This window comes from Bufo gargarizans, chromosome 3, assembly GCF_014858855.1.
Source record: "Bufo gargarizans isolate SCDJY-AF-19 chromosome 3, ASM1485885v1, whole genome shotgun sequence".
In the NCBI taxonomy this organism is placed as follows: domain Eukaryota; kingdom Metazoa; phylum Chordata; class Amphibia; order Anura; family Bufonidae; genus Bufo; species Bufo gargarizans.
This window is the reverse complement of record NC_058082.1, coordinates 365,803,535-365,875,623: the sequence shown is the minus strand read 5'-3', so window position 1 is coordinate 365,875,623 and position 72,089 is coordinate 365,803,535. Positions and strand designations below refer to the sequence as shown.

General features: G+C 46.4%; 1 protein-coding gene and 1 long non-coding RNA gene across 2 annotated transcripts; both read right to left on the bottom strand.

The window, feature by feature from the left end:
- Window positions 1-46,891: 46,891 nt before the first annotated feature.
- On the bottom strand, window positions 46,892-61,445 carry GPN2 (GPN-loop GTPase 2). Its single transcript, XM_044288056.1, has 5 exons — window positions 60,981-61,445; window positions 57,703-57,859; window positions 57,399-57,559; window positions 55,708-55,835; window positions 46,892-47,834 (listed from the first exon to the last, which is right to left on the bottom strand). The coding sequence occupies exons 1-5, from the start codon at window positions 61,401-61,403 to the stop codon at window positions 47,762-47,764; spliced, it is 942 nt and encodes a 313-aa protein (XP_044143991.1). The 5' UTR covers window positions 61,404-61,445; the 3' UTR covers window positions 46,892-47,761.
- Window positions 61,446-65,863: 4,418 nt separating this feature from the next.
- LOC122930921 lies at window positions 65,864-68,684 on the bottom strand. The gene is made up of 3 exons (XR_006388189.1): window positions 68,645-68,684; window positions 66,458-66,603; window positions 65,864-65,922 (listed from the first exon to the last, which is right to left on the bottom strand). It is a non-coding gene; the product is annotated as an uncharacterized LOC122930921 (long non-coding RNA).
- Between the last annotated feature and the right edge of the window lie 3,405 nt (window positions 68,685-72,089).

Below are 72,089 nucleotides of genomic sequence, written 5' to 3'. Positions count from 1 at the left end.
TCCTCCAGAAAGCAGTCCACTATTGCAGTTTACAACAGATTATGGAGAAAGTTTTCTTCCTGGTTGCAGGAAAAAGAGTTACTAGTCTCCACCAACTCCATTTTGCAATTCCTGCAAGAAGGGCACGAAAAAGGCCTAAAGCCTAATACATTAAGAGTCCACATGACAGCCATTAATGCTTGGACAGATGGACAATATGCAGGTGACGCTTTAATAGCTAGATATTTCAGAGCATTGAAAAAGTTGAGGCCTTCTGTGAGACCGCCTATGCCCATCTGGGATTTATCACTGGTTCTAAATAGACTTACAGGTCCTCCCTTTGAACCTATTGCCGAAGTGGATCTTAGCTGGTTATCCTGCAAGATCCTTTTTCTCATTGCCATCACTTGCGCAAAGAGACTAGGGGAATTGCAGGCTTTGTCCTCCAGAGAGCCATATTTGAAAATTTTGCCAAATGGTGTCAGACTAAGAACCATGCCTTCATTTAGACCAAAAGTTGCGTCTTCAACTAACATCAATAGAGAATCTGTTCTTCCTGTATTCTACCCTGACCCTAAGTCAGATGAGGAAATAAGACTCCATACTCTGGACATTCGTAGAGCATTAATTTGCTATCTTGAAAGGCTGAGAGATTTCCGAAAGGAAGAAAATTTGTTCATTTTATTTTCTGGTCCGAGGAAGGGTATGAAAGCTTCAAAAGACACTCTGGGTCGTTGGATTAAAACAACCATCTCGGAGTCCTACATCTTAGATGGTAAAGAACCGCCTCGGCCGTTAAGAGCCCACTCCACGAGGGCAACCTCTACATCTTGGGCTGAAAGACAGCAAGTTGATCTCCTAGACATCTGCAATGCAGCTTCCTGGACTTCATCCTCTACGTTTGTGCATCACTACAGGCTCAGCAATGGACCCGAGAACTCAGCCTTCAGCACAGCAGTTTTGTCAGCAGTAAAACAGAGCTTTCCCCCCCTTTAATTTCTATGTTATATCCCTTCTGTGCTGCTGTAGGACGAAGAAGAAAGTTGGAATTTTACTTACGTAATTATACTTTCTTCGAGTCCGAAGGCAGCACACTAACCCTCCCAATAAATTTTACTTGCATGAGCTGGTCTACGTTATTACACAATGGATGCAGTGCCTTGGCGTGTTATATAGAGTACCTAGGGTATTGTCAATTGTGTTAATTGTTAATTGTTTGATTGTTAGATTTTTCTAGGTGGGCGGTCCTATGATAGAGTGACTGGGACGGGAAATATCCCTTCTGTGCTGCCTTCGGACTCGAAGAAAGTATAATTACGTAAGTAAAATTCCAACTTTAGTAATACAATGTCAACAATATACTAACTCTATTGTGGCGATACTTTACAACCAAAAAGGTATTAGGTTTATAACTATATATATCTATAACAAGGGGATAGATATATATTGTTATAACCGCACACTACAATATAAATACACACACTAATACAATATACTAACACGGTTCTGACTACACTACACAGTACATTCCCAAATTCCACCCACAATCTAACTACACAATACACACATACAGGTATAACAGCCCTCCCGCATGGATCTATACTATCCCTATGGGGTAATAGGGGTGAGGTACCTGGGGGATGACACGACAGGGCTGCCACAAAATAAGGGTTGTACACAGCAAGGGTAACAGGGGTACTATACCAGGGTAGCGGGGAATAGGAGGGATCCTGGGGGAGACACAGGGGGATTGGGTACAGGACAGGGGAAGGTAAGGGTAGCCAAAGGTTATGGGGGGGGGGGGGGGGAACAGGGGCTAAAGGGGAACACAGAGGGTTAGGGGTTAACCAGGGGAATGCAGGGGATCGTTTAGTGGTATCAGGGGGGTATATCCGGGGGGTATATCAGCAGGGGGGTATATAGGTAGCAGCAGGGGGGTATATAGATCAGGGGGGTATATAGGTAGCAGCAGGGGGGTATATAGATATCAGCAGGGGGGTATATAGGTAGCAGCAGGGGGGTATATAGATAGCAGCAGGGGGGTATATAGATAGCAGCAGGGGGGTATATTTCAGGGGGTTAATGATACTTAATGCTTGTTGTCCAGGGGGGGCTCGTCAGTCCAGGGGATGATATCGCTTGATGGTGTACTTACCTGACTGCTGAGCGGGGCGCCGCCGGTCTATTTAAACTTGGCGGCGCCCGCCCGCAGTCTTCCTATTCGCGCCGTGCGCATGCGCACCGCCGGCCTCAATACGTGGGCCTGGCGCGGTGATATGACGTCACCGCGCCGGCCCGAGGATCTCGGAGCGCGCTTCCAGGGGGGGGATCCTTTGATCCTCCCGCCTGTGAAGCGGACGCTTACCTCCGGCGCTGTAATTACAGCGCCGGAGGTCAGCCACTCGCAGGGGCATGGGAACTCTTTGTTCCCATGTCTCTGTTAGGAGCATCATCTCCGGCGTGGCCGGAGATGGTGACAAAGGGCAGAGGATCTATTGATCCTCTGTCCTTTGTAGAGGCCGACGCTGGACATGATTGTCCAACTGTCGGTCTCCTCCCAGCAAGCGGCATGATTCCGGCCATATATGCCTATAGATGCGTGGGGCACATCCATAGGCATATAGGAACGGACATTACACATGGGGGCATGTTCCTATAAAGGGGGCACATTCCTATAAAGGGGGCACATTCCTATAAAGGGGGCACATCCCTATAAAGGGGGCACATCCCTATAAAGGGGGCACATCTCTATAAAGGGGGCACATCTCTATAAAGGGGGCACATCTCTTCCATTAATACATATACACAGAGATGCATGTTGCCAAGGGGCCTACATACATCTCTGTGCATATCCACAGATCCCACCTGGAGGAGCCCATATACAAGGGCTAATATATATGTATATATGTCACGGCATATATACATATATATTTAAATATGACCCTTCCTTCAACAATCCCCCTGTTGTCGGGAATACGACAATAAACATTTTGGGGGAAGGGTAGGGCTGCCTTTGCCTCTTCAATCTACCCTTGGTGACATTTCCGGGAGGACTAAAGTAATCTGACTCTTAGGTACCTAGACATCACCCATCGTGCTCCATCCTGCCTCTCATTAAAACATCTCCATCCCCCGAGTACCCCATGTTCTTCTCCTTGGATAACTTTCTTGGTATCCTATGATCTTCAGGTGTCAGCCACTCCCAACGTAGTCTATTCCTGACTAAAATGGCTTCACCCTTGCAGTCTTTAGATCACTCCATTCAGCGACCGTATTCTCTCTCTTTGCCAGTGTTGTTCTTCTGGCGTCCGTTACCCCCACTGTTAGTGCCGGTAATTAATGTAGCACCTCCTTATGGGGTACGGACAGCCGTAGGCTGACCTTTTAATGACTTTCATTTTAATTGAAGACTCAGTTGTTGGAGAGGTTCTCTCCGGGACAGATACATAGGTTTTTACAAGGCAGGTCAGATTTTCTGGTGAGAGGTGATGTCATAGTACCTAAATTTTACCCCGCACTACCATCATTCAGTCCAACCCTTACAAAAAGTCACCATTGTCGATATTGAAGCGGCAAATACCTTAGTGATGAGGGGCCTGACCCTAGGGAATCTACTCTACCCCACTCACACAAACATGTCATATCCCTCCCAATACGGTCCAATTCAATTCAGTGTGTACCCATAGAGACTCATGCCACCTGGCCTTACTCTCTATATCTCCCAAGACACTGGTAGTTAACAGACCCTTGTGTCCTTGGGGAAATGACTATAGGATGCACGTGTGCGTCCAGCCATATTGTAGTATGGCTGTCGCCCATTTGCACCTAGAGTGTCCATGGGTACACAGGAACTCACATGCAAATAACCAATGTAAATCTATACACAATATATGAGGTCACAGGGTGGTCTATGATTATACCCCGAATCCTCCTACGAAAATCTACTACAATACGTGTATGCATACACAAAATGTTATGAGGTCACAGGATGGCTTTTGGATTTTCATCCCGACCTTCATAGGAAACCGTATGTCCATGCGATCTCTGGCTTCACGACTTTGTTGGAGCTAAGTCCTGAGCCTTCTGCGATTAACTTCGTGAAGTTCTGTCTGGTTCTGGTTTAGCTGGTCCGCAAGTCTCTTGACCCTCCTGTAGATTAGACACAGTCCCGTGTACATGACTATTACCAGAACCAGAAGAACTATCACCGGATGAATCAATAGGTTGAAGAAGGATGTTGCCTTTGGACTGTAGCCGAACAGACTTTCCCACCAGGAGATCTTGGAGTCTTTGTCCAACGCGGTTGTGATTGCCGTAATTTTATTCTTGTCGTGCGTCAGTTGGATGGTGGCCTGTTTCTCTGTTTCTCGAAGATTCTTAAGTATTTAGTCTTCTTGGCTGAAGTCCAGCAGGAGATGTTTGAGTTCTACCCCAAAGCCAAGAGGAATTTTCTGGAGTCTCACGGGTACGTCGGGGCGGATGTCGAGTCTTTTCTCCGGGGTGATTGGTGTTCTTCCTTGTATCTCTGCGACATCTAAACCTAGGACGGGGCTAAGGGTGCAATACGCTTCAGGGAGGAGTACTCCTCTCTCCGTGCAGTTAGTTCCATAGATTGTATAAGACATGTTTTGCCTTTGGTACCAGCACCAATACCCCTGTCCCAAGTATTTAAGGGAAGAGGGTATTGGGCTGGCCTTCATCTCACAGGACCCCTCGGTGCTCCAACATTGGTGTCTTAACACCCGATCCTGACTACCTTGACAGAGGATAGCATCCCCTTTCTTCCAACATCCCTCTGTGTCTAACAGATAAGGATGGCCTTTCTCATAGGTTAGAACGCCCGCGGGGAGCTGTGGATGAAGCACCGTCTGGTTATTTATGACAACCCCTAAGTTAATTGCACTGTAACCTTGTCTAAGATGGCCAGATACAGGAGCCAATGACGAAGCAGTGCAAGTGAGATTCCTACAGCCGTGCCACTGTACTACCCACCAGTTGGTGTGATTGGCTGCAAAAGGAGATATAAGAGGACTTACACGTTGGCGGAGGTTAAATGGAAAGTGGCCGCCGTACAACGATGATACAATATGTTTAAGGTTGCCTGAGAGTTCACTCTGGACTTGCGTACACGCCAGAGCGAGCTGAGCTCTATCCTGTTCTTCCAAGAGACCCACAACTAACCTTCTAAACTTCTCTCGTAAAGCAGAAGATAGAGAGGTAGTGGCATCTATGTGCGAATGCTGCAAACCCTCTAAGACGTGGTTTACATCAAGCTGGGTCTCGAATCCTTCTCCGGCGTGTCGCGCAACATCCCCAAGTTTACCTCTCAGGACTTCCATGTCCATAGTGTTCAGGGCGCCGACTCCCAATGCACCTCCGCCTAGTCCCATGGCTATCAGATCTCTTCTTCCCCTTTGATTCCTGTGTACGAGATCATCCTTTCTTACCTCTTGCCCCGCCTCTATCCAACCTCTTATCATGTCAATTTGGTTCCTCACAAACTCCCCACATCTGTGATCCCATTGGTCGACTCGGAAGTCATCTACGGAAATTCTCCAAGTAAATAGGACGAATTTTGTCCCCGTGATGATCTTCCATGGGGATGACAGTTGAGGAGCTATAGGATCTGCCAATTGATGGATAGGGGCGTTGCAAGAGTCTAAATGCATTTTTACAGGTTGGAGACCTGTTGCTTCATAGGGGATCCTCACCACGGTTACACAAACTTGCCCTCTACCTTTGAACGGATACCATTGGTCACTTTCTCCAACCTGTAGCACTAGTTTTCCTACGAGTTTGGATTTAGACAGATAGACCCATTGTGTAAAGGTCCAGCACCCTTCATCTACTGCCTCGCAAAAAGGCCATCTAAACGAACCATCTATATTGATGTCAAAGTTAATATCCCTGCTACTGGGGTCTTTCCAATCGGAAGACACATACCTACCCCGGTATTCCTCATTCGTAGGGGTACCGTCCATCCATACATCCACTGTAGGGGTATCCACTCCATTGCACACCAAATCCCATCTCCAGGGATTAGTGTCCAAGGTTACCATCTGGGTATCTTGTTCCCAGTGGGCATAGGTGATGAAATAATATCCAGTCACCTCCTGAACACAATTGTCTCTCATGATGGTGATCATAAAAGACCGTATGGATGGAGATCCCTTTAACTGAGCATACCTGAGATCCTTGGCATCTGTCCGTACTTTTAAAATGGTGGCTCGGTAAAAGCCTTCCAGTTTTACCGGACCACTCTGGTCATTCCATAGGACCTGGCCAGAGTTACTGCAGTTTAACTTTAGCATCATTATACTGGTTCGTATGTAATCTGTGGACACATGTCCCTGAACATAACTGGATTCCCTAGTGATAATCATCTGGGAATCTCTTAACATACAATAAGCTTTTAGGGTGCCCTTTACCGGAATGGGTCTGTCAAAATATGTCCTTACCCTCAGCCCATCTTGGCTATCCCTCCTTATGAAGGTAGCTTTAAGGATATACCAGCCACTATATTCTGCACCCGTGACATCCTCGGGACTCAGAACCCCCTCCTTGGTACACAACACTGTGGTAGTGTTGGTTTCCACTTGTTTGTAAGGATGCAAGTGAGGGTCCCTAGACACCCATCTTGAGGATCTCATAGGAGTAGGGTCAGAGTCCCGAAAATGTCTGAATTCTTTGAGGCAGAGGGCATGTAAATCATGTTGTATGGCAGACACATTCTCCACAGGGGTATAATGTTGAATTACACCTTGGGCAAAACTCTCCCTCTGGAAAGCATACAGATACCACTGTCCTGGTATAAAGGAAAAGTTCTCGTATGGTTTCAAGATTTTGCCCTCCAAACATTCCACCATTAAAAGGCCGGGTTTATTAACTCCCAGGCCCTCCCCCGAAGAGGTTGAGCCCGCCATCATCATGCTTACCACCAGTGCCACAAGTTGGGGATATGCCATGTTCAGAGGATCTCTATATCTTTTCAGGCTAGTCGTAGCCTTGGTGAGTCTCCCTCCTGTGATCTGTTAATTCAATGTGTGTGTAATTAGTTTCATGGATCCACCCTCGACCCACCAATACACACCCCCCCCCCCCTGGTCACCCAACTCTGTGAGGGTTCATGTTATTGAGTTGGGGAGGCTCGGGTGGCCTTGGCCTGGTCGATATGGATCCACAAAACTCCCTGCCGCCTACGTGACTTTTTCTTGGTCGTCATCGGCCTTTGCACCTTTAGCATGGTGTCACCCATTACTTCAAGGACCTGATAGGGTCCTTCCCAGTTTGCATCCCAGGGGCCGGCCCGACGGAAGATTTTCACCATCACCAGCTCTCCTACAGAGGGCATTGGTGTTTCCCCCTGTAGATACGGTCTGTGTAGCCGTATTGCTGCATGAGGCAATAACTCCTTCAGGTTTAGTTGTACCTGTTGGAGAAACAGGTCTCTGGCGATGGCGTTCTTCACTGGTTCTGACACCAGGGGTTCATTGGGCAGGCATAAGGGCATTTTGCGTCCGGTCATTAGTTCGAACGGGGTGATACCGGTACTGGTTGCCTCGGTAGCTCGGATTCCCATTAGCACGGCTGGCAGAGAGGTTACCCATGTGGAACCTTTCTCCAGTAGTGCTTTAGAAAGTCGTGTTTTTATGGTCCGGTTCATCCGCTCCACGATGCCCGCTGACTGAGGGTGGTAAGGCACATGAAACCTTTGCTTTATGTCTAAAAGACCACAAAGCGCTTTCATTACCTTACCCGTGAAATTGGTCCCTCTGTCTGACTCTATCAATCTGGGGATCCCCCATCGTGACAGAACCTGTTCCCAGAGAACACGGGCAGTGGTTGTAGCCGAATCGTTAACCGTGGGGATGGCTTCTACCCATTTAGAGAAAACATCCACTACCACCAGTGCGTAACGATAGTTACGACTTCCTGTTGGTAAAGGTCCTATAAAATCTATTTGTAGTGCGGACCATGGACCATCTGCAGGAGGGACTCGCTGCAACACCGGCTTCAGGGCTGACGCCCTTGGGTTAACCTGAGCACATACCAGGCACTGTTGTGTTACTTCCTCTACTGTGTTGGACATTCCCGGCCAGTATAATTTGTCTCTCAGGAGAGACAAGAGTTTATCCCGGCCCAGGTGTCCAAACAGTTGGTGGTTCAATCGGGTCAGTTCTGCTTGCAGATGCTGTGGAACCACGGGAAGAGGAAGTTGTTGTGTACCGGTATCATAACACAGGATCCCTTGCTGTCTTGACCAGGGATGCTGAGGAGATGTGAGGTGTGTCATTAGAAGAGGGTCTTTTGCTTGTTCCTCCTCAAATGACACCGGGCCTTTACTCAGGTTGGTACGAACTGCAATGTGGTAGGCCGGTAGCGCCTCAGTGTCTGTTTCCTGAAGGATCCCAGATACTGCCGCTAGTTTGGCCAATTCATCCGCCTTGTTGTTACCTAGCGTCAAAGGCTCATCCCCTTTCTGATGCGCAGGGATTTTTATGATGGCTGCTTCCGCCGGGTGTGCCATGCCCCATTCCCAAAGTTCTTTCAGGACCGACAAATGAGCCAGAGGTTTGTTTTGGCTATCCACAAATCCTCGTCTTTTCCATGTGTCCAGGTGCAGGGTGAGAGACCGAACTACATATGAACTGTCGCTATATATAGTTCGTTTCCCTGGGGGTTGAAGAAGTAAGGCTTTCTTGACTGCCTCCAGTTCCGCCCGCTGTGCCGACATGTGACCTGGTAACTTGACAAGATTCTGGGTACCTGTGGTCTCATCCAGCACAGCAAAACCTGTGACATATGTCCCATCCATGAAAAATCGAGAGCCATCAACAAAGATGACTCTGTCTTCTGGATGTTTATCGGTCCTGAAAATTTGTGGCGCGTTGATGTGCGCTGGTTGGCCACAGTCATGTTCGGTGCCAGTTAGGTTCAGTAACTGGGACAGAACATACTTGGCTTTGTGGTTCACCTGTAGACCCCGGCCACTGAGATCCATAATCCACCTCCCAAATCTCTGTTGGGAGACTCCAGGGAGTGTATCACGGAGCAGGAGGGCCAATGGAGAGTGTGGAGTCTGCAAAGTGAGGGGCCTGAAGCCTACAATATGCTCAGTGGTTTTGACGGCATAGTGTATGGCTGCCAGTTGTTTGGCACACTCATCGAACCCTCGTTCAACAGGCGAAAGTAACCTGGAGAAGTATCCCAGCGGTCTAGTGTCATACCCTATCTGCTGTAGGAGGACCGCTGAGATAGACTCCGTCCCTGCATGCGCCTGTATGGCTATTTCCCCTTCAGGATGGGGGGTAGCCAATACAGGGGCAGAGGAGAGGTCCCTTTTCAAAGTAGAAAAGGCCTCTTCCTGTGCATCAGACCAACCTTTGATTGAAGGGTCTTCTCCTCTGAGGAGTTCATAGAGGGGTTTTGCTTTGGCAGCAAAATCCTCTATGAACTCCCTCATGAAATTAGCAACTCCCAGGAATTTTCTTAAATCCTGTAGAGTGCCCGGCCTAGGTAACTTTACCATGGCTTCCACTCTGGCTGCCACGATCCCTTTGGCTCCAAAAGAAATTTGGACTCCAAGAAAAGTCACCTCCGTTCTGGCCAAATTTGCCTTGTGGGGACTCAGCTTGAGTCCTGACTTGGCCAGGAGTCCCAATAGCTCTTTTAACAGAACCAAGTGTTCTTCTATGGTTTCTGTTTGTAAGAGCAGGTCATCCACGTATTGCAGAAGGCATCCTGGCCGTGAAAATACACTCAGAACGGCCGCCAATGCCTGGTGAAAATACGTGGGACTACTGTGGAATCCCTGGGGGAGTACACCGAACATGTACTGTTTGTCCCCTACTGTAAAGGCAAATTTGTACCTACAGTTTTCAGTGAGTTCAATAGAGAAGAACCCATTGGCAACATCTATGGTTGAGAATATGCGACTTTTGCCGCTTATTCTGGCCATGATGTCGGGAGTCTGTGCCACCACTGGAGCGGACATTGGGGTGTACTTGTTGAGGACCCGGAGATCTATGGTGAGCCTCCATGCATTAGTGTCCTTTTTCTTTACTGGCCAGAGGGCATTGTTGCATTTAGAATTGCCCTCTATGACCACCCCCTTAGTTTTCAATTCTTGGACAGTGTCCAAAATTGAATGGGTGGCTTCTGGCGGAAAGCGGTATTGGCGTTGAGGTGGAGGGTCGGGACCTTGTATGTCCACCTGAACTCCAATCAGTCTGCCACAATCGTTTTTTCCCTGGGCCCACAGATCGGGGTACTCATACACAATAGGCTCAAGATCTGGATTATGCGAGATCTCAGGCCATTTGTGTTCAAGTACTTCAGTAGAGTCATCTACTGTTGGCAATGGTGGTCCCAGAAACTGGCGTTGGATGACAAACACCTTGGATTGTCTGGGACCCTTCCATACAATACTATTTGCCAGATCTAGGATCCACCCATTTTGTGTCATTACGTCGGTTCCAATAATGTTGTCAGAACCGGGGTAATACCACATGGGGATCCTAAGGGTTGTGTGAGTGGTAATCTGGACAATTACTTCTTCTATTCTGTGGGCCTTCACCCCCCCTTGTTGGTGATCAAATCCGATCACCACACACTGAGGGCTGTTGGGATGTAAATCATGTTTGACATTGGTAATGGAAATTTCCGCACCAGTGTCAAGCATGATTTCGGCGTCCTGATTTTTGATTTTGGCTTTTATGTGGGGTCTCCCTGAAGAATCCAGTATGATAGGACATACTGGCGCCAGTTCTTTAGGGATCCCTGATCTTCAATCAATTTCTACCAGACTCCCAGTAGGTACCTGTGAGGTACATACTGCCACTTGTGGGTTCTTGTTATGGACCCTTAGTGTGGATTCCAGGGATTCCACACTCCTTACCGAACGCGCAGGGTCATTCACAACAGCCACACGTTTTGGTGTCTGGACCTGTGAATGTCCCAGATATTCCCCCACTGGTTTGGCATAATTAGGTTTCATCTTGAAACCGTTATTATTGCCCGTTCTCTCAGGATTTGTCCGGTTATTACGTGACCATTGTGGACAATTCCTCTTTATGTGCCCGTATTGTAAACATAGGAAGCATCGAATGCTTCCTATCCTTTCCAATGGCGGGGCCGTGGGGCGAATAGTTGAATTACCCTTTGTGTGCTGTACCCGATCATCTTGAGATATATCAGGTACAGGCGCACGCTCCGTCACTTTGACGAATTTCTTATTGAGCAGTGTATCCTGTCTGCACTGCTCAATAATCATAGCAGCATCCTTGAGGGATGGTTCCCTGGCTGCGCTCAACCGGATTGCAGTATCAAGGTATGGGAATTTCTCCACAAACATACGTATCATACCCTGTGGAATTCCGACACCGTGATCCTTTGTAACCCTTCTATACATGGCTTCAAACCGACTACACATAGACAAAGGTTCGTCATGTATAGTGGGTTTGAACTTGGACAGGATATCTGGAGTGACGTCCCAATGGCCCGTTGCCAGTCTCACGAGTATGGAGAGAAGTTCCTCCTTGTCATAAAACTGTCCATTCATGGGTTGTGTCCTCCCCGTTACCTCATACCTTTTGTTTAGGTGTGTAGGTAACCATAACTTGAATAACTCCATGCGATATTCGTGAGCCACTGAATACTTGTTACAGTGACCCTCGAAGATATCACATGAAGTAAACGGATCTACAATGGGATCATATTTTGGGATCTCCTTGCAGATCCGTAACAGGAAGTTTATCCTTTCCATACTGGAATGGTTAGGATAAAAATCTTCCTGTCTTTCCGGACGCGTTGGCGGATTGGAAGTGGTAAATGGCCAACCACTTTCCTCTCTCCAATCGTTGTCCTGTTCCTGGAATCGGTTGCTACCCCTATTCTCCCTGGGTGTTTGGGTAAAAGGTAGCGTCCGTTCCACCTGTCCCCTGGTGTCTACTGCCTCGGGTGTTTGATCCGTGGAAGATATTGGCGCTGTCGCCGCTGTCTCCCCATGTGCCGTTCCCGAAACACAAACCTGTTTCGTGGGCAACATGCTATTAGTACCAGGCCGTGACAGATTCGAGATGACCTGCTGCAAATCCGCAATGGTTTGCGTTTTTGCAGCCAGGTCCTCTCGAAGTTGAACAATCATGCTATCCATAGATACCGTATTGTTCCTGAACTGATTTATCTCAGTGTACAGTCTGAGCAGTTCCTTGTCCATGTCAGAGTAGAAACTCTCCTTGTCCGAGAGTCTAGACTCTAACACGCAAATCTCCCTGCCCCTCTCGGCTGTACACTGGGACTTCTCTTGTAGTTGTGTTTGTAATGTGTGTAACTGTTTAATGTTCTCAACACAACAATTGCAGTGAAAGTTTGCCATGTTGGAAACTTCTTCTGCCTTTGTTGTGCTGTTAAGCGTTTCTAGATGTTCTGGCTTCCAAATGATATCCTCAAAGGTATGAACCAATTTGGCTAGCATTTGGAGTCGTTTTTTTGTTTTTTTGAACACACTACGATTAATGCACAGTTTATCGTGAGCGTATGCCTGGTCCAATAAAGTGGACCATAGCAGCTCAGTGGATTTGTAAGTGGTGGGGATGATGGGGTTGTATGTGCTATGTTTGCTGAGGTGTTGCAGTGTGGTGAAGTTCATACTCACTTTTTGACGAGAGGCCATCTTCATTGGTGTCGTTGATATTGTGTTGCTGCGTGGAGGAGGTCCTTCAATATTCGGAACGCCTTCTCCCGTTCAGCTAGACGACTTCTGTTTCAACGATGATGGTTCTCTCTTCAGTGGTGTTGTGATGACTTCTCTCCAGTTAGCGTGTAAGGGAATCAGAAAATATTAGTACACCAAGATCAGGAAAGATTTTAGATTCTCTGCTGTAGAGTTTGCTCTGTGTCCGGTTCTGATCGAGAAAAACCCGCTCTACCTGTCCGAACTTGCAGGCTATGGACGCTCAGATCCACTGACCGCGTCCTTCCCACCTGATTAGTTCACAGCGTAAGCGATTCTTCCGTTCCAAAACCAACCACAGATACAAACTCACAGCAGTGGGCCTGGCTCGCCAATGTTAAAGGGGTTATTAATTATTGATATTTATGCAAATCTCAATAATTAATATTCATAAATAGGCGTAATCGTCTTGTGATGACTCCGCCTATTTATGCCTTAATGAATAACAAATTGCCACTGATTGCCCTACACTAATCACTAAACTAGCTGCACGCGCCTTACTGACTACCACTAGTAATCACACATTACACAATAGGGATAAATGACACGGTATTTATTAATAATACATTAGTAATACAATGTCAACAATATACTAACTCTATTGTGGCGATACTTTACAACCAAAAAGGTATTAGGTTTTTAACTATATATATCTATAACAAGGGGATAGATATATATTGTTATAACCGCACACTACAATATAAATACACACACTAATACAATATACTAACACGGTTCTGACTACACTACACAGTACATTCCCAAATTCCACCCACAATCTAACTACACAATACACACATACAGGTATAACAGCCCTCCCGCCTGGATCTATACTATCCCTATGGGGTAATAGGGGTGAGGTACCTGGGGGATGACACGACAGGGCTGCCACAAAATAAGGGTTGTACACAGCAAGGGTAACAGGGGTACTATACCAGGGTAGCGGGGAATAGGAGGGATCCTGGGGGAGACACAGGGGGATTGGGTACAGGACAGGGGAAGGTAAGGGTAGCCAAAGGTTATGGGGGGGGGAAACAGGGGCTAAAGGGGAACACAGAGGGTTAGGGGTTAACCAGGGGAATGCAGGGGATCGTTTAGTGGTATCAGGGGGGTATATCCGGGGGGTATATCAGCAGGGGGGTATATAGGTAGCAGCAGGGGGGTATATAGGTAGCAGCAGGGGGGTATATAGATAGCAGCAGGGGGGTATATAGATATCAGCAGGGGGGTATATAGATATCAGCAGGGGGGTATATAGATATCAGCAGGGGGGTATATAGGTAGCAGCAGGGGGGTATATAGATAGCAGCAGGGGGGTATATAGATAGCAGCAGGGGGGTATATTTCAGGGGGTTAATGATACTTAATGCTCGTTGTCCAGGGGGGGCTCGTCCGTCCAGGGGGGCTCGTCAGTCCAGGGGATGATATCGCTTGATGGTGTACTTACCTGACTGCTGAGCGGGGCGCCGCCGGTCTATTTAAACTTGGCGGCGCCCGCCCGCAGTCTTCCTATTCGCGCCGTGCGCATGCGCACCGCCGGCCTCAATACGTGGGCCGGCGCAGTGATATGACGTCACCGCGCCGGCCCGAGGATCTCGGAGCGCGCTTCCAGGGGGGGGATCCTTTGATCCTCCCGCCTGTGAAGTGGACGCTTACCTCCGGCGCTGTAATTACAGCGCCGGAGGTCAGCCACTCGCAGGGGCATGGGAACTCTTTGTTCCCATGTCTCTGTTAGGAGCATCATCTCCGGCGTGGCCGGAGATGGTGACAAAGGGTAGAGGATCTATTGATCCTCTGTCCTTTGTAGAGGCCGACGCTGGACATGATTGTCCAACTGTCGGTCTCCTCCCAGCAAGCGGCATGATTCCGGCCATATATGCCTATAGATGCGTGGGGCACATCCATAGGCATATAGGAACGGACATTACACATGGGGGCATGTTCCTATAAAGGGGGCACATTCCTATAAAGGGGGCACATTCCTATAAAGGGGGCACATTCCTATAAAGGGGGCACATCCCTATAAAGGGGGCACATCTCTATAAAGGGGGCACATCTCTATAAAGGGGGCACATCTCTCCCATTAATACATATACACAGAGATGCATGTTGCCAAGGGGCCTACATACATCTCTGTGCATATCCACAGATCCCACCTGGAGGAGCCCATATACAAGGGCTAATATATATGTATATATGTCACGGCATATATACATATATATTTAAATATGACCCTTCCTTCAACAGAGTGATATATATATGGACTCAACTGACATTAGCAAATAGCTAATGTCCGATACTGAAAATTGCTAAATGGGGGTGACAGAAGCCCTTTAATTCCTTCAATTCCTTCAAATTTCCAAGGGTTTCACCGCTAAATTGAATAACAGAGGAGATAGAGGGCAACCCTGTCTGGTCCCTCTATATAACTCAAAGGGATCAGATAAAAAGCCCTGAATACCTATTCTAGCTTGTGGGCCTGAGTATAATTGTTCCAAGTACACCCTAAATGAGCCCTTCATCCCTAGCTTGTCCAGCACCCTCCCTAGCCACTCCCAGTGGATGTTGTCAAAAGCTTTTTCAGCATCCAGTGTGACCAGGGCAGGTGTCGAGGATCCCTCCTCCCTCCCACCCACCCCATCTAGGGCCGCCAAGACCCTACGAATGTTTGTAACCGCGGATCTCCCTTTCACAAAACCAACCTGCTCTGGACTTTGCAAAGTCGGGAGTACTTGGGACAACCTGTTAGACATTATTTTTGAAAAAAATTTTAGATCCTGATTGATGAGGGAGATCAGGCGGTATGAGGCTGGATTCTCCGCGGATTTACCCTCTTGGGATCCTTTTGGGATCAATCTTATAAGTGCAATATTTATTTGTGATATAAATCTCCCTCGCTTTAAAATTGCATAACCCACACAGGACAGTAAAGGTGAGATTTGTACTTTTAGTATTTTATAGAGGTTTCCTGGATAGCCATCGGGTCCCGGGGTTTTATCCCCTGGTAAATTTATGATCGTGGTTTGTATTTCTTCTGCCATGATGGGCCCACTAAGAAGGTCCATCTGCTCTGAAGATAGAGTTGGTAAATTTAACCCCTACGGGTAGTTTGTCTCGTCTTCTCGGAAATCCCTAGGTTTGGAGTACAAGGTTGAGTAATAATATCTAAATATTTTCAGGATTTCCGCCGGAGTGGATTTTACCAGCTACGCAGCTGGTAAATAGGTTGTGTCAGGCGACGACCTTTAGCTAAATTTGATAATAATCTTCCCGCTTTATTTCCATACTTACGTAGCTCTAGCTCTCATTGAGACCTATGGAAACCCTCCCACCTCTCTGCCCAGATTTCAAATTCCCTTTTTGCCTCAATACATGCCCGTTTACATTGGGGCATCTAGGTCTGCACAAACTCTCTATGAAGGGCCCATTCACACGTCCGCAATTTCATTCCGCAAAATTGCGGACCCATTAATTTCTATGTGGCAGCACGATGTGCTGCCTGGATACGAAACTGCGGACCCGCACTTCCAGTTCCGCAATTCCGTTCCCGAAAAAAATAGAACATGTCCTATTCTTGTCCGCAATTGCGGACAAGAATAGGCATATTCTATTAGTGACAGCAATGTGCGGTCTGAAAAATACGGAACGCACTTTGCCGCTGTCTGTGTTTTGCAGATCTGTGGATCTGCAAAACACACACGGATTGTCGGGGGTAATAATTCAATTAAGAATAATTAATTATGGTCATAAAAATAATTAACCATAAAAAATAAAATTTTTAAAATTTGTCATAAATTCTTAAAATCATGACCTGGTGAATTGTAGTCAACCTAATTGATACAATTCACATCTGAGGCCGACTATTTCCTCAGATAAATAAGTTCTTTTGACGTGAGATGACGTTAATGATAAACATGTAGTTCTGCATTATACAATAATACATACAGGTTTATAAAAATATGCAGATTTATTGGTTACATGGTTATAAACATATATAAGTAAATAAACACAATGATACATGCAAATGAATATATATAGCGTTAATATAAAGCATTACAAGCTTAACAATACATGTGAGTGGAAATAACTTGTCACATTATAACCAAGCTATTATTAGGTTAGGATATCAAAGTAGGAACATAAGTTATATATATTACTTACTGTTCAAAGAAAACCTCATGATATCAGGATGGGCATGTCTAATCCTAGACATCAATATGGAATGCTAAATACATTCTGCCCCCTTCTAACCAACTACACATATGACTTCCAGAATGGGCAAATCAATTCAAGGATATAACTTAGAAGAGATAACTGTATCCTTCCGCCCCATCCTGGACTATTTTCACACATACAACTTTGGTAAGACCATCAAGACAAATAACAGGGATCTAGGATCATTGCTAGATCATATCTTAAATGGGAAGGACTTGAAACAAGTCTTTCCTGTGGGAATACATCACTTAGCTTGGCGAAGAATGTTCCATCAATATATATATATATATATATATATATATACATACAGGTCCTTCTAAAAAAAAAAATAGCATATTGTGATAAAGTTCATTATTTTCTGTAATGTACTGATAAACATTAGACTTTCACATACCGTATATACTCGAGTATAAGCCGACCCGAATATAAGCCGAGGCCCCTAATTTTACCCCCAAAAAATGGGAAAAATTATTGACTCGAGTATAAGACTAGGGTGGGAAATGCAGCAGCTACTGGTAAATTTAAAAAATTACATTAATTGAGGCATCAGTAGGTTAAAGGTTTTTGAATATTTATTTCAAAGAAAAACAATATGGTATCAACAATAACTTTAACAGTACAAAAACCAACTAAAGCAAATATTCGATTTTTGGGAAAATACCAGTTCATGCGAATTTGTATGCGAAAATATGAATGCGATTTTTTTTGCGAATTTTCGCAATCAAGACCTAGACTCGAGTATAAGACGTGGGGGCTTTTTGAGCACAAAAATATGTGCCAAAAAACTCGTCTTATACTCGAGTATATACGGTATTTTAGATTCATTACACACAACTGAAGTAGTTCAAGCCTTTTATTGTTTTAATATTGTTGATTTTGGCATACAGCTCATGAAAACCCCAAATTCCTATCTAAAAAAATTTGCATATCATGAAAAGGTTCTCTAAACGAGCTATTAACCTAATCATCTGAATCAACTAATTAACTCTAAACACCTGCAAAAGATTCCTGAGGCTTTTAAAAACTCCCAGCCTGGTTCATTACTCAAAACCGCAATCATGGGTAAGACTGCCGACCTGACTGCTGTCCAGAAGGCCATCATTGACACCCTCAAGCAAGAGGGTAAGACACAGAAAGAAATTTCTGAACGAATAGGCTGTTCCCAGAGTGCTGTATCAAGGCACCTCAGTGGGAAGTCTGTGGGAAGGAAAAAGTGTGGCAGAAAACGCTGCACAACGAGAAGAGGTGACCGGACCCTGAGGAAGATTGTGGAGAAGGACCGATTCCAGACCTTGGGGGACCTGCGGAAGCAGTGGACTGAGTCTGGAGTAGAAACATCCAGAGCCACCGTGTACAGGCGCGTGCAGGAAATGGGCTACAGGTGCCGCATTCCCCAGGTCAAGCCACTTTTGAACCAGAAACAGCGGCAGAAGCGCCTGACCTGGGCTACAGAGAAGCAGCACTGGACTGTTGCTCAGTGGTCCAAAGTACTTTTTTCGGATGAAAGCAAATTTTGCATGTCATTCGGAAATCAAGGTGCCAGAGTCTGGAGGAAGACTGGGGAGAGGGAAATGCCAAAATGCCTGAAGTCCAGTGTCAAGTACCCACAGTCAGTGATGGTCTGGGGTGCCATGTCAGCTGCTGGTGTTGGTCCACTGTGTTTTATCAAGGGCAGGGTCAATGCAGCTAGCTATCAGGAGATTTTGGAGAACTTCATGCTTCCATCTGCTGAAAAGCTTTATGGAGATGAAGATTTCATTTTTCAGCACGACCTGGCACCTGCTCACAGTGCCAAAACCACTGGTAAATGGTTTACTGACCATGGTATTACTGTGCTCAATTGGCCTGCCAACTCTCCTGACCTGAACCCCATAGAGAATCTGTGGGATTTTGGGAAGAGAAAGTTGAGAGAAGCAAGACCCAACACTCTGGATGAGCTTAAGGCCGCTATCGTAGCATCCTGGGCCTCCATAACACCTCAGCAGTGCCACAGGCTGATTGCCTCCATGCCACGTGCATTGAAGCAGTCATTTCTGCAAAAGGATTCCCGACCAGGTATTGAGTGCATAACTGAACATAATTATTTGAAGGTTGACTTTTTTTGTATTAAAAACACTTTTCTTTTATTGGTCGGATGAAATATGCTAATTTTTTGAGTTAGGAATTTTGGGTTTTCATGAGCTGTATGCCAAAATCATTAATATTAAAACAATAAAAGGCTTGAACTACTTCAGTTGTGTGTAATGAATCTAAAATATATGAAAGTCTAATGTTTATCAGTACAATACAGAAAATAATGAACTTTATCACAATATGCAATTTTTTTTAGAAGGACCTGTATATATATATATGCAATCATTTAATGCTTTGCTAGATTTTGAGTCTAGATTCTTCTGCAGGTAGAATGAAGCCTCACAATATCCTAAGACTACATCTCAATATGGAGATGATTAATTAATTTAATTATTTATTTATTCGCCAATCTAGATGGTATAATTTCACCCACACTATCAAATTAGTCTTAATAAAATGAAATATCATTTTCTGTGTCTCTTACCAAGTCCTAGTAGAAATCTAACTTCTGCTCCTAGGAAAGCTGGGTGGTCCATCATAGTACATCTCACTATGGCTTTCATCTTGATAGACCCCTCTAAAGAGCTTAACTTCTCTTTCCTCTTTTTCTCCTCTCCTCTTTCTTGTGTGTGTGTTCCCGTCTCCCTCTGTGTATGGTTTATGATCACAAACTTATCAGTTAGACACACCTTCCTAGTTTGGAACTTTCCAATCATTGTCGGATGGGCGGGACCATTAATAAAAAATGTGACATCATAACCTTACCCAGAATGCACTTTTGCTCTTGTTGTAATATCACCTACTCATACCTAGGTGGCACTGCTGTGTAAGCTATTTACATCATAGTATAAATGGTTAACTTAATTCAAAGTTATAGGGATTAATTCTGACACTTGTAGCAATTAGAGACAGACCTCTAGGCGTCTCTCTGAATGTTTCTCACACTGTTGATTTATGTATCATAAATAACGTGAATGGCCTTGTTTTCTCACAGAGATATCAGTACCTCCTGTCATACCAAAGATGTGAATAATTGTTACAAAACACACATCTTCACAAACACTCTTTTAGAGATGAATAATCTCCTAATGAGAATATATATAATATACTGGATACATGTCTTCAACATATAACAATATAATATAAAGTAATATATATATATACATACACACACAGTACAGACCAAAAGTTTGGACACACCTTCTCATTCAAAGAGTTTTCTTTATTTTCATGACTATGAAAATTGTAGATTCACACTGAAGGCATCAAAACTATGAATTAACACATGTGGAATTATATACATAACAAAAAAGTGTGAAACAACTGAAAATATGTCATATTCTAGGTTCTTCAAAGTAGCCACCTTTTGCTTTGATTACTGCTTTGCACACTCTTGGCATTCTCTTGATGAGCTTCAAGAGGTAGTCACCTGAAATGGTTTTCACTTCACAGGCGTGCCCTGTCAGGTTTAATAAGTGGGATTTCTTGCCTTATAAATGGGGTTGGGACCATCAGTTGCGTTGTGGAGAAGTCACATGGATACACAGCTGATAGTCCTACTGAATAGACTGTTAGAATTTGTATTATGGCAAGAAAAAAGCAGCTAAGTAAAGAAAAACGAGTGGCCATCATTACTTTAAGAAATGAAGGTCAGTCAGTCAGAAAAATTGGGAAAACTTTGAAAGTGTCCCCAAGTGCAGTCACAAAAACAATCAAGCGCTACAAAGAAACTGGCTCACATGCGGACCGCCCCAGGAAAGGAAGACCAAGAGTCACCCCCTGACGAAGGCACGCCGAAACGCGCGTTGGGGTAGCGCCATCCTGGTTTTCCGTTCACACTTGGTCCCATACTGGTGAGTGTCTGATATGTGCTGCCAATGTTGAGCTATCTCACTTGGTCTATCATTGTTCATTTATTGGTACACTGTTTACACATTTTTGTATGACCTATGTCCCTTGTACCATATTTTATGCACTATAGCCATGGCGGTTTGCCCACATCTGATCTCCACTCACCCTTTACCTTAAATAATTTATCATGTCTGCATTTATGGGTTGGTCATTGTACCACATATTATCTGTTTTTCCCATATCTGCAGTAATACAATCGATAGATCATTATATTTTGTGACCAGTGTGTCCGTCCAGGGTGGCGCTCGTTTTCTTTTTCCCTGCTCCCTTACCCTATCCTTGGCATTCACTATATTTGTGTTTTTTACCGTGAACTCAATAAAAACGTATATATATTTTTCTAATTACTGGTACTCTTAGCTCCTTTCTTCTGTTTTCTGCAAGAGTCACCTATGCTGCGGAGGATAGGTTCATCTGAGTCACCAGCCTCAGAAATCGCAGGTTAACAGCAGCTCAGATTAGAGACCAGGTCAATGCCACACAGAGTTCTAGCAGCAGACACATCTCTAAAACAACTGTTAAGAGGAGACTGTGTGAATCAGGCCTTCATGGTAGAATATCTGCTAGGAAACCACTACTGCTGGACAGGCAACAAGCAGAAGAGACTTGTTTGGGCTAAAGAACACAAGGAATGGGCATTAGACCAGTGGAAATCTGTGCTTTGGTCTGATGAGTCCAAATTTGAGATCTTTGGTTCCAACCACCGTGTCTTTGTGCGACGCAGAAAAGGTGAACTGATGGACTCTACATGCCTGGTTCCCACCGTGAAGCATGGAGGAGGAGGTGTGATGGTGTGGGGGTGCTTTGCTGGTGACACTGTTGGGGATTTATTTAAAATTGAAGGCATACTGAACCAGCATGGCTACCACAGCATCTTGCAGCGGCATGCTATTCCATCCGGTTTGCGTTTAGTTGGACCATCATTTATTTTTCAACAGGACAATGAACCCAAACACACCTCCAGGCTGTGTAAGGGCTATTTGACCATGAAGGAGAGTGATGGGGTGCTGCGCCTCCACAGTCACCGGACCTGAACCCAATCGAGATGGTTTGGGGTGAGCTGGACCGAAGAGTGAAGGCAAAAGGGCCAACAAGTGCTAAGCATCTCTGGGAACTCCTTCAGGACTGTTGTAAGACCATTTCAGGTGACTACCTCTTGAAGCTCATCAAGAGAATGCCAAGAGTGTGCAAAGCAGTAATCAAAGCAAAAGGTGGCTACTTTGAAGAACCTAGAATATGACATATTTTCAGTTGTTTCACACTTTTTTGTTATGTATATAATTCCACATGTGTTAATTCATAGTTTTGATGCCTTCAGTGTGAATCTACAATTTTCATAGTCATGAAAATAAAGAAAACTCTTTGAATGAGAAGGTGTGTCCAAACTTTTGGTCTGTACTGTATACACACTCACCTAAATAATTATTAGGAACACCTGTTCTATTTCTCATTAATGCGATCATCTAGTCAACCAATCACATGGCAGTTGCTTCAAAGCATGTAGGGTTGTGGTCCTGGTCAAGACAATCTCCTGAACTCCAAACTGAATGTCAGAATGGGAAAGAAAGGTGATTTAAGCAATTTTGAGCGTGGCATGGTTGTTGGTTTCAGACGGGCCGGTCTGAGAATTTCACAATTTGCTCAGTTACTGGGATTTTCACGCACAACCATTTCTAGGGTTTACAAAGAATAGTGTGAAAAGGGAAAAACATCCAGTATGCGGCAGTCCTGTGGGCGAAAATGCCTTGTTGATGCTAGAGGTCAGAGGATAGAGCTCTGATAGAAGAGCAACGTTGACTGAAATAACCACTCGTTACAACCGAGGTATGCAGCAAAGCATTTGTGAAGCCACAACACGCACAACCTTGAGGCGGATGGGCTACAACAGCAGAAGACCCCACCGGGTACCACTCATCTCCACTACAAATAGGAAAAAGAGGCTACAATTTGCACAAGCTCACCAAAATTGGACTGTTGAAGACTGGAAAAATGTTGCCTGGTCTGATGAGTCTCGATTTCTATTGAGACATTCAAATGGTAGAGTCCGAATTTGGCGTAAACAGAATGAGAACATGTATCCATCATGCCTTGTTACCACTGTGCAGGGTGGTGGTGGTGGTGTAATGGTGTGGGGGATGTTTTCTAGGCACACTTTAGGCCCCTTAGTGCCAATTGGCCAATGTTTAAATGCCACAGGCTACCTGTTTCTGACCATGTCCATCCCTTCATGACCACCATGTACCCATCCTTTGATGGCTACTTCCAGCAGGATAATGCAACATGTCACAAAGCTCAAATCATTTCAAATTGGTTTCTTGAACATGACAATGAGTTCACTGTACTAAAATGGTCCCCACACTCACCAGATCTCAACCCAATAGAGCATCTTTCGGATGTGGTGGAACGGGAGCTTCGTGCCCTGGATGTGCATCCCTCAAATCTCCATAAACTGCAAGATGCTATCCTATCAATATGGGCCAACATTTCTAAAGAATACTATCAGCACCTTGTTGAATCAATGCCACGTAGAATTAAGGCAGTTCTGAAGGCAAAAGGAGGTCCAACACCGTATTAGTATGGTGTTCCTAATAATTCTTTAGGTGACTGTATATCCTACTGATTGTCCTATGCTAAGGACTAAGGCTCATTAAATGAATACATGAATATTATATATTTTGCTTCGTTAATAAATTCCTAATTGTATAGGTAATTATCACCAGCTGCATAGGGCTTATCTTTATCTCCCGTCATAAATTTAAAAGTAGACAAGGAGGATTCTTCTCAGACTGGTACATTCACGAGAAGAATAACACTAAAAAGTAGAAACCTTTGTGTGACCTTACTTTGGCTTACTCAAGACATACAAAATTGTAAATATAGTCGAGCATAGTCAAGGCAATGAATATCCATCTTGACTAGAATGAATTGGATATCAATGCATTTACCTCTGAAAAGGCACAACAGGATGTGCGAATGGACCCCAAGTCTTTTGTATCTCCTTGCTAGCTTTAACGTATTGCATCTGGTAGCTTTTTTAAGTCCCGCTACATGTGAAATTAGGCGGACCCTTAACACTGCTTTGGCCGCCTCCCAAAACAACAGAGTTCACGGCCTGCTCTTGATTTAGAGAGCTGTATTCTAACCACCAGCCCTTCACCAGCTCAGCAAAGGATTCTTCCTTTGCCAGAGAGGACGGGAATCTCCATGCATATTCTGTTCCCCTCTGGACCGCATCCAACAGGGTTAAAATGACTGGCGCGTGATATAACTAGATCCCCAATATATACCTCATGCACTCTAGGGAACAACTGGGGATCTGCCAACCAATAATCAATTCTAGACCAGGAGATCTGCGTGTGAGAGTAGTGGGTATATTCTCTATCATCAGGATGTGCGGTCCTCCACACATCCAATATGGACGTATCTTCCAAGAAAGAAGCTAATATCCCCCACCCCCCAATCTCACAGTGGTTTTCGACTTACTTGTCCGTTTGCGGTCCTCGCTAGCATGTACCACTGCGTTAAAGTCTCCTCCCAACAACTTGTTTCTAACAGGGTCTTGCAAAAGTCTATCTCTTAGGGAAACAAAAAAAAAGGTCTCTGGGTTACATTAGGAGCATACACATTATATATATTAAGCTCTCCGCCTGGCTCCTTGAGATTCACCACCAACAATCTACCTTCCTCATTCGTGGTCTGACTGTATACTCTATGGACTAAATTTATGTGTATCAATGTAAGCAACCCCGTTTTACCCTGGACTGCTGGAGACCCAAGGACCTTCCCTTCCCACAGCTTAGCCATTCGCTGAAAATAAGATTACTCAAGGTGCGTTTCCTGCAGAAGGGCAATATCCACGCCCAGTCGCTTGAGATGGCGCATCACCATCATGTGCTTCTGCGGGGAACACAGCCCTTTAACATTCCAAGTAATTATCTTAACCGTTATGCATATAAAGTATACCCCCACTCTTGCAATAACAAATCATGGTGGTATAGTATCTTACTGCAGGACTAACATAACCTGAACTCCAACTTAGTAACATAGTATTGTCGGGAAGTAATAAGGAGATTTTTTTGTGAAACTCACCTGTAAAAAAAATTCTTGTCTTTTCTATTGGGGGACACAGACCATGGGTATAGCTTAGGCCATCACTAGGAGGATACACTATGCAAAAAATAAAAAACAGCTCCTCCTCCACTGGCTATACCCCATGCTCCAACAGGAGGACCTCAGTGCACGCAAAACCAGGAGAAGATCAGATCAGACACCAAATATTAACAAAGAAAAGCAGAACCAAGGAACACCGCCATCGGGCCATTAACCATAAGGTCCCACTAGAATAGAACCAACCCCTCCTGCAACAGACAGGAATGGGTGGGAGCTGTGTCCCCCAATGGAAAAGACGAGAAAAAGATTTTACAGGAGAGTTTCACAAAAAATCTCCTTTTCTCGCCCATTCCATTGGGGGACACAGACCATGGGACGTCCTAGAGCAGTCCATGGGGTGGGAAGACCAGCACCTCCAGAGGGAAAACGTCTAACGGTTAAACAGGAACCACAGCCTGCAATACCTTGCACCCAACGGCAGCATCAGCTGACGCCAAAGAGTGCAGCTGGTAGAACTTTGTAAAGGTATGTAAGGACGACCAGGTGGCCGCCTTACAAAGTTGTGATGTAGAAGCTCGATTGCGCCTGGCCCAGGAGGCCCCCCGTTGGGGGAACCCTACCCCGGGATCGATAGGCCATGGCAATATTCGACCGAATCCACCGAGCCACAGTGACCTTGGAGGCCACCAGACCCTTACGAGGCCCCTCAGGAACCACAAAAAGGGAGTCCGAGCTGCAAAATGGGGCAGTAACCGACAGGTACACCCGCAAAGCACAGACAACATCCAGAGAATGGAGAGCGCGCTCTTTGGGGTTCGCCGGAGCGGGGCAAAAGGATGGCAGGACTATGTCCTCATTAAGGTGGAAGGCGGAGACCACCTTGGGCAAAAAGGAAGGGACAGGGCGCAGTACCACCTTGTCCTTGTAGAAAACCAAAAAGGGCTCCTTAGAGGAAAGGGCAGCCAGCTCCGATACCCTCCTGATAGAGGTAATGGCCACCAAAAAGACCACCTTCCAGGTGAGAAAACTCAGGGAAATGTCCCTCAGGGGCTCAAAAGGAGCGCCTGGAGAGAAGACAGAACCAGGTTTAAATCCCAGGGGGGCAGAGGAGGGACATATGGAGGTACCAAATGCTCACCGGACCTAGCAGAGCCAGAGAGCGCTGAAAGAAAATGGCCAGAGCGGAGACCTGACCCTTCAGAGAGCTCAGGGACATTCCCATCTCAAGACCCGACTGAAGAAAGGAGAGGACCACCGGAACAAAGAAATGAAGGGGAAAAAAGCCCATCTTCTCACAAAAGGCAAGAAAGGCCTTCCAGGTACGATAGTATATCCGGGAGGAAGCTGGATCCTGGCTTTGATCATGGTCTTCACGACAGAGTCCAAGAAGCCCCTCTTCTTCAAGATGGTGGTGTCAACAGCCACGCCGTTAAACGAAGTGGTTGTAAATTCTGGTGGAAGAGAGGTCCTTGAGACAGTAGGTCCTCCCTGAGAAGAAGAGGCCACGGAACATCCACCAGCATCCGAGTGACCTCCGAGAACCAGGCGCAGCAAGGCCAATCGGGGGCGATGAGGATGGTCGGGATTCCTTCTGCCGCGACCCTGCGAAGAACCTTTGGGAGTAGAGGCAATGGTGGGAAGACATAGAGGAGTGTGAAGTCTTGCCACGGAGACACCAGAGCGTCCACCCCGTACGCCTCCGGATCCCGAGCTCGGGCCAGGAACATGGGAACCTTGTTGTTGAGCCTGGACGCCAGCAAGTCCACGTCCCTGCGGCCCCAACAGCGACAGAGGTCCTCGAATACGTCCAGATGCAGAGACCACTCTCGCGGATCCACCCTGTTGCGGCTGAGAAAATCCGCCGTCCAGTTTTCGACCCCCGGGGTCGACAATATTGCAGACAATATTGGAACGTGAGCCTCCGCCCACTGGAGGATCCTCTTCACCTCCTGCATCACCGGCCGGCTGCGGGTTCCGCCCCGATGATTAATGTAGGCCACGGCTGTGGCATTGTCCAACTGGATCCTTACCAGTAGACCCGTTAGGAGGGGGGGGTCCAATGAGACAGAGAGAGGAAAATTGCTCTGAGCTCCAATATGTTGATTGGAAGGCGGGCTTCCACTTCTGACCACACCCCCTGAACCGTCTGAGCCTGGAGAACGCCGCTCCAACCCAGGAGACTGTCATCAGTGGTGACTACTGTCCACGAGATTGGGAGGAAGGATTTCCCCGAAGTCAGATTCTGAGGGGACAGCCACCACGGGAGTTCCATGTGAATCCGTGGAGGAAGGCGGATCCGAGAGTCCAGACCCCTCGATGTCCTGTTCCAGAAGGACAGGATTGCCTGCTGCAGAGGCCGAGTGTGAAACTGGGCAAAGGGGACTGTCTCGAAGGAGGCCACCATAAGCCCCAGAACCTGCATGCACTGCCGGATGGAGAGAAACGGGGAATGTAGAAGGCGAGACACCGACTCCCGAATCCGTGAGAACTTGCAATCCGGGAGGAATAACCGGGCTGCAGTAGTGTCCATAATCATCTCCAGGAAGGTCACCCTCTGGGAAGGTTGAGAGAGGACTTCGGGAAGTTGATCAGCCAGCCGAACTGTTGCAGAGTCTGAACAGTGATCCTGATGCTGTCTTCGGCCTGGGGATGAGAGAGAGCCTTTTATCAGAATGTTGTCCAGGTAGGGCAGCAGAGATATGCCCCTGGTACGGGGAAGCGCCATGATCGGCGCCAAGATCTTTGAGAATACCCGCGGGGCTGTCGCCAGCCCAAAGGGAAAGGCAACGAACTGATAATGACGGTCGCCAATGGCGAAGCGCAGGAACCTGTGGTGAGATTCTGCGATAGGGACATGCAGATAGGCGTCTCGGATGTCCACCAACGCTAGGAACCCCCCTGGAAGAAGAGAAGCAATAACAGAGCGGAGGGATTCCATCCGGAACCTCAGCACCTGCAGGGATTTGTTTAACAGCTTCAGGTCTAGGACCGGACGCACTGATCCCTCCTTCTTTGGCACTACAAAGAGATTTGAGTAGAAACCTGCCCCCTGTTCCTCCAGCGGAACTGGGACAACTACTCCCCTGACCAGAAGGGAAGAAACCGCTTGTAAAAGGGCCGAGGCTCGGGCCGGATCCCCCGGTACAAGAGACTGAAAGAAACGTTCCGGAGGTCTGGAAACAAATTCTATCTTGTAACCGGAAGTTACAATTTCCAGGGCCCAGGCGTCTTGAACGTGAGCTCTCCAGACATGCTGAAATGAGAGCAGATGGCCCCCCACCGCAAGCGGTGGGGGGCGCCCCTTCAGGCAGAGGACTGCTTGGGAGCTGCGGGGCGGGCAGAACTTCCCTGGAATTGTGCCCGCGGGCGCCAGGAATGTTGAGGCTTAAAGGAAGGCTTCTTGTGGGAGTCCTGAGAGCTACCGGAGGAGGGGGCTGTCGCAGACCTGGAGGAGGAGAAGCACCAAAAGGACTGGTTTCTAGAGCCAGAGGGGCGAGCTCTGAAGGCGCACGTAGATCTAGATTGGGGCAGGTGAGTACTCTTGCCCCCCCCGTAGTGTCAGAGATAATCTCATCCAGCTTAGCACCGAAGAGCCTGGAGCCCGCAAAGGGGAGGTTAGTGAGGGAGCGCTTGGAGGAAGCGTCGGCGTCCCAGACCTTCAACCAGACCTCCCTGCGCTGCGTGACCGAGAGGGACGAAATCCACGCAAAGAGAGTGCTGACGTCCAATGAGGCCTCACAGAGGAATGTTGTCGCCTGGGACATCTGGAGGATGAAGTTTAGGGTGTCCGCAGAAGCATCCTGCTCCGCGAGGTCCTGATGATGGCGCTGCAACCACAACGAAAGCGCCCTGGCAACCCAGGCCGAGGCGAACGCCTGTCAACGGAGTCCTGTAGGGAGGACCCGTCCAGGACTGGTATTGCCGTATTCTTAGCCAATCTGGCCACCTACGGGTCGACCTTAGGAGGAGAAGACCACTGCTGCACTTTATCTGCCGGGAAAGAATAAAGAGTATCCATGCTCCTTGTAGTGGAAGAGGGGGAATTCCTGGCTACTAGTAGAAGGAAGTTCCCCCTGGATGTCAAAGGTGTCACGTACCGCTGTGACCAAGTCTGCCACCATGGTGGAGAGCTTAGGTGAGGGTTCCGGCTCCGTGTCCTCGTCCGAGCCGGACCTTTCCCCTTCAGACCTGTAATCCCTGCGAGAGGCTGAACACGCCTCCAGGCGGGGGGGGGGAAGCAGAGTCATCTGAGGAGGGATGCTGCTGCGTACGCTGTCTCTTAGCGGTCGAGCGTCCTCTATGGGGGGCACCGGGAGGTGGAGCGTTGCTAACCACAGGCACCGCAGGCAGAGTATCAGTGGCCGCCATGCGTTCCATAAAGGCCATGGCCACGCGCGAGACTTGGGCCAAGTCTGCGGCCGCCCTAGCTATGGCAGAGGCCCAGGAGGGCTCCGAAGGGGCGGAGGAGGGACTGGGCTGGTTTGGTGGAGGAGGCGGTGGATGATCCTGTTCAGAGGCAAGGCAAGAGTCACGGGAGCCTGTAACCGATAGTGGCAAGCAGCAGACCTTACAGGATCCCAGTGGGACCTGAAGTGTCGCTTTAGATTTTTGGGAGGCCCCAGATCCTGGCATGATGGCGGCAATCCCGGAGTCAAGGTCTCCTAAAGTTTTGCAGAACACTATCAGTCCTACCGTGACCTGTGAGGAGCTGGAGTAGCAGTCAAGCGTGGAGAGGCGCTGATGCAAAGCGGAAGCGTCGGAGCTGACGCGATAGGCTCCACCCCCCAGTCGCACCACAGAAATTGCGGGAAAAAATTGCGGGGAAAGAATTGCAGAAAAACAAAAATTGCGCGCTCTGAAAATGGCGCCCACCGCCAGGATACAGGGGACAAGAAGGAATCCCTCCTACCTCTCAACCAGCCGGCCCTCTCACAGGTAAGCCATAAACAACCGTGTCACAGTGTGAGCACAGGGGGAGGGGAAGCTGCAGGAGAGCCGATGTACTTATCTGAGTCCTGCAGTCTTCACCCTCTGTTCCGGACCAGCATGGGGTCACCTCTTCAGTCATCTGGCATAAGGAGTGGCAGTGCACTGTATAGAGGGCAGGACTAGGTGACCCCGGATCTGGTAGGCCACCGGAGCTGCAGGTCAAGCCCGGTTCCACTTATCTTCTGGGGGGAAAAGGACCCTGCGTCCTCTGTTTAGAAAAAAACAAACAGGAGAAGAAAAAACTACAGGGACAAGCCCGCAGGAGCAGGAGTGCCACCTCCTTATCCGACACTAAGCTAAAACTGAGGTCCTCCTGTTGGAGCATGGGGGTATAGCCAGTGGAGGAGGAGCTGTTTTTTTTATTATTTGCATAGTGTCTCCTCCTACTAATGGCCTAAGCTATACCCATGGTCTGTGTCCCCCAATGGAATAGGCGAGAAAATTCAATTAAGAATTATTAATTATGGTCATAAAAATAATTAACCATAAAAAAATAAAATGTGTCAAATTCTTAAAATCATGACCTGGGGAATTGTAGACAACCTAATTGATACAATTCACATCTGAGTCCGACTATTTCCTCAGATAAATAAGTTATTTTTGATGTGAGATGACGTTAATGATGAACATGTAGTTCTGCATTATACAATAATACACAGGTTTATTGGTTACAAGGTTATAAACAAATATAAGTAAATAAACACTGATATATGCAAATGAATATGTATATCTAGCATTAATATAAAGCATTACAAGCTTAATAATACATGTGAGTGGAAATAACTTGTCACATTATAACCAAGCTATTATTAGGTTAGGATATCAAAGTAGGAACATAAGTTATATATATTACATCCGTTCAGAGGAAACCTCATGATATCAGGATGGGCATGTCTAATCCTAGACATCAATATGGAATGCTAAATACATTCCACCCCCTTCTAACCAACTACACATCACATGACTTTAAGATGGGCAAATCCATTCAAGGATATAACTTAGAAGAGATAACTGTATCCTTCCGCCCCATCCTGGACTATTTTCACACATACAACTTTGGTAAGACCATCAAGACAAATAACAGGGATCTAGGATCATTGCTAGATCATATCTTAAATGGGAAGGACTTAAAACAAGTCTTTCCTGTGGGAATCAATCACTTAGCTTGGCGAAGAATGTTCTATCAATGTATATATATAAGCAATCATTTAATGCTTTGCTAGATTATGAGTCTAGATTCTTCTGCAGGTAGAATGAAGCCTCACAATATCCTCAATATGGAGACGATCAATTAATTTATTTATTTGCCAATCTAGATGGTATAATTTCACCCACAGTATCAAATTAGTCTTAATAAAATGAAATATTATTTTCTGTGTCTCTTACCAAGTCCTAATAGGAATCTCACTTCTTCTCCTAGGTAAGCTGGGTGGTCCATTATAGCGCATCTTACCATGGTTTTAATCTTGATAGACCCCTCTAGAGAGCTTTACTTGTCTCTCCCCTTTCTTTCTTCTCCTCTTTTGTGAGCTTTCTTATCCAAAAACTTATCAAATGATCACACCCTTCCAGATTAGAGTTTTCCAATCACATCGGATGGGTGTGCTCATATGGTAATGATCCTATGAGATCATCTTTACCCACAATGCACTTTTGCTACTGTTATAATGTCACCTACTCATACCTAGGTGGTACTGCTGTGTAAGCTATTTGCATCATAGTATAAAGGATTAACTTATGTAAGTCTGAATAAAATGTATTCTATATATTTGACCTTAGAAGCTTTAATTCAAAGCAATAGGGATTAATTCTGACACTTGTAGCAATTAGAGACAGACCTCTAGGCGTCTCTATAAGTGTTTCTTACACTGTTGATTTATGGACCATAATCATATGAATGGGCTTGTTTTCTCAGCGATATCCGTACCTCCTGTCATACCAAAGATGTGATTAATTGTTAGAAAACACACATCTTTAAAAGATACTTTTTTAGAGATATTCTCCTAATGAGAAATATATATATATATAATATACTGGATACATGTCTTCATAACATATCACAATATAATATAAAAAGATATATATATATGTCCTACTGATTGTCTTATGCTAAGGACTAAGGCTCATTAAATGAATACATACATATTATATATTTTGCTTCATTAATAAATACCTAATTGTTTAGGTAAATATCACCAGCTGTATAGAGCTCATCTTTATCTCGCATCATAAATTTATAAGTAGACAAGGAGGCTTCTTAGACTTGTACATTCATGAGAAGAATAACACTAAAAAGCAGAAACCTTTGCACGACCTTACTTCGGCCTACTCAAGACATACAAAATTGTAACTATAGTCGAGTATGGCTCTTAAAGGCAATGAACATCCATCTTGACTAGAATAATTGGATATCAATGCATTTACCTATGAAAAGGCACAACAGTATACAGGTCATTCTCAAAAAATTAGCATATTGTGATAAAGTTCATTATTTTCTGTAATGTACTGATAAACATTAGACTTTCATATATTTTAGATTCATTACACACCAACTGAAGTAGTTCAAGCCTTTTATTGTTTTAATATTAATTATTTTGGCATACAGCTCATGAAAACCCAAAATTCCTATCTCAAAAAATTAGCATATCATGAAAAGGTTCTCTAAACGAGCTATTAACCTAATCATCTGAATCAACTAATTAACTCTAAACACCTGCAAAAGATTCCTGAGGCTTTTAAAAACTCCCAGCCTGGTTCATTACTCAAAACCGCAATCATGGGCAAGACTGCCGACCTGACTGCTGTCCAGAAGGCCATCATTGACACCCTCAAGCAAGAGGGTAATACACAGAAAGAAATTTCTGAACGAATAGGCTGTTCCCAGAGTGCTGTATCAAGGCACCTCAGTGGGAAGTCTGTGGGAAGGAAAAAGTGTGGCAGAAAACACTGCACAACGAGAAGAGGTGACCGGACCCTGAGGAAGATTGTGGAGAAGGACCGATTCCAGACCTTGGGGGACCTGCGGAAGCAGTGGACTGAGTCTGGAGTAGAAACATCCAGAGCCACCGTGTACAGGCATGTGCAGGAAATGGGCTACAGGTGCCGCATTCCCCAGGTCAAGCCACTTTTGAACCAGAAACAGCGGCAGAAGCGCCTGACCTGGGCTACAGAGAAGCAGCACTGGACTGTTGCATGTCATTCGGAAATCAAGGTGCCAGAGTCTGGAGGAAGACTGGGGAGAGCGAAATGCCAAAATGCCTGAAGTCCAGTGTCAAGTCCCCACAGTCAGTGATGGTCTGGGGTGCCATGTCAGCTGCTGGTGTTGGTCCACTGTGTTTTATCAAGGACAGGGTCAATGCAGCTAGCTATCAGGAGATTTTGGAGCACTCCATGCTTCCATCTGCTGAAAAGCTTTATGGAGATGAAGATTTCATTTTTCAGCACGACCTGGCACCTGCTCACAGCGCCAAAACCACTGGTAAATGGTTTACTGACCATGGTATTACTGGGCTCAATTGGCCTGCCAACTCTCCTGACCTGAACCCCATAGAGAATCTGTGGGATATTGGGAAGAGAAAGTTGAGAGACGCAAGACCCAACACTCTGGATGAGCTTAAGGCCGCTATCGAAGCATCCTGGGCCTCCATAACACCTCAGCAGTGCCACAGGCTGATTGCCTCCATGCCACGCCGCATTGAAGCAGTGATTTCTGCAAAAGGATTCCCGACCAAGTATTGAGGGCATAACTGAACATAATTATTTGAAGGTTGACTTTTTTTGTATTAAAAACACTTTTCTTTTATTGGTCGGATGAAATATGCTAATTTTTTGAGATAGGAATTTGGGGTTTTCATGAGCTGTATGCCAAAATCATCAATATTAAAACAATAAAAGGCTTGAACTACCTCAGTTGGTGTGTAATGAATCTAAAATATATGAAAGTCTAATGTTTATCAGTACATTACAGAAAATAATGAACTTTATCACAATATGCTAATTTTTTGAGAAGGACCTGTATAAGGCCGAAAAAAGACATTTGTCCATCCAGTTCGGCCTGTTATCCTGCAAGTTGATCCAGAGTGTTATAGATATATTAATAGTGGAAATCGGCTCGCATCAAACTTTGTATAAGGAAAGGTAAATTCTAATAACAAGAATACAGGAAGTGATGACACAGGAAGATGAGAAAGTTCAGGTACATGTCAAAGGACAGGGGAGGGCATCAACATGCTGAACAGTGCAATGCACACACCCCATCCCTGTATAAGGAAGGATGAGTCGTGCCCATTGTCTGATCAGCCAGGTGGCTGCCCATCCCCCATCACTGTCAGCATGGACCCCATTCAATACTGCTCAAAGTGACCAGTATGTAGTGAAGATCATTCTACTGGTTCTTATAGGTTTGAGATTATCTGAGAGACATTGCTACGGCTATTGTCAGTATACAGTACGAGTATACTGACAAGGCAGATATGCATGTCTTAGAAGCAGATATGTATCCAGAAAGGGATAGCGAAGCCGCAGCAGAGGTATAATATGTATCTCTTGTTATGCAGACTTCACTTATCTAATGTGTATAGACATTTGAAGGGAAGAAGCCCAGTGCATTGCACTTAGTGCTCACAAACCGGCAAACGCCTCCCTACACACTGAGAACACGTCTCCAAGCCCATGAGAAGGTTTTCATGCTGACGGTTTTACCACTGGTCCCGCTTCAACCCAAGTACCCTCTGCTAGAGCGTTTTTCGGTTAAATCCGACACAGGGAGACAGATGACCATCTATAAAAACACACACACATCCTAAGATAAAATCTCTGCATAATAAAATTTCCACAACAAGAGGAAGGCAAAAAAAACCTGTGAGGTAGAAGCCAATTTTCCCCACTTAAGGGGGAAAAAAATCCTTCCCAACTCCAAAAAGGCAATCAGAATAACTCCCTGGATCAACAACCCTAGTAGCTATAGCCTGTAATATTATTACACTCCAGAAATACATCCAAGCCTCTCTTGAATTCTTTTATTGTACTCACCATCACCACCTCCTCAGGCAGAGAGTTCCATAGTCTCACTGCTCTTACCATAAAGAATCCTTTTCTATGTTTATGTACAAACCTTCTTTCCTCCAGACGCAGAGGGTGTCCCCTCATCACAGTCATAGTCCTGGGGATAAATAGACGATGGGAGAGATCTCTGTACTGCCCCCTGATATATTTATACATGGTAATTAGATCTTCCCTCAGTCATCTTTTTTCTAAAGTCAATAACCCTAATGTTGATAATCTTTCAGGGTACTGTAGTTGCCCCATTCCAGTTATTACTTTAGTTGCCCTCTTCTGAACCCTCTTCAGCTCTGCTATGTCTGCCTTGTTCACAGGAGCCCAGAACTGTACACAGTACTCCATGTGTGGTCTGACTAGTGATTTGTAAAGTGGTAGGACTATGTTCTCATCATGGGCATCTCTTCCCCTTTTGATGCAACCCATTATCTTATTGGCCTTGGCAGCAGCTGCCTGACACTGGTTTTTACTGCTTAGTTTGCTGTTTATTAAAATTCCTAGGTCTTTTTCCATGTCAATGTTACCCAGTGTTTTACCATTTAGTATGTACGGGTAATTTGCATTATTCCTTCCCATGTGCATAACTTTACATTTGTCAGTGTTAAACCTCATCTGCCACTTCTCTGCCCAAGCCTCTAATCTATTCAGATCCATCTGTAGCTGTATATTGTTCTCTTCAGTGTTAATTACTTTACACAGTTTAGTGTCATCTGCAAAAATTAATATTTTACTGTGCAAGCCTTCTACAAGATTATTAATATATTGAAGAGAATAGGACCCAATACTGACCCCTGAGGTACTCCGCTAGTGACAGTGACCAAATCTGAGTGTGTACCATTAATAACCACCCTGTTTTCTATCATTGAGCCAGTTACTTACCCACATACAGACGTTTGCACATTCACTTTAACGGGGCCAAAAAAGATGCGGACAGCACTCCGTGTGCTGTCCACATCCGTTGCTCCGTTCCGCGGGCCCGCAAAAAAAATATAACATGTCCTATTCTTGTCCGCAAAACAGACAAGAAAAGGCAGTTATATCAATGGCCGCCCGTTCCGTTCCGCAAATTGCGGAAGGCACACGAGCGGCTTCTGTTTTTTTGCGGACTGCAAAAAACGGCACGGTCGTGTGCATGTAGCCTAATTGATATGGATCATGGGGGAAGAAGGCCTCTGCATCTGAGGCAGAGTCAAAATTCTTGTAGGACCCATTCACACACCTGGCCCGTAGCAATGCTGGATATAGTAACTGGAAGCGTATGTTGCGTATATACAAAGAGGTACAGATTGCGCTGAAGGTTTTCCTTCTTTTGGTAACCGCTGCGGAGCAATCATTAAATAGCATAATTTCATGACCTTGATATTTCAAAAGGTTATTTGCGATCCCGGTAGGTTCGGATGATATCCTCCTTGTCAGTGAAATCTAAATATTTCATAATGACCTGCCTCGGTCTCGGAGATCTCTCCATATTATCCTTGGGGCCTTCTGTGGCATTCAGATTTAGGCCTATTCTGTGCACTCGCTCCGCTTTCCTCCGGGTTGCTGTTGAGCCTAATGCTTTTGGTATGTCCACTTTGCAGATGCGCTTTAGATCTGAGCCTGGAATTCCCTCTGATAGGCCTACCAGGCGCAAATTGCTGCGGCGGGAGTGATTTTCTAAATCATCAACTTTATCCTTTAGGTCTTCTACCGTCTGCTGCAGCATTGCCATTTTGTTATTTGTGCCTCCAAGGTCTTCTTCCATACAAGCTGTACGCTGCTCCAACTTATCTAAGCTTTAGCCTTGCTGCGTGAAGGCTTCCTGTAATTCCGATAACGCTGTTTGTATTGTTGCCGATAAGGAGGCTTTTAGGGTCTGGAGCCACCTCAATGGCAAGGCATTTTTGATCCGTGGCTGGAAGTGTAGTAGTAAATCCAAACATCTCCTCTTGGGAGGGAGTTGGCTGAAGGTCAAGAGTCGCATCAGTCGGCTCATCGATGCCTTGCTCCCCCGCCATCTTGGGCACACTATTCGACTTTCTTCTCTATCGCTCACTTTCTTCCTGCTCCTCAAGATGTATCTCTCCATACAATCCGGTAAGCCTTGCAGGGGGGACCCACACGATGGTAGGGAAATATTGAGCCCTTAGGCAGTCTGGAGAGGGTAATATTGCTAGGAGAGGTAGCGGAGCTCCGCTAGTAGCGTCTCTCCATTACACAGCCGGAAGTAGACAATCCATTCTTACCTAACAAGTACCTTTCAAGTTCCAGGCCATTAAATGGAGATTTTTTATCTCGGGGTGAAGAACTGGGCCTTGGCTCAATAGATTCCAATTCACTGGAAGAACCCAGGGATCCGAGATTAACATGATTCGGAGCCAAGGAAACCAAGATCTTCTTGGCCAAAATGGGGCAATGAGAAGAACTCTCGCCCCATCTTCCCTGATTTTCCGTAAAACCCGAGGAATCAAGGGAAGAGGAGGAAAGGCGTAAGCTAGGGGAAAATTCCAATTTGGAATAAAAGCATCTATCCCACATGGGGATCTCATCGGGGCTAGGGAGGAGAATCTCTTGACCTTCCTGTTCTGGTAAATAGCAAAGAGGTCGATGTCTGTGTGTCCCCAGAGGGCCATTATTGTCTTGAAAATGGATTGGTCTAGAGTCCATTCGCCCTGAGAGAAAAAAATGCAGACTCAAAGTCTGCCTGTCCATTTTCCACGCCTCTGATATATACTGCTGAGATCGAGGCACACTCTTTTTCTACTAATAGGATTTTCTGGGCTTCCTGCATCAGAGTTCTGCACCTTGTGCCCCCGTTTGTTCAGATATGAGACTACTTACTGTCTTGTTGTCTGTCATGACCTTGAGATCTTTTCCTCTTATTCTTGGGAGGACAGAGCTCATTGCAAGGCATACCACAGTTAGTTCTTTTAGGTTGAAGGATCCTCTTTCCTGGATTTCCCTCCAACAACCCTGAAGGGATATCTCTTGGATGTGAGCACCCCACCCCCAGGGGCTTGCGTTTGTAGTTAGACATATCAGGTCTTTGAGCTTCCACGGCACTCCCTGAATCAGATTCTTCTCCTCCCGCCACTACCCCAAGCTTTGAAGAGTAAGGTCTGAATCTTATTTTTGCCTCTAGGGAGTCATTCTTCTCCCAGAATGACAGAATTTCCCACTGGTGTACCCTCAAGTAGAGTTGCGCCCATCTTACTGCCAGGATGCATGATGTGAGGGACCCCAAAATAGACATTCCCTTCCTTATTGTGATCACTGGGTTCCTGATCAGATCTCTGATTTTGTCCTGGACAAGGATTACTTTTTCCTGTGGTAAAAAAACATTTCTAACAGGAGGAATCTAATATCAGTCCCAGAAAAGATTGTCTTCTGGTGGGATCTGGTCTTGACTTTTCCAGATTCAAAATCCAGCCCAGCTTGTTCAGAATTTCTGATACGGTCAATACTGCTGCTCTGCAAGCTTCTTCTGTTCCTCCTACTATCAGAAAATCGGCCAGATATGGTATGAAGAGAAAATCTTTTTCCCTTACGCGAGCTGCCATTTCTACAATTATTTTCGTAAATACTCTTGAAGCCATGAACAGGCCTAACAGGAGAGCCCGGAACTGAAAATGTCGAAGGTGACCTACAATTCCCTGCTGTAGGCTGTCTGGGAATGCTGGGAGTTGCAGTTTTGCAACAGCTGGAGGGCCGCAGGTTGAGCATGCCTGCTCTAGAAAGATTGGGACATGATAATATACATCTTTGAGATCGAGTACTTCCATGAAACAGTGAGGAGGAAGAAGGTTTATGGCTGATTTTATAGTTTACATTTTGAACTTTTTTTATCTGTAAAAAACGGTTCAATTTTTTTAGGTTCATTATTGTCCTGTTCACTAAAAAACAGAGGAGATTAGAACCACTCACCTTCTTCCGCTTTTGTTACTAGCACTAAAACAGATTTTTCAACAAATTTTAGCACCTCGTTTTCCATGCCCGAATTTCCTAGAGCCGAGGCCTGATCTTTTGTAATTAAGAATCTTGCTGGCGATGGCAGACGAAATTCTAGTTTTAATCCGTTGCGAATGGTGTCTAGTATCCATGAACTTGAAGAAATTTGTGACCAGGCAGGGAAAACATTTTTCAATCTGCCCCCTACCTGACTTCTGGCGTCATTGCTGGTCTTGTTTCTTTTTGTCGCCAAAAGATTGGTTGAAAAAGTAATTTCTACCTCTCCTTTGGTTCCGAAATCTGTCCTCCCTGGATTTTTTGTCCCCTTCTTAAGGGGGGGGGGGGGGGAAGAACTCTGAAACCCCGGGAATTTTATCTTTTTGTCGGCCGCTTTATCTAGTAAGTCATCTAGAGTTGGTCCAAAAAGGTACTACCCTTTACAACCCCGCATAGTTTATTTCTAGGCCGAATGCATACGGCCGTGTGTATTACTGTAGTGCAGTGGCGTCATGAAGCGAACGGCGTCATAGCAACCAATGACGCTGTGCGCACCTGCTCTGAACAGGAATACTCTCGGCCGCGGAACAAGGCCGTGCGCATTCGGCCTTAGATGGGAAATCTCCCACCCAATTTTTTTGCCAGAGTGCTCTCCGGCAGATCTGGCCGCCAGTCTAACAGAGTCAGCTAAAGCGTCTGCCAAGTCAGATGCTTTTTTTTTTATAGTTGGTAATGCTGATAGAATTTCTTCCCTGGGGATAATTTTTTTTTTTATTGATTTTCTAATTCAGAGAGCCATACTATCAGAGACCAGGCCATACAAGTAGAGGCTTTGATTGGTCTGAACAAAGAAGTAGATGCTTCCCATTTTAAAAAGGTATCAGCTTTTTTTTTTATCCAGTGGGTCCTTTAATATCCCCATGTCATCGAAGGGAAGAGCAGTCTTCATAGATACTTTAGAAATGGCTACGTCTATTCTTGGCGCTTTATACCATGTGGCACAATCTTCCTCTTTGAAGGGATATTTACGTTTAAGATTTTTAGATATGTAAACTTTTCTGTTATATATTATTTTCCATTCTCCTTTGATTAAAACTGAAACATTTTTATGAACCAGAAAGGTGCTATTGTGTCTAAATTCTAGCCCCCTAAACATATCTTGGATGGACCTGGGTTCGTCTCTTCAATGCCCATAGTTGAACGTACGGCTTTTAGGAGTTTCTCTGTGTCTTCTATAGGGAAACATGGTCTACCACTTATTTTACCTTCTTCAGACGATAAGGATAAATCATCAAACTGCCCATATAATAAGGAATGTGTGTCGTCTTCACCAGAATCAGATGAAATATGTTCCTGTACAGTATTATGTCTTATGTTACACTCTTTTTAGAAAGAACCACACTGAATTGGGAGGATAGTGTCTGCCCTTTTATTCTGCAGGTTTCCTGTCTGTGGGGGCGGATCCTCTCTCTCATGGGCGAAGGGAAAAGTTTAATCACGGCACGCAAGGAGCATAAACACTGATGCGTTCAGTCATGTTCGTATTTACACTACATATTGCAAGTTTGAAATTTGTTGTATATTTAAAGGGAACCCTTCATCAACTTTATGCTGAGGGCACGGCAGCATCAAATAGTGACAGAAATTCTGATTTCTGCGGTGTCACTGATGAGCTAAAAAGTAAGTGGTTGCTGAGAACCAGCATCATAATCATTGCAGCTCAGGCCTTGAAAAACAGTCAAATCTACCTGAGAAGAGTCCTGGTTATTCATAATCTCCTGCTCTCCCCCCACCTGCTGATGATTAGCAGTTCTCTCCTAGAGAGAAAGGGAGAAAACTAGGTAGAAGACTGTCAATCATTAGCAGGTGGGCAGGGAGAGCAGGAATTCATGAATAACTAGGACTCTTCTCGGGTGGGCGTGACTCTTATCCAGGCCCAGTCTGCAATGTTTGCAATGTTGGTTCTCGGCAACAGCTTACTTATAAATGACCGACCACTGAAATCAACTCACCTGTCTCTACTTTATTCTGCCGTTAGTATGGGCAGCACAAAGTTGATGACAGGTTCCCTTTAATGGAAAAGAAACCTGTGGAACTTGAAGGGTTTTTAGTTCAAATATGTGCAGCTTTATTTTTGTGCAATATAAAGAGGTAATCAGGACAGCAGTAAGAAATGTAATGTTATATAAATTTTTTTACCGTTTGGCATATTTGCATTGTCGCTTTCTTTTTGTGTATCCGCACTCTTCAATGCGTTTTTAATTCGTAGGACACTGCATAAGGGTTAATACCTACTTTGTCTCATTCTGGAAAGCAGTGCTTTGGAGATCTATTTACTGGTACATGGTGCAGTACTGCCCTGTGGGTTGGTATGATCCACAGTCTTGTTGCCTGCAGGAGCTGTGTTGTAGCAGCAGTGGTTGCCCTATGGTGTTGAACCAAACACCGTGAGTGGGCTTATCGATTTTGACCAAAAAGCCTCATGTTTATAAATTATGGGGGAGATTTATCAAACTGGTGTATAGTAGAACTGGCTTAGTTGCCAATAGCAATCAGATTCCACCTTTTGGAAAATGAAAGGTGGAATCTGATTGGTTGCTATGGGCAACTAAGCCAGTTCTACTTTACACTGGGGAGGGGGGGGGGGGGATTTATCAAACTAATGTAAAGAAGCAACAGAGCAATGTAGCATGTGAATGTGTGCAAACCATGTTTTTCCTATAGTTGTTAAATTGGAACTGTGCCTATCCTATAGTGTGAGGAGTGAACAGGATAAACACTTCTCATCGTATATTTGTTACCTTTTACAAGTCCCCTGTTGAGTTTGCACATTACTGATGAAACACAGATATGGACTAACAGGGGCACAATATGTGTGTGGTAGCTCCGCTAGACTACACCAGAGTGAATACTGCAGATTACATGCTCTTTTTACACCACCCTTGCCACTTTCCTAAAAGGGGCAGGTATGAGGCATGGCCAACAGTGGAGAAATTATCTTTATTTACACCAGCTTTCTGGTGCAAATGAAGCCACGACTCTATGACAGCCCTGTGCTATCATAGATTTCTGTTTAGGCACACAGATTCCTGGTGGATGAGTCTAGTCATAAATGTGGTGCATCTCTCGAAAGTGCAGGGGATATCAAGATTAATAAATCTCCCCCTTTGTCTCTGAGGAGCAGATCATTTTGACAGTCATATACCAATGCATTATACAGGTATGCTGATACTGCATTCCCGCCCAATCTAAAAAAAAAAAAAAACGCATCTCAGATGGAAATGGCTTAAACAGATGCAAATGTGTATAAATGATGCACAGGATAAATAAATATATATATTTTTTTTTAAAGGATCATCCCCCCTCCCCTTCTGTTTTACTGACGGATCAGAAGGATGAAAAATGAAACGGTGATGTGTACTCTCCCTTAGTAATATGCAAGTACATTAGTCTATACTGAAGCTTAAAAAAAAAAAAAAAAAAAAAAAAAAGATGAATCAAAGTACATTAAAAGTGCTCCGGCCTAGCAGCTGTTTAAAGAGGAAGGGCCTGAATGCCGGAACCCCTTAAAAATTACCCCTTAACGCACTCACGTCGGCTCCTAACATTTCCAGTCCCCAGGGCGAATCGGGTCTCATCTGTCAAGCCTCAAGCTGTAAGGCTAGGGCATCGGGTCCATAGCCACAGGTATGTTCTCAATTACGATTGCTCATGGGCTTAGTGAGCGCGGAACACTGTCCACGTGACCTCTCCAGCTGCCATGTTTTGTCTTTATTTTCAGGTCCAACGTAAGGTGACCACAAGGTCTTCCTCGCCATGTCTCAGGTGTCGGACGTGGACGGCGTGTTGTCCCTTCTGGGTACTTCGGTCTCTGGCCAAGGCGGGCCAGAATCCCTCAGGAGATAGACTGTACCAAGGCTCGTAGCAGAGTTGAACAGAAGGGGCATCAGGCATCCAGCGTCGGCAAGAAAAGCCGAGCTATACAGGCTGTTAATGTCGGAACCCGGTCCTTCAGAAGGGGAAGATTCGTCCCCATCCATTCAGCAGTCTCTGGTGCAGTTGCAGGCCACCATGGATTCCCTCGCCTCATCCGTGGCCGACATCAGTGCCAGGGTGGTGGACTTGGAATCCAGAACCCACACGACACACCAGGCGGTGGTTCCACTCACCGAACCTTCATCGTATCAGCGACCGGCACCAGGTACGACTCCGGAAGTTCCAGTGATCGCCCCAGCACACTTCGTGCCTGACAATATCAAAAAAGACATCTTGGCAGGAAAGGATGTCAACCTGGCTTCCATCCTTATAGCATCGCATGATGCTGCCGACAACAAGACCTTTGATTGCGGGGAAGTCTCGGTTGTTCTCAGGTCCAAGGATGCCCGACTTAACCGCAAGCTATCCGTCCCGGAATTCGTTTTGGCCTTTAGCCTGTATAGGGACGTGATCTGCTCCGCCTACCTGTCGCGGAGGGAGGAGCTGGATACGTATCTGTACAGGATCACTGATCTTGGGCACAAGTACGGCGGCACGGCCTTCTACAATTACCACCGCTCCTTCTCAGCCAAGGCCGCCGCTGCGCGGGCTCAATTTCAGTTTACCATTAACTGGGGCACTCTTGACATGGAGTTGTTCTGCCGGCATTTTGCCGGCCTCCGGGCTCCCTCCTGTTCGACTTGCCAGTCGATCTTCCATTCCACTGAGTGGTGCACCCAAGCAGCCGCTGCCCAACCAGATAGGGCCACCCCCGGCCCCTCCAGCGTCTCACGCAGCCCCTCCTCCACAGACAAGTTAGGAAGACCCATTGTCTATCTTGTAATAACTTCAACTTTGGCACTTGTCTCTTTAGTGGCTGCAGGGCCCTGCAGATTTGCACTATTTGCTTCAGGGCTCACCCTAGGTCCACGTGTCCGAAAAGATTTTCCAAACAGGCGTGACTAGCCGACTGTAATATTGGTCTCCTGGCTTTTTTGTTGCGGGAACATCCGGATCCGGGATTTGTGGATTCCTTGATTTCCGGGCTCTCCTTTGGCTTTGACACTGGGATGGTGGCGCTCCCCCACTCTAATTGGGAGTGCGGCAATCTTCAGTCGGCAAGGTCTGAACCCGCCGCTGTTCAGGAGCTCCTGAACTCTGAGGTCACGAAAGGGTTCCTTCTGGGCCCATTCAATCAGATTCCATTTTCTCGTTGGTGGAGATCAGCCCCATAGGAATTGTATCCAAAAAAGAATCTAATAAAAAGCGTTTGATTTATGACCTCTCAGACCCTCATGATTCCGTCATCCCTAGTATCAATTCATTAATTCCATCTGAAGAATTTTCCATGAGGTATGCGTCCATTGATGAGGCCATTGCTCTTATTCTCATGGCTGGGAGAGGCGCCTGGTTATCTAAAACAGACATCACAGACGCGTTTAAGCTACTGCCAATCGCACCACATTTATGGAAATACTACGGCATACAGTGGGAGGGCAGGTATTATTTTGCCAATCGTCTGACGTTCGGCTCAAAAAGCAGCCCATGGTTGTTTGACCAACTGGCTCAGGCATTACATTGGATTCTGATCCAATACGGCAGTACTCCATCAGTCATCCACTACCTGGACGACTTTCTCCTCATAGAACAACCACAATGCCATCCGTCAGGTCTTCATTTCCTCCTGGAATTTTTCTCCTCCTTACACATTCCCATATCGCAGGGCATCACGACATGTCCTGCCACCTCCATCACCTTCCTGGGCATAATCCTGGATTCCGGCAGGATGGAAGCTAGGCTACCGGAAGATAAGTTGGCACAAATTCGTGAAGTCGTTTCTGGGGCATTAGCATCTTCCCAGTTGACCAAAGTAGAGCTACAGTCCCTTCTGGGTAGATTAAATTTCGCATTGAGAGTGATGCCCCAGGGTAGGGCCTTCATTTTGCATCTGCTCTCGCTCCTCCAGCAGCCCTAGAGCCAGATAGCATTGTTCACTTAGACAGAGCAGCCATGGCAGATTTACGCATGTGGAACAACTTCCTTTCAGCATGGAACGGGGTAAGCCTGTTCGTCCCATCCTGGACCCAGTCTTCTGATGCCACGGCTTCCTGGGGATTCGCGGCAATCTTCGGCAGCCACTGGTTAGCTGGACCTTGGCCGCCTCAGATCAGTACAGACCCTCAGTTCTTCTCCGTTTCTGGAATTTTATCCTATCGTGGCAGTGGCCGCGACCTGGGGGCACCTATGGGCCAATTCCAGTGTCATATTCATATCGGACAGTCAAGACATGATAAACAACTTTCACTTTTCATGTTCACACATTTCGGGTGCTAGTAACACTGCGGCCGATGCATTGTCTCGCTTCACTTTTCACACATTTTTTCAGGTATAGCCAGAAGCCGACCAGACTGGGGCACGGATTCCCAGATTCAGCGACCTAATATTGAATTAAGGTCACTGCTGGCAACAGCCAAGGACCTCATGCACCGATCCCCCTCTGTCAACACGGCCCGCAATTATCGCACCGGTTGGAAACTTTTTTCAAAATTCGCCATGGATCATCCCCAGGGGTGATGCAGCTTTCACGTCCAATATCATGGCCCATTGTCATGTCAATCTTAAACTGGCACCCAACACCATCCGCTTGTACCTTGCCGGGGCGCAGCATTTCTTAGTATTGCAGAATCTGGAACATCGCTCTGTGTTCACGTCTCAAGCCGTCAAAGCCACGCTCAGGGGCATTGAGAAGAGCAGTAGGGACACGACCCTTTCCCGACTAAGGCTTCCTGCGCCCGGGAGAATTCTCCGTTAATTCCCCCAAGGGCTACATTCCTGAAGAGAAAACAACTGTCCTGGAACCAGGATCACCTTGTATTAAGCCTACCTTCCAGGAAGACGTCTCAGACCGGACCCCCAACACAGATTTGCTTTTTTGAAACCAAGAACGCTTTGTGTCCGGTTCATGTGCTCAGACATCTCTTGAACACTATACTAACTCCAGACCCTGAATCACCTTTACTTCCGTTCCAAGGGAAACCCCTATCCACGCTGCAGTTCATTACTCACATCAGATCCCTGGTCGCGGGGTTGGGTGTGGACCCCAAAACGATAACCGGACATTCTTTCCGCATCGGAGCGGCATCTGCAGCCTCCAAACACAAGACACCTCCGCATGTCCTACGTCATATGGGCAGGTGGAGATCTGCCTGTTTTTCCCGGTACATTCCAGATCCGCAATCTGAAACCTGTGAAGTTTTCCCTTCTTTGGCTTTGTAATGTATATTAAATTGTGCTTTTCTCCTACTTCGTGTCTTTTTGGCCCTCTTTTAGGCCTGCCCACGTGACGTGGCTCCGGGCACACATCAGCCATTGTTAGGGTCCCTTCCCTTCATGTTACGGACAAATAAATATATATATATATATATATATATATATATATATATTTTTTTTTTTTAAAGGATCATCCCCCCACCCCTTCTGTTTTACTGACGGATCAGAAGGATGAGAAATGAAACGGTGATGTGTACTCTCCCTTAGTAATATGCAAGTACATTAGTCTATACTGAAGCTTAAAAAAAAAAAATAATGAATCAAAGTACATTAAAAGTGCTCCGGCCTAGCAGCTGTTTAAAGAGGAGTTTAAAGCCTGAATGCCGGCACGCCTTAACAATTTACCTGCATGTCTCCTTTGCAGTTTTGGTGCAGTGTAATTACAGCAGTAAGTGAACCCCCGCCGATTTGATGCTGATAACCTATCATGAGGGTAGGTTATCAATATCATACCAGTGCTCAACCCCTTTAAGGTCCACATTTTGTGTAATGGAGCAAAAACACAGCACATTTTTTATTTTATTTTTTAGAAATCTCTTTATACAAAAAAAAAAATTATAATTTACAACAAATATTGATCCTCAACACTTCAGAAAACAGAATGTACAATATACAAGAATCTCCGACCCCCACGTCTGCTGTTCACACATTTAGGGTAGGACCAAAGGATGCTGTGCGGTCACAGTTGCAATGCGGCCATGCTGTGGTCACCGCAGTTGAATGGGCTGCAGCTGCCTCTAGATGTATTTATGGAGTGTAATAATATTACAGGCTATAGCTACTAGAGGGGTTGTTGATCCAGGGAGTTAGTCTGATTGGAGTCGGGAAGGAATTTTTTATTCCCTTAAAGTGGAGAAAATTGGCTTCTACCTCACAGTTTTTTTTTGCCTTCCTCTGGATCAACTTGCAGGATAACAGGCCGAACTGGATGGACAAATGTCTTTTTTCGGCCTTATGTACTATGTTAATGAGACAGCATTGTTCAGTGGGTCAGTATTGTTAATGGCTCCTTCTATAGCGCACGGCCATTAACAATGCAGTCCCATTGAACAAAGAGGTCTCATTTTAATTAGATGTAGCTGTGGCCCATACAACCGCAGCACGGCTGCATTGCAACTGTGACACAACCGCACCATTTGGCTGTACCCTTGTTGCCGATACAGCCATCCAACTCTTATCTTGCACATGGTTTGCTGGGATACTGAAATCTACGAGCTGCTGAGAAGGCGGTATTCACACGTGAAGGTAATCACCTCGGCTTGTGCTGCAATATTTAACTACAGTTTTAGTAACACTACAGTACTGCAGCTGTGTGAGAACAGTGTCCAGTCAGGGCAGATGCTAAATATACAGCTCTCATAGCGTCGCGAAGACAGCATAGCAAGCTCTCACACTTTCGTTCCATTGCCATTATAGTTCTAGGGACGAATATATAAACTTTGGTGAGATACCAGGCTTTGGTAATCACAAGGCTGAAGCTTCTTCTTCCACTGTTCTTTTTTCTTCTTCAACATACTTCTCCTGAAATGCCAGTGTTCTGCAGTGTGGGTAATGGGTTAAAGAAAAATGCTGATACTTTGGTGTCATGGACCAGAGTCAGTACAGTACAATCCCATAGAAGTCTATGGGCTCTGTATTATGGCTGATTAAAACATGGGGCTTGTACAAATACCTACATAAGTGCCAGCTATTCTGATCGACAAACAGGAGCAGTCAGTCTGGAACTACAGTAGTGAAAAGCTGGAAAAATTAGAAACTTTTTTGCATCAAGAAACTGATGCAAGTAATATTCAGCCTTGTGTTATAACTGGTAGTGTAATGCCATAAAATTTTACATGACGTTTCAGTACATCCTGGACCTTGCTCGTGGAAATCCTCCTTGGTCTGAGAAGTACCTATAAAATGCAACTTCAGCTGTGGCTGGACTTGTGATACCGGTGAAAAGTTCCTCAATGAAACGTAATATTCTGTACAATTTCTTGCATTAAACTATTATTCCATAATTCAGTGTTATTTACATTGATTGCTGAGTGCCAAGGATTTGTTCTATAAATAAAAATTCAAAATATGTGAAGGCACTGAACAAGCAATATCAGAATTTTCAACCAGTGTTTCTTATCCCCAGTCCATAAGAAAGCCCACAAGTTATGATTTGATGACATCCCACAAAAGAGCATGATCTGCTGGAAATACTTACAGGAGTTGTCTCATCATAGACAATGGGGGCATACTGCTAGGATATGCCCCCATTGTCTTATAGATGTGGGTCCCACTGCAGGAACTCACACTTATATCAAGAACGGAGCCCTGCAAGGTGGTGGCTGGAGGACTCCAGTCCAACCACCACCAAGATGGTTCCCCATAGAAGTGAATAGGACGGACCGCACATGACCAGCTACCGCTCCCACTCACTTCTATGGGCCAAACGGAAATAAGTTGAGCCAGTGCTCGACTATTTTCACCTGCCCCATAGAAAATGCAGTGCACCCCCCTTCACTTTCGGGGCTCTGTTCTCAATATAGGTGCGATTCCCATTGGTGGGACACATACCTATATGACAATGGGGGCATATCAAAAAGAATATAAAATAGAATTGTGAGTCTCAGCAAGTGACTGTCAACTTGAATAGAAGAATGGGTTAGACAAGTCCATTTAGAACAGCAGGTCTACAGCCTTCATTACAATGTATTCACCAATTGTAGAACACAGGGTGGTCAAGTCAGAGCCAGTGACCACTTCTCCAGTAGTAGCCTTCTAAAGTTTACTGAAAATACAATGCTCAAGAACACCTTAGGGCAACTGCACACAATTCAGATTAGGAGTGTCTTTTCCATGCAGATTCTCGTATACAAAAAACCGCAGCATAACAGTACCAGAAAAGGGTAAGATTAGACAAATCCCATGTACACTTTTCTCTTTTCTTCCATGTGGAAATTGACCTGCCATACAGATTTAAAATCCCCAGCAGGTCAATCGTCAAATTTTACCATTTTTAATGCAAGGGCGAAATCTGCAGCAAAACTGCATAAAATCCTTAACAAAATGGCAAGTAACACATGAAATGCACAAAAATCTGCAAGAAAACTGGGCAGATTTTCTGCTTGTAAACCTGCGCCCGTGCACAGGTAGCCTTTGTCTATAGTCGATGGTTTCATCAAATAACTAGATTATTTTTGGACTTACCGTAAAATCTCTGTTTCTCTTCCGTTCATTGGGGGACACAGGTGGACACTAAGCAGAAAAGTGTGAGCTTCTCCCTTCAGCTATACCCCTCCTACAGGGACTAAGCTAAAACAGTTTGAGCAAAAGCAGTAGTAGGAGAAGCAAGAAAAAAAAACTGGAAAACCAATCAATGAACAAACCAAGAACGACACAGGCCACAAAGAGTCCCGTAAAGAGAAAGAATGGGTGGGAGCTGTGTCCCCCAATGAACGGAAGAGAAACAGATTTTACCATAAGTACAAAAAGCTAGTTTTATCATCTGTATCATTTGGGGACACAGGCTTGACCATGGGATGTTACAGAGCAGTCCCAAAGGGGAGTCATAAATGCAGAAACCATCCAGGCAATCAGAGAACCGCCGTCTGCCAAACTCTACGCCTCAGAGAAGCGTCAGAAGACGCAAAGGTGTGTACTCTGTAAAATTTGGAAAAGGTGTGCAAAGACGTCCACGTAGCTGCCTTGCATACCTGAAGTGCCGAAGCCCAAGAGGCTCCTACTGCCCGAGCAGAATGAGCAGTAACCCGGAAGGGTGGAGCGCAGTTACTGATTCAGTACACTTCCACAATGGCCACACAAATCCATCAGGAGATGGAAGCTTTGGACGCAGCCAGCCCTCATCTCTGCCCCTCTGGAACGACGAAAAGGGAATATGTCCGTCGGAAAGATGACATTTGGGACAGATAAATGCGAACAGGCCGAACCAAATCCAGAGTGTGGAAGCGCCTGCTCACGAGGATAAGATAGGGCAGGACAAAAGGAAAGGAGAATGATCTCTTCATTGAGATGGAATGCCGACACGACTTTCGGAAGAAAAGGACTGGACAGGGCGAAGGACTACTTTGTCCTGATGGAGGAATAGGAAGGGCTCCAACAGGAAAGAGCCGCTAGTTCCAACACCCCATGTATGGAAGTGATTGCCACCAAAAAGGCCACCTTGTAGGATAGTAAGGGAAGGGACAACTGCTACAAAGGCTCAAAAGGTGAGAACGGGAGAGTGCTGAGCACCAGATTAAGGTCCCAAGGATTCAATGGAGGACGGTAAGAGGGCGCAGCATGCGTAATCCCCCTGCACAAAGGTCCGAACCGCAGAAAGCGAAGCCAAGTTCTGCTGAAGAAGAAAGGAAATAGAGGAAACTTGCCCTTTGAGGGAACTGAGAGCCAACCCCAAGTCCATGCCCAACTGCAGGAAAGACCAGAGTTGCGGCAACGAGAACTGAATGGGAGACCGCTGGTGGCGTTCGCACTAATTAAAATAGGATTTCCAGGTCCGGTAATAGATCCGGGAGGACGGCGGCTTTCTAGCAGGAATCATGGTCTGGACAACAGCATCCAAGAAACCCCAAGCCCTTAGTACGGCGGCTTCAACAGCCATGCCGTTAAATGTAGAGACCTTAAATTCGGGTGGAAGATCGGTCCGTGTGACAAGAGGTCCTCCCAAAGGGGAAGACGCCAGGGTTTGTTGGCAGGGAAGGAGACTAGGGATGCATGCCATACTCTGCGTGGCCACAAAAATGACGGGCAGACCGTCGGACCTGATTTTCCGGAGAAGATGCAGAATGAGCGGAAGAGGAGGGAACACGTAAGGAAACGTGAACCGACTCTACGGAATCACTAGGGCGTCTGACGCCCGAGCCAGAGGATCCTTGGATCTCGTGATGAAGTTCTCTACCTTGCGCTTGAAGCGGGAGGCCATGAGATCCACATCCGACCGACCTCACCGCTCACAGATTGCGAGAAAGACCTGTGGATGCAGAGCCCATTTGCCAGGATCGAGTCTCTCCCGGCTGAGAAAGTCCGTGATCCAGTTGTCGACGCCGGGGATGCTAACTGCTGACAGAGCTGGGTGGGACATGGGTCTCTGCCCAGGTGAGGATAAGCACAGCTTCCGACATGGCTGTGGGGCTCCGGGTACCGCCCTGGTGGTTTAGGTATGCAACTATCGTGGAGTTGTCAGACTGAATCCAAACTAGACACCCCAGGAGACGATCCGTCCTATGAACCAGAGAGACGAATCGCCCGCAATTCCAGAATATTGATCAGAAGGGAGCGTTCCTCGCGGGACCAGGTGCCCTGAACAGAGAGACTGTCCAGAACTCCCCCGGCCCCTCCACTGGTGTCTGTCATCAAAACTCTCCAGCGGAGGGGAAGGAACTGAGCATAGGCTACGGCTTCAAAGGAAGAGACCATGTGGCCCAGAGCCCTCATGCACTGACGAATGGGAAGAGGCTGGGGCCGCAACAAGGAGAGGATCTGACAAAGAGTGGAGTGTTTGTACGGGGACAAGAATATCTTGGCTCGATCGGTGTCGACCAACATGCCCAGAAACGTCAGCTGCGGAGATGGGTGAAGACAGGACTTTGATAGGTTTAGAATCCACCCGAAGTGTTCCAGGGTGTCCAGGACGATGCGTAGGCTGTCTGCTGTTGCCCCGAATAACGGACCCTTGATCAGGATATTGTCCAAGTAAGGAATCGCCATTATCACCCCGGCATGAAGCAGAGCCATTACCGAGGCCAGAATCTTGGTAAAGACTCTAGGAGCTGTGGCAAGACTGAACGGGAGGGCCACAAACTGGTAATAAAAAGGTCCCACTGTGAAACAAAGATATTTATGATGCAGATGGTAACATGGAGGTAGGTGTCCTTGATGTCCATCGAGGACAGGTACTCGCCCGGGTCCATGGATGCAATGACCAGTCTCATGGACTCCATCCGGAGGCGGAGCCCCCCCCCCCCCCCAAAAAAAATAAATAAATAAATAAATAAAAATAAAAAAACAGTGGTGCTCAGGGTACCCCTCAAATAAATAAATCAGAAGTGCTCAGGGTCCCCTAAATAAATAAATCAGTGGTGCATCAGGTTTCCCCCAAATAAATAAACCAATGGTGCTCAGGGTACCCCAAATAAATAAATCAGAAGTGCTCAGGGTACCCCCAAATAAATAAATCAGAAGTGCTCAGGGACCCCCAAATAAATAAATCAGAAGTGCTCAGGGACCCCCAAATAAATAAATCAGAAGTGCTCAGGGACCCCCAAATAAATAAATCAGAAGTGCTCAGGGACCCCCAAATAAATAAATCAGCGGGGCTTCAGGTCTGCTTAAATAAATAAATCAGAAGTGCTCACGGTCCCCCATATGAATAAATCAGCGGTGCTTCATGTCCCCCCAAATAAATTAAGCCTGGTTCAGCCAAATAATTAAAATAAAATTAGCCAGACTCAATTAAATCATTGGTGGCAGTTGTGCCCAGCGGCGGTGTCATTAACAAAAAAAACCTCGGACCTCAGCAGACAGGCGACCCGACTTACCCGTCCAGATGTCAGGCTCCTTCAAGCACAGGCAGTTATAGGACATCACTTCCTGTGCGCGAGGATAAGGGGCCGCTGCCGTTGTGCGGGCGACCCACAATAGGAAGCCTCAGGCGACCCCCCGGAAAGGGCCGATCGACCCCGAGGTTGAGAACTGCTGGCTTAGAGGTCTAGGAACCACAAAGAGATTAGAGTAGAATCTGTGAAAGCGGTCTTAAGCTGGAACCAGAACGTTCACTCCCTGCCGCAGAAGGTTGAGAATTGCCTGAAAAAAGGAATGGGCACCAGAGGGAGAGATCGGGGGAGAAGAGCGAAAAAAAAAAACGGGGCAGAGGTGGGGACCGGAATTCCAGTTTGTAACCCTTCGAGATGACTTCTCGCACCCAGGCATCCGATACGTGAGCCAGACAGACAGACATGCCGGAACAGATGAATACGACCTCCCACTCGTCTGGGGGGCGCCGGAGACCACACGTCATGCAGAGGAGGACTTGGGGCTATAGGGCTTGGAGCCCTGCCGGCGAGGGCCCCAGGGAGGGCGAGGATTGAAAGATGGCTTGCGCATCTGATCTGGGGCAGACTTGCTGGCTTATTGCGGCCGGAAGAACTCCGAAAGGGCCGAGGTCTGTACTTCTTTGACCTGCTGAAGCGTACTCTGTTCTGCAGCAAATGGGTGCTCTTACTCCCTGTAGCATCAGAGATGATCTCATCCAGACGCTTGCCGAAAAGTCTGTTACCGGTAAAGGGGAGGGACGTTAAGGCCCGTTTTGAAGCATTATCCGCCGCCCAGCAAGATGGCCAAAGGGTGCGGCGAATAGCCACCAAAAGGGCTGAAGAGCGGGCCATAAGCCTGGCCACGTCCAGAGAGGCCTCGCAAATGTAAGAACTGGCATGGAAAAGCTGCAATGCAATATCGGAAAGTTCCTCCGAGGGGTCTCCGACGTAGCTCGTTTGCCCACTCGGTCACAGCCTTCCTAACCCATGTGGAGGCAAAAACTGGGCGCAGCGCAGTGCCAACTGCCTCAAAGTAAGATTTGGCAAAAGATTCAAATTTTTTATCCCTGGGTTCTGAAAAGGAAGCCCCATCCGCCATAGTCAAGGTGGTATGCTTAACCAGGCGGGATACCGGAGGATCAACAATAGGAGAGGACGACCACTTTTTCGTTAAATCCTCTGGAAAGAGATATAAGACGTCTAAGCGTTTCGAATAAGCAAAACGCCTGTCTGGCAAGTTCCACTCCTTGGAAAGGGAGGAATCAAACTCCGGGTGGTTGGGGAAAATTTTTGGCAAGTGACGGGATCGACTGATGGAAAAACGAGCCATCAAATGAGGGCGTAGGGTCCTCAATCTGTAAGGTTTCAATAACTGCTGCAATGAGATTGACCATAGCGGACAGTTGGGAACACTGTTCCTCATGTAAGAAAGTCAGCGTCTTACAACCTTTCCTCAGAATACTCCTCTTCTACTGAGGACACGTTGGAGCGAGACTCCCTGAGAGGTGGCAGAGAGACTGAGGAAACAGGGGAAGCAGGCGCCCTTCAAGGAGAAGGTGGTCTGGCCCGTTTTGCATGACGACCGCGATGGGGATTAGCAAAAGGGTCCCCAGAGTCTGACTGGTCAGAGGGTGGCCAAACAACCCAGTATTTCCACAATGGCCTTGTTGGAATGAGAAACATCCTGCACCATCTTAACCAGGGAGCGCACCCACTCTGTTTCTACCATGGGCTGGGCAGGAGGGGTGACTGGGTCAGGGTCAGAGCCACTTGGCGGTGGAGCAGAGCACGAGGAACAGAGGGGGTCCAACTGACCGAATGGGAATTTTGAGCGACAAGAAGCACAGGCAAAATGTTGCACTGAAATGTCCACCTGCTTTGGGGTCTGGGCTCAGACATAGTGAGCACCCTGTAGTCACAGGTAAGAGGATGAGGGGAGTAGTTAGACCCTGTAGGAAGGGGAGACCAAGCTTACCCAGCCTGTGTCCCTTACTGCAGCTTGTGCTGAGATGCCTTGTGCAAGAATCCCGCAGAGGATCTCCTGAAGCAGGTGGTGTGCGGAGCGCAGAAAAAAGCGCCAAGAATTCGCGCCAGGATGCCAGATGAAGGAAACCTTCATGCCCCACCCCCACTAATTAAGTTGGTTCCCGGCACTAACGAGGGGAAAGGCTGGACCAAGCCATCTGACTCCCGTAAAAGGTATCCTCCTCCCTTCTAGGATAGCGGTGCTGCCGCTAGAAGCCCCAGCCGAACAGGTATGCCGGCCGGGTGTGAAGCACTAGCGGGGAGCCGGAATGGGAGTAGGCCGCAGAGAAGCCGGGGCCTCAATTACAAGCGGCCCTGGCAGAGGACAGGACCGGAACGCCGCGATAAGGGAGAGAATGGCCCGTAGAAAGGGGAAGGCATTGCGAGCACTGAGGGCTTCCCTTCACCCCCCCCCAACAGAAGATGATGCAAGGCAGGGACAAGGCTTTTGTGGGGCTCATTCACATAAGGTAACCTGGAGGAGGAATAAGGGGGATTGGGGCCCAATTAGGGACCCCCTGGTCTCCCATCTCCTGGGTGGGAATGCAGGCAGTTAGGACTGCCTGTAACCCAGCTAGAAGAAAAAGAAGAGAAAAAATCCAAAGTGAAAAAACTGTTTTAGCTTAGTCCCTGTATAAAGGGTATAGCTGAAGGGAGGAGCTCACGCCTTTGTGCTTGGTGTCCCCCCTAGTGGCAGCAGCTATACCCATGATCAAGCCTGTGTCCCCCAATGATACGGATGAGAAAAACTATATTATGCTTCAGGCGGGAAAAACTATGGCAGAACACAGGCTTTTGAGTCTTCCCTTTCCTGTGATAATAATGGAAACATTATACCTTTTAGTTGCGAGAAAAGGATACGAGGTGAAATGGAAATCTGCTCCCACTGCAACAGACATAAGATTTCCAAGTGATCTAGTGTCCTCCCCAAAGCAGAAGCCACTGGCTTTGTCCACGGCTGCTAAGACTCTCTTCAGACTTTCTTCATCCTAAGCAAACACAAAGCAAGTAGCTAGATTCTGGAGTAAATTGCAGTTTGGTATATCTGAGTTTAGATAAATTAACTGCACCTAGCCCAAGAAGGGAGTGCAGTTTTGGCCTAATAGATGACACAATTCTGTGTCAATCCCTGCACCAGATTTATCATCCAGCCTGAACCCTGTGGTAAATCTGGTGCAGGTCTAGACAGCCTGTCTATAGGATTAGTAAAAGGGCTGAAACGATTACTTGATTGAATCAAGTAATTTTGACACAAAAAAATCCTTGATGCAAATTTGTTTATGTCATGTGACCACAGAGCGGGAGTGAAGTGCTTGCTACTACTCACCGCTTTGTGGTCACCCACCGTCCCATGCTCTGTCCTCCTGACACATGTGTGCACTATGACCTGGCGCTGCGTGACGTCAGGACGACAGTGCAGCGCGTGGAGAAGATGACGGAGGAGTGGAGTGGCTCCCCTGCACGAGAGGTAAGTATTAAAGGGCTGCTGGAGACAAGGAGCGGAGATGGTGGCACTGGGGGGAGCTGATGGCACAGAGGACTATAGGCAAACTTTCTTTTTTATTAGTTTTTTTCTTATTAGAGTACTCGATTAATTGTTAGATTAATAGATAGATTACTCGAAAGCTGCAGCCCTAATTAGTATATCACCGTGAACGTATAAATCAGTACTCTTGACCTCTCACCTAAATATGTTGCTCAATGTGACAACAAATGTTTCCCTTTTTCCCATCAAATCCAAAAATGTCAGATGTTGAAAAGCGTGTCAAGGGGCTTGACAAATATGGGGTTTAGCGTAATATTGATGATCCCCAATGTCAAGTTTGGAACAGGAGATACTGTTCACAAAAAAATAAAATAAAATGGCAGCACACCACAGATGCTACATGGCCACAAGGTATGGTCACATGGGATGTCTTTTCACACAGAAAGATCCACAGCAAAATCCATATGTATGAGGAATTGCCACAAATTTTACCCTATGCATTGCAAGTGGTGAAATCCACGGTGGAAATTGCCATGCTGCAGATTTAAAATCCAAACCACAGGTTAATGTGTGCTGCAGATTATTTCAGCAATGTGCAATGACAATTGCTCATCCACTTTCCTGATACTGTAATGCTCTCCGGATTTACTGCATCCCATGTGGATGTACCTTAAAAGTCATCACAAAATGCTGCTCACATGTGATGTATACTAAAGTACCTTTTGTATATTAAAGTGGTTTGCCAGGACTTGGACGTGGTCATCAATATCAGATCGGGAGGGACCTACACCAGGCATCCCCGCCTTTCAGCTGTTTCAGGTAGCCATCGCTGCTGGAAACTACACAGTAGTACCATCCACTGATGTAGTGGCCGTGCCAGGGTACTGCAGCTCAGCTCCTATTCAAGTAAAAGGTGGCTGAGCTGTGGTGCCCTGAAAACTACACAGTGGACAGAGCCTTCTGTCCACTAAAGCCAGCGGCGACCAGAAACACCAGATGATTGTTGGTGGTGCTGGATGTAGGATGTTTGTACTTCAATGCAGCGATTTACTACACAAATACCTACCTTGACACTAAGTGGCATGAATGACACCAGTCCATAATCCTGAATAACTTCTGCCAGTTTCTCATGAAGACTTCGGTGGCGCCGAAAAAACGGATCAGAAGTCAAATGTTCCACCAAATAAGAAAGGTCCATAACCTCAGTGTAGTAGTCAATGTTAAAAGCTGTGATAGAAGACAACTAAAGTTTAATACCAACCAGATCAGAAGTGTCCATCATACTGTTCAGCATGATGGTCACAATTACAGGGGGTGCTCAACAGGCACTAAGTAATACAGACTCAATCAATAAGAAGCTCCATCCTCACCCAGTCTCCCATACTGCTCTATGAGGTCCACCTTGGAGAGGAGGTTGATGTGAGGCAGCTCTATGTGAAGCATGGTGCTCAGTGATGTACACAGGACAGAGATGAACTTGGCAGGGTCTGTGCAATAATGGGAATCCACAAGGTGCACGGCACATAGCTAAAAAAAATGGAAAGATAAAGATCTCATAATCCAGCCCATGGGTACTTATGAAAAGAGGTGGTGCCTACAATAACCTCAGCCTAGCTGCCATGAAAGCTTGGATTTCCATATTCGGGTTTTTGATGCAGTTTTTTTAAGCCAAAGACAGGAGAGGATTTAAAACGAGCAGAAGACTCCATCTTTCCTACCTGTCCTTATTTTCCGACCTGTTCCTGACTTCAAAAACGGCATCAAAATACCTGAACATGAAAACCTGGCCTAACAGTTAGGCCTGTTTCACACTGACGTTACTCATTCCGGCAGGGACACTGCATGGCGGATTCGTAACTACCATCCGTGTACAGCTGTGTGCTGCCTGAAGTGCACCCAGCCCCATTCACTATAATGCACGCAGTGTTTTTTGTCCGTCCGCCTCTCAGCATATTTGCTGTGCTGCGGCAGGATCTCCGCAGGTCCCCATTATAGTTAACCAGGGCTAGGTGGACAACAAGGCAGCACACGGTAGTTACGGATCCGCCAGGCTGTTCCCCTGCTGGAACGAGGAACACCAGAGTGAAACAGGCCTTAGAATTAAAAAGCCGTTAAAGGGGTTGTTTCATCATAGACAATGGGGGCATATCACTAGGACAGGGATCAGCAGCCTTCGGCACTCCAGCTGCTGTGAAACTACAACTTCCAGCATGCACACTTACTCAGCTATTCTTGTAACTCCCCTAGAAGTGAAAGGAGGATTCTGGGAGTTGTAGTTTCAGAACAGCTGGAGTTCCGGAGGTTGCTGATCACTGCGCTAGGATATGCCCCCATTGTCTTATAGGTGTTGGTTCCACAGCTGGGACCCGCACCTATATAGAGAACAGAGCCCAGAAATTGAAGGAGGGTGCACTGCGCATGTGCAGCCGCCCTCTATTCATTTTCTATGGGGCCGGTGAAAATAGCCATTTCTGTCGAGCCCATAGTAGTGAATGGGAGCGGTGGACGGTCATGCGCAGTGTGCTCCCATTCACTTCTATGGGGAGCTGGCTTGGTGGTGGCCTGTAGAGTTGTTGCGATACCAAATTTTGGACTCAATAGCATAAAAAAGTATTGCGATACTCGATACCACGCAGAAAAAAATAAACCAAAAAAGCAACATGCATTCCGCACTTAGTTTTTATATTCCAGCGTTCACCGCATAGATTTTTTTTAATATTTTAATAGTTTGGACTTTTCTGATGTGGCGATATGTTTATTTTATATGTGAAATTGGGAAAGGGGGTGATTTATACATAATATATATTACTTTTTTTTTTTTATATAACTATTTCCCCCCTTAGGGGCTAGAACCTGGATCTTTTAAACCCTTGTCCTATTCACCCTGATAGGGTGAATAGGACTTCACACTCTCCCTGCTGCTCTGTGCATAGTACACACAGGGAGCTGACTATGGCAGCCAGGGCTTCAGTAGCATCCTGGCTGCTATGGTAACTGATCGGAGCCCCAGGATTACACTGCTGGGGCTCCGATCAGAAGCTGCCACTGCACTACCAATGAAGAGGAGGGGACCCTGTGGCCACTGCAACCAATGATTTTAATACTGGGGACTGAGAAGGGCGGGCACACTGTGCCACCAATGACTTTAATGGGGTGGGGGGTTGAGGTCACACTGCGCCACCAATGATAATTAACCCTTAATACATGCCGCACCTGTGGGGTTAACTGCCACTGATCGCAGCTCCCTGTTGAGGCAGGGTGACGGCTATGCGATTCTGCTGGCGGCACCTGCTTCCTGTATTATGTGTTAAAGACCACCTTATATGGGTCCAGACTTGGTTAAGTAGCAAGCTACACAGAGCGGCGCCCAGAGATGTCCCAGCACTTATTATTCCTGGGCGCCGCTCCGTTCGCCCGCTGTGAGCTGTCTCTGCTCCGATAGTAATTAGCATATGGATTAGCATATAGCAGTAATGGGGCACAGCGGGCGAACGGAGCGGCGCCCAGGAATAATAAGTGCTGGGACATCTCTGGGCGCCGCTCTGTATAGCCTGCTTAAAGTCTGGACCCAGGAAAAGTCCTATCATTAGTGGTGCAGTGCGCCCGCCCCTCTCTTCTCATTGGTGGCAGCAGCACAGGGGGGGGGGGAGAGAGAGACTGCTTCCTTCTCCCCTGTGCTGCTGAGAGAACATGAGTGTGCCGGCAGCAGCGCGCTCATGTTCTGTGATACTAGACTGCGCAGCCCAGTATCGAAAAATAGAAAGCCCAGTATCGTATTGATACCGGGACAAAAGTATTGATTGGGTATCGAAATTTCAATACCCGCAACAACCCTAGTGGCCGGACCGGGGTCCTCCAGCCACCACCCTCCGTTTCCGATATAGGTATGGGTCCCAGCGGAGGGACCCGCACCTATAAGACAATGGAGGCATATCCTAGCGGTACAAAACGGATCAGTTTTGCCCTTAATGCATTCTGAAAGGAAAAAAGGATCCGCTCAGAATGCATCAGTTTGCCTCTGATCAGTCACTATTCCTCTCTGGAGGCGGACACCAAATGGATCCGTCCTGGCACACAATGTAAGTCCGTTTTCTATGACACAATAGAAAACGGATCAGTCCCCCATTGACTTTCAATGGACTTCCATTTTGGCTACATTAAAGATAATACAAACGGATCCGTTCTGAATTGATGCATTCGGTTGTATTATCTGAACGGATGCGTTTGTGAAGATCCACGACGGATCCGCACCAAACGCGAGTGTGAAAGTAGCCTAAAACCAGCTTTCAACTTTTTTTTTTTTGCATGTAATTTCTTATAGAGAGAAGGAAAAATACCAGAAAACAAAAATTGCAAAAGCTTGAACATTCTGTGTCTCGGAGAAAAAAAAACAAAAACAAAAAAAATTGACAGAGAGAAAACACCAAGGGGAAAAAACAAAAAAAAACAAAAAAAACAAGTGTCTTGCAGTTTATATTTCCCAGACTTTAACTGCAAAAAAAATTTTTTTTTAAGCCATAAAATGCCTGTGTGTATTCCGCCTAAAGCAGACAAAGCTCAGCCCAGGCCATGATTTATTCACATCTTGTAAAATGCTGGTTCTGAGCAGGGCTGAGATGAGGGGCTCACCCGTCCCTAATGACCTCACCCTCAGCCCCCAGCCCTGCAGCTGCCGCAGGATGTTGGGCAGAGCGGGGTGGTGGGTGTAGAGCTCCACCTGTCCTGGGCAGTCAATCAGCAGGTAGGTCCCGCGGAGGCTCAGCAGCCGGTCCCGCAGCCAGTCCAGGTTCCCTTGTAAGTACTCCATACAGTAGAGCAGGGCGCCATTAGGACCCAGGTGCAGCTCGGACATCACCTCTGTCAGAGCCAGCAGGTCCTGCAGGGTGACCGCTGCCCCGGGCTCGTCTTCCCCGGCAGGGTCCAGATTAATGATAGCGGCCCGGCGGCCCATGCTGGTGAGGAGAGCATGCATAGCGCGAACATAGGTGGTCTTTCCGGAGCCGGGGGGGCCAATCACCGCCTGCCCAAAGCCGAGAAGCGGCTGCTTGTTTCCACCGCTCGCAACCTCCATGTTGTCGGCTTGTGGAGACTACTTCCTGCCAGGCGGCCATTGATGACGTCACGCGGGCACGCCGGGACACTGCGCATGCGTCTGGGAGCCGAGGTAGGGAAAAATCACGGGTCAGTGCGCAAGCGCAGTTAACTCATTAAAATCCACCCGATATACGCGCCTGCGCAATGTGATGGTAGGGAAAAATTACGTCCCAGTGCGCAAGCGCCGAGGGTAAGCATGAATATCCATGCCAAAAGCACTTTTAACCCTTTGCAGGAGCTATTCTCATATTGGTTCTTGACTGATTGTCCTCCTATATATAGGTTCTATTATATGGGGGATCTGTCTGCACAGTATATGGGGGGGGGGTCTGTCTGCACAGTATATGGGGGGGTCTGTCTGCACAGTATATTTGGGGGGCTGTCTGCACAGTATATTTGGGGGGCTGTCTGCACAGTATATTTGGGGGGCTGTCTGCACAGTATATTTGGGGGGCTGTCTGCACAGTATATTTGGGAGTCTGTCTGCGCAGTATATTTGGGAGTCTGTCTGCGCAGTATATAGGGGGCTGTCTGCACATTAAATGGGGGGGCTGTCTGCGCAGTATATGGGGGGCTGTCTGCGCAGTATATGGGGGGGCTGTGTGCGCAGTATATGGGGGGGCTGTCTGCGCAGTATATGGGGGGGCTGTCTGCGCAGTGTATTGGGGGGCTGTCGCACAGTATATGGGGGGGCTGTGTGCGCAGTATATGGGGGGGCTGTGTGCGCAGTATATGGGGGGGCTGTGTGCGCAGTATATGGGGGGGCTGTCTGCGCAGTATATGGGGGGCTGTCTGCGCAGTATATGGGGGGGGCTGTCTGCGCATTAAATGGGGGGCTGTCTGCGCAGTATATGGGGGGGCTGTGTGCGCAGTATATGGGGGGCTGTCTGTGCAGTATATGGGGGGGTGTCTGCTCATTATATAGGGAGGTCTGTGCAGTATATGGGGGGGGCTGTCTGTGCAGTATATGGGGGGGCTGTCTGTGCGGTACGGTATATTGGGGGATGTATGTGCAGCATATTTGGGGGGGGGCAGTGTAATATATTTGTGGCCTGTGTGTTAGATGTGTACAACCCTATTTTAACAAAAAATAAATAAACATTCCCTATATCTCCTATGCCATGGCATGTTTTTTGCTACGAAACTGCAGTCATCTCGTCACTTGGAGAAGGATGAGAAGCGGCCCCCATCCAGAGGGACACACCTGCCACCAAATCCGTCTCTCACTGGATTCTGTAATCCCCGTCTGCTGTGTATGTGCGCACCGTCCGTCTGCTGCACTGCGTCTGTTCTGCCATTTGCTCTAACCATTTTAATAAAAAAAAATTGTGTCACAACTCTGACCAGCATGTTCTCCTATGGAACACAAAGTACCTGAAGTGGTAAGAAGAAGCCCATGTGTGAGGCCCGCGCCCTGGCGGAGCATTGAGGGCATCTGACAGGTGACGAGCTGCTCCTGTGTACTGTGATCACCGCGAGTTCAGAGGTCGGCACCCATAGGCTGTCCACATGCTGTGAATTACATCTCCCATCATGCTGGTAAAGTATTATGGGAGGTGTAGTCCAAAACATCTGGAATACCAAATGCGTATGAATGAAAAGCATGGTGTGTGACTGGTCAGTAACAAGGGTTGAAGCCTTGACGTGGCGTTACTGCTCACATGTGTATCCATGTGCCAATTCAACCAATGTGAGTGACTGTAATTAATACTGATTAGGTAACTATAAATACTGTGACAATGGAGAATTAAACGACTGTATCTCCTACACACTGCTTACACCGTGACTGTATCTCCTACACACCGCTTACACCGTGACCGTCTCTCCTACACACCGCTTACACCGTGACCGTATCTCCTACACACTGCTTACACCGTGACCGTATCTCCTACACACCGCTTACACCGTGACCGTATCTCCTACACACCGCTTACACCGTGACCGTATCTCCTACACACTGCTTACACCGTGACCGTATCTCCTACACACTGCTTACACTGTGACCGTATCTCCTACACACTGCTTACACCGTGACCGTATCTCCTACACACTGCTTACACCGTGACCGTATCTCCTACACACTGCTTACACCGTGACTGTATCTCCTACACACCGCTTACACCGTGACCGTATCTCCTACACACTGCTTACACCGTGACTGTATCTCCTACACACCGCTTACACCGTGACCGTATCTCCTACACACTGCTTACACCGTGACCGTATCTCCTACACACTGCTTACACCGTGACCGTATCTCCTACACACCGCTTACACCGTGACCGTATCTCCTACACACTGCTTACACTGTGACCGTATCTCCTACGCACTGCTTACACCGTGACCGTATCTCCTACACACTGCTTACACCGTGACCGTATCTCCTACACACTGCTTACACCGTGACCGTATCTCCTACACACTGCTTACACCGTGACTGTATCTCCTACACACCGCTTACACCGTGACCGTATCTCCTACACACCGCTTACACCGTGACCGTATCTCCTACACACTGCTTACACCGTGACCGTATCACCTACACACCGCTTACACAGTGACCGTATCTCCTACACACTGCTTACACCGTGACCGTATCTCACCTTTTGGACTCTTGTACACGACTATATGCACTAAAACATGTATAGTGATAGTTAACGGGCGATATTGATCGTGCGTACAGGAGCACATGGCATCTTGATGTTGTTCATGTTGTGCCTCACAATGGGCTATTGTCCCGCATTCATATGATCTATTCTCTATTCGTGCTAAACAATAGCCCCACCTGAAGCTCGACTTGCGCAGCATCATTGTAATCTATGATTGTGTGTACTCCTGTTGGCACGATCAATGCCAGTGTGGGACATATGGCCCTCTTGTAGGGAATACAGTCGTGTGAAAGAGGCCTTAAAATGAGTTTTCTCATCTCAGACAATAGGGGCATATCGCTTGGATATGCCCCCATTGTCTTATAGTTGCTGTTCCCCGCACCTATATTGAGAACTGGTCCCCGAAATTGGAGTATGGCGCAATGCGCATGCTCTGCCGCCCTCCATTCTTCTCTATGTTAGAGTTGTGGATTAGCAAACAGTGGTCGACGGACCCCATTAAATCTGGTGTCCTCCAGCCACAGCGCTACCTGCTCCGTTCTCAATATAGGTGCGTGTCCCATCGGTGGTACCCACACCTATCAGACAATAGTTGCATATTCAAGTGATATGCCACCATTGATTGGGATACCCCTTTAACAGCAGTTAGTCCCTTGTGTGTCCATTGTGGTAATCACACTAGTTATGTCATAGCGTCATAGGGAAATCATTAATCAAACTGTTAAATTACAATTTATTAATGAATTCCTGATGATGCTGATGGTCCGTGACTCCCACAAGGGCTCAAATGAAAAGGGGCAAGATTGAACAACGAACAAGCCTTTGCTGTTCATGTGCCAATCATAGGGTCTGCGATCAATAAAGAGCCAAAAGATAGCTCATTACTGATGGTATTGTTCATGGTTCACCTTTGGCAATAATGTCGTTTAGGGGAAAAAAAAATACCAAGGGCTTTTCAATAAACGTACAGTAGTGACCTTATGGTAGTTGTAATGTCACCACAGCGGTAGTGCCAAAGGGTACTGTTACCCTGTACCGGCCAATGAAAACACAAATACATCGAAGTTAACTATACATTTTTTTATTTTTGTATAAATTACAATATATCCATAAAAAAAAAAATATATATATACACATACTATACAAAAAATAAAATTTTTTAGTGGAGTAGGACTGTCGTGTAGGTGGTTTGAGGTTGGCAATGGTAGCCCCCCTGTCCTCTTTATTCTCTGAGCTAAAAATACAGTCCACAAGAAAGGATGCAGGTTGAAATTGTGGGTTGTATAAGGGTCTGAGGAGGAGGGTACCCGAGCATGTGTAGAGGTGGTGGGGAAAATAGTGGGACGGAGAAGTAGAAAAGAGACAGAAGGGAACACATGCCCGGGGGCTGGGAATGGGAAGGTTGTCGGTAATGGTCACTGGTGTGGGATGGGGTTGTGGGGGCCGTGGCCAATTTCTGTGACACATTCTCTAAGCATGATATTAAACTCATGCAACTGCTCGGGCGTCATTGAGTCCACCAAATTGATTATGCTTACCCCATAATGGTAGTTAGGGCTGCATTGGATCGCCGACTCTGCTCCCTCCCAGCGGCGAATCAAGGCAGCACTAAACTCCTTCTGATGTTCGTCCAAACCTTCTACAGTGTTGGAAACAACCTCTACACGGGCCACATAATCATTTTGCTTTGGCCTACCGGATCTCTACATGCTCAGCAGGGCTCTTAAATTTTGATGTCAACCTAAGAGCCTCTGTTGAGCAGAGGGATCCGGTAGGGGACCCGGATTCTCCCGAGCAGATGCATGAGGGACAGGAGGTCTGGCGTTGGCGATCCATTCATTTTCCGCATCAGGAGGTTGTTCAGTCTCCAGAGTGCTGCTCTTAGTTCTGTATGAAAAAAATGAAATAAAAATTTACCTTTAAAAACACCATCCATGTCCGATGCTACGTCTACATTACACCATAAGTTGGCTGTCCAAAACAGGGTAGCCAAACGCTCTGCTGTTACAGACAGTCCCTTAAAGGGAACCTGTCACTGGGATTTTGTGTATAGAGCTGAGTGCATGGGCTGTTAGATGGCCGCTAGCACATCCTCAATACCCAGTCCCCATAGCTCTGTGTGCTCTTATTGTGTAAGAAAACAGATTTGATACATATGCAAATTAACCTGAGATGAGTCCTGTCCCTGACTCCTCTCACATACAGGACTCATCTCAGGTTAATTTGCATATGTATCAAATTGATTTTTTTAAGCAATAAAAGCACACAGAGCTATGGGGACTGGGTATTGCGGATGTGCTAGAGGCCATCTAGCAACCCATGTCCTCAGCGCTATACCCCAAATCCCGGTGACAGGTTCCCTTTAAATTACATTTCTTTTTACATTTCATTTACATTTCTTTAAAAAATATATATAATTTACCTTCTTTGTGCCATTGTGCGTCGCCGTAAACCAAGGCCGCTATATATGTACTCCCTGAGGTTGCGCCGGACCCAATCGGGACTGAACCTCCTTCTTATAGTCCATCCTGAAGCCGTCCTGGATAGATCAGCAACGCGTTGTGTAACCTGTTTAAATGTTGGAAAAAAAAAACATAACATGTAAGGTTAAGAACAATATGAATGTTTAAAAAAAAAAATTGCTGTTCTTACAACATATCTTCTGAGACACCGCATTTAAATCCCCCCAGGTCTCAGAAAGGTCAGAACATATGTCCCTCTATGGCCGTGTAAGCGGTGTGTAGGAGATACGGTCACGGTGAGTGTGTAGGAGATACGGTCACAGTGTAAGCAGTGTGTAGGAGATACGGTCACAGTGTAAGCAGTGTGTAGGAGATACGGTCACGGTGTAAGCGGTGTGTAGGAGATACGGTCACGGTGTAAGCAGTGTGTAGGAGATACGGTCACGGTGTAAGCGGTGTGTAGGAGAGACGGTCACGGTGTAAGCGGTGTGTAGGAGATACAGTCACGGTGTAAGCAGTGTGTAGGAGATACAGTCGTTTAATTCTCCATTGTCACAGTATTTATAGTTACCTAATCAGTATTAATTACAGTCACTCACATTGGTTGAATTGGCACATGGATACACATGTGAGCAGTAACGCCACGTCAAGGCTTCAACCCTTGTTACTGACCAGTCACACACCATGCTTTTCATTCATACGCATTTGGTATTCCAGATGTTTTGGACTACACCTCCCATAATACTTTACCAGCATGATGGGAGATGTAATTCACAGCATGTGGACAGCCTATGGGTGCCGACCTCTGAACTCGCGGTGATCACAGTACACAGGAGCAGCTCGTCACCTGTCAGATGCCCCTTCAATGCTCCCGCCAGGGCGCGGGCCTCACACATGGGCTTCTTCTTACCACTTCAGGTACTTTGTGTTCCATAGGAGAACATGCTGGTCAGAGTTGTGACACAATTTTTTTTTATTAAAATGGTTAGAGCAAATGGCAGAACAGACGCAGTGCAGCAGACGGACGGTGCGCACATACACAGCAGACGGGGATTACAGAATCCAGTGAGAGACGGATTTGGTGGCAGGTGTGTCCCTCTGGATGGGGGCCGCTTCTCATCCTTCTCCAAGTGACGAGATGACTGCAGTTTCGTAGCAAAAAACATGCCATGGCATAGGAGATATAGGGAATGTTTATTTATTTTTTGTTAAAATAGGGTTGTACACATCTAACACACAGGCCACAAATATATTACACTGCCCCCCCCAAATATGCTGCACATACATCCCCCAATATACCGTACCGCACAGACAGCCCCCCCATATACTGCACAGACAGCCCCCCCCCATATACTGCACAGACCTCCCTATATAATGAGCAGGCACCCCCCCATATACTGCACAGACAGCCCCCCATATACTGCGCACACAGCCCCCCCATATACTGCGCAGACAGCCCCCCATTTAATGCGCAGACAGCCCCCCCCATATACTGCGCAGACAGCCCCCCATATACTGCGCAGACAGCCCCCCCATATACTGCGCACACAGCCCCCCCATATACTGCGCACACAGCCCCCCCATATACTGTGCGACAGCCCCCCAATACACTGCGCAGACAGCCCCCCATATACTGCGCAGACAGCCCCTCCATATACTGCGCAGACAGCCCCCCCATATACTGCGCAGACAGCCCCCCATATACTGCGCAGACAGCCCCCTATATACTGCGCAGACAGACTCCCAAATATACTGCGCAGACAGACTCCCAAATATACTGTGCAGACAGCCCCCCAAATATACTGTGCAGACAGCCCCCCAAATATACTGTGCAGACAGCCCCCCAAATATACTGTGCAGACAGACCCCCCATATACTGTGCAGACAGACCCCCCCCATATACTGTGCAGACAGACCCCCCCCATATAATAGAACCTATATATAGGAGGACAATCAGTCAAGAACCAATATGAGAATAGCTCCTGCAAAGGGTTAAAAGTGCTTTTGGCATGGATATTCATGCTTACCCTCGGCGCTTGCGCACTGGGACGTAATTTTTCCCTACCATCACATTGCGCAGGCGCGTATATCGGGTGGATTTTAATGAGTTAACTGCGCTTGCGCACTGACCCGTGATTTTTCCCTACCTCGGCTCCCAGACGCATGCGCAGTGTCCCGGCGTGCTGCTAAGTTCAGCCTTGAGATGTTCACTAGAGTGTCCTTTTGGGCATGCGCAGATGGAGAAAAGTGAGACACGCCCCCCGACGTCATCGCTCATGCGACAGGAAGTCAGAGGGTAGGGAAATCTCACGAGGTAGGGTAGAATAACGCGTCACCGGGCTTGGGTTTCCTGGCAGCGGGAAAATGAAAAGCTGATTGTTGTAGATAAGTCACATGTACTGCATAGATGTTGTGGCCCATACTAAGAGAGTGACCAATGGCTATACTTGTTACAGATGGAATGAACACATCCCCAGGTGTATAGAGAATTCCCGGTGCTCTCTGGATAGGGTGTAGTGTATAGTGGGATGAACACATACTCCGCATATACAGGTGTATAAAGAATTCCCTGTGCTTTCTGGATAATGTATAGTGTATAGTGGGATGAACACATACTCCGCATATACAGGTGTATAGAGAATTCCCTGTGCTCTCTGGATAGTGTGTAGTGGAATGAACACATACTCCGCATATACAGGTGTATAGAGAATTCCCTCTACTCTCTGGATAGTGTATAGTGGAATGAACACATACTCCGCATATACAGGTGTATAGAGAATTCCCTGTGCTCTCTGGATAGTGTATAGTGTATAGTGGAATGAACACATACTCCTCATATACAGGTGTATAGAGAATTCCCGGTGCTCTCTGGATAGTGTATAGTGGAATGAACACATACTCCGCATATACAGGTGTATAGAGAATTCCCTGTGCTCTCTGGATAGGGTGTAGTGTGTAGTGGAATGAACACATACTCCGCATATACAGGTGTATAGAGAATTCCCTGTGCTCTCTGGATAGTGTATAGTGGAATGAACACATACTCCGCATATACAGGTGTATAGAGAATTCCCTGTGCTCTCTGGATAGTGTATAGTGGAATGAACACATACTCCGCATATACAGGTGTATAGAGAATTCCCTGTGCTCTCTGGATAATGTATAGTGGAATGAAAACATACTCTGCATATAAAGGTGTATAGAGAATTCCCGGTGCTCTCTGGATAGGGTGTAGTGTGTAGTGGAATGAACACATACTCCGCATATACAGGTGTATAGAGAATTCCCTGTGCTCTCTGGATAGTGTATAGTGGAATGAAAACATACTCCGCATATACAGGTGTATAGAGAATTCCCGGTGCTCTCTGGATAGTGTGTAGTGTATAGTGGGATGAGCACATACTCCGCATATACAGGTGTATAGAGAATTCCCGCTGCTCTCTGGATAGTGTGTAGTGTATAGTGGGATGAGCACATACTCCGCATATACAGGTGTATAGAGAATTCCCTGTGCTCTCTGGATAGTGTATAGTGTATAGTGGAATGAACACATACTCCTCATATACAGGTGTATAGAGAATTCCCTGTGCTCTCTGGATAGTGTATAGTGGAATGAACACATACTCCGCATATACAGGTGTATAGAGAATTCCCTGTGCTCTCTGGATAGGGTGTAGTGTGTAGTGGAATGAACACATACTCCGCATATACAGGTGTATAGAGAATTCCCGGTGCTCTCTGGATAGTGTATAGTGGAATGAACACATACTCCGCATATACAGGTGTATAGAGAATTCCCTGTGCTCTCTGGATAGTGTATAGTGTATAGTGGAATGAACACATACTCCTCATATACAGGTGTATAGAGAATTCCCTGTGCTCTCTGGATAGTGTATAGTGGAATGAACACATACTCCGCATATACAGGTGTATAGAGAATTCCCTGTGCTCTCTGGATAGGGTGTAGTGTGTAGTGGAATGAACACATACTCCGCATATACAGGTGTATAGAGAATTCCCTGTGCTCTCTGGATAGTGTATAGTGGAATGAACACATACTCCGCATATACAGGTGTATAGAGAATTCCCTGTGCTCTCTGGATAGTGTATAGTGGAATGAACACATACTCCGCATATACAGGTGTATAGAGAATTCCCTGTATTCTCTGAATAGTGTGTAGTGTATAGTGGAATGAAAACATACTCCGCATATACAGGTGTATAGAGAATTCCCGGTGCTCTCTGGATAGTGTGTAGTGGAATGAACACATACTCCGCATATACAGGTGTATAGAGAATTCCCTGTATTCTCTGAATAGTGTGTAGTGTATAGTGGAATGAAAACATACTCCGCATATACAGGTGTATAGAGAATTCCCGGTGCTCTCTGGATAGTGTATAGTGGAATGAACACATACTCCGCATATACAGGTGTATAGAGAATTCCCTGTATTCTCTGAATAGTGTGTAGTGTATAGTGGAATGAAAACATACTCCGCATATACAGGTGTATAGAGAATTCCCGGTGCTCTCTGGATAGTGTGTAGTGTATAGTGGGATGAGCACATACTCCGCATATACAGGTGTATAGAGAATTCCCTGTGCTCTCTGGATAGGGTGTAGTGTGTAGTGGAATGAACACATACTCCGCATATACAGGTGTATAGAGAATTCCCGCTGCTCTCTGGATAGTGTGTAGTGTATAGTGGGATGAGCACATACTCCGCATATACAGGTGTATAGAGAATTCCCTGTGCTCTCTGGATAGGGTGTAGTGTGTAGTGGAATGAACACATACTCCGCATATACAGGTGTATAGAGAATTCCCGCTGCTCTCTGGATAGTGTGTAGTGTATAGTGGGATGAGCACATACTCCGCATATACAGGTGTATAGAGAATTCCCTGTGCTCTCTGGATAGTGTATAGTGTATAGTGGAATGAACACATACTCCTCATATACAGGTGTATAGAGAATTCCCTGTGCTCTCTGGATAGTGTATAGTGGAATGAACACATACTCCGCATATACAGGTGTATAGAGAATTCCCTGTGCTCTCTGGATAGGGTGTAGTGTGTAGTGGAATGAACACATACTCCGCATATACAGGTGTATAGAGAATTCCCTGTGCTCTCTGGATAGTGTATAGTGGAATGAACACATACTCCGCATATACAGGTGTATAGAGAATTCCCTGTGCTCTCTGGATAGTGTATAGTGGAATGAACACATACTCCGCATATAAAGGTGTATAGAGAATTCCCGCTGCTCTCTGGATAGGGTGTAGTGTGTAGTGGAATGAACACATACTCCGCATATACAGGTGTATAGAGAATTCCCTGTGCTCTCTGGATAGTGTATAGTGGAATGAACACATACTCCGCATATACAGGTGTATAGAGAATTCCCTGTATTCTCTGAATAGTGTGTAGTGTATAGTGGAATGAAAACATACTCCGCATATACAGGTGTATAGAGAATTCCCGGTGCTCTCTGGATAGTGTATAGTGGGATGAGCACATACTCCGCATATACAGGTGTATAGAGAATTCCCGCTGCTCTCTGGGTAGTGTATAGTGGGATGAGCACATAC

Coding starts and splice junctions, on each gene's coding strand:
- GPN2 (XM_044288056.1), bottom strand. CDS start 61,403: ATGGAGGTTGCGAGCGGTGGAAACAAGCAGCCGCTTCTCGGCTTTGGG. Junction 55,836..57,398: donor TCATGCCACTTAGTGTCAAG/GTAGGTATTTGT, acceptor GTGTTTGCTTAG/GATGAAGAAAGTCTGAAGAG. Junction 47,835..55,707: donor GCAGATTTCCATTTCACCTC/GTATCCTTTTCT, acceptor CCCACACTGCAG/AACACTGGCATTTCAGGAGA.